The sequence below is a fragment of the Musa acuminata genome, chromosome BXJ3-2 (genome assembly GCF_036884655.1).
Source record: "Musa acuminata AAA Group cultivar baxijiao chromosome BXJ3-2, Cavendish_Baxijiao_AAA, whole genome shotgun sequence".
Classification (NCBI taxonomy): Eukaryota; Viridiplantae; Streptophyta; class Magnoliopsida; order Zingiberales; family Musaceae; genus Musa; species Musa acuminata.
Window position 1 is genome coordinate 410,813 of NC_088350.1, and position 72,089 is coordinate 482,901.

The window sequence follows — 72,089 nt, forward strand, 5'->3', positions numbered from 1 at the left end:
CCATGTCGCCTCCTAGTGACATCTCCATTGCATTTTGATCCTTACGGGATAAACTCGAATTGTGATCCCTCCATGTGTGGCCTCTGCTAATACATCGTAGGGTCTCTTCCACCATTGATTTTGTTCGCTCATTTGGCAATCGACCTTCATCCACCCACTCTTGGGTCACACCTAGATGAAGCACTGCTCTAAGATAGTCCGTCGCCTAGTAGCTCCCGAAGTCTCCCAACTTCATTGCAATTAGTGCACTATTGTCTGGATCCTAGGCCTCTGCCCCTACCAACACAATCTTTTCTGCGCACCGCTTCCTTCATGGCAACTTGAATGGCAACACTGTGGGATATTCTTTAAGAGTACCTGCCTCCGCGTCCTCTTGCCCCATGCTAAGGCCTTCTGAACCTAACTTTGCCTCTGCAAGTTGAGTCACCTTAGTTCCTCCATCAAATGCTTCTCCGAGATAAGGTGCATGTGCCCAGAAGCTCCCTTTGTCTTTGGCACCATGCAAGATGAGTCCACTCCATCAGAATGAAGGACCCATGGAAAAACATGATCCTGCTCTTACCTCTGCAAGAGTTCATGTCCTTGACCTCTGTCCAAGGAAAGCACTATGCCTCCACTCCATTTTTCATCTTCTATGCTGGCTCCCTTTATGCGGCTTGGGTACTTTGCCAAGTTACACCCAAGTTGCTCCGCTCCTCTTTTTTGCATTGAGTTGATGGTGGCTCTCATGCCCACCATTCCACGGGTCAGCCCTCCCTTGAGCCCGATCTTCATATCGACTCCAAGTATGCCTTCATTTATGTTGCTTTGGGTCGCTCCCCCACTTGATCTCGCAATGCATCCACCAATATATTCTCTCAAGCGAGATCATGCGACGACTCCTCGTCGCTTGCTCGGTCCATTGAGCTTCGTGGAGTTGTTGTTTGTTTAGGTACTCCTCCTCAACATGTGAGATCCGTCCCACATGATTCTCCCTCTGGAGAGCTAGGACTTATCCCTCCTGGATAACTATCCCATTGAAGCAATATCTTTCTTCGTTTCGGAGACCACCATCCCCTTGGACTACTCCGATTTGCTAAACAAACTATGCATTGTTCTGCCTCCTGTAAACGCATTTACTAGATTGTGACTCCACGTCAATACAGCCCTCGCTGCACCACTCAAGACCTAGCAACATGTTGAACTCGTTGCACACTTCAGCCTCCTACGGACATATCCTTCACATGTCAAAGAGAAAGTTTCAATGCTCCATGGCACCGAGTTTCAGTCGCCTTGGGATGGCCGCTAACATTCCATCGTCCGCATACAAGCCCATATATAAGTACCGAATTCTTTGAGTTAGTAATTCCCCTCACCTCTGTGAGCTTTGCACAACTCTTTCGGTCGTTGAGTAACTCATTCCACCTTGCATGGTCGCATCCTTTACCAAGCACCTCGCTTGTCTTGAGCACCATCAAGTATAGTTGTCAATGTTGAGCTGTAGCTCAAACTCAACCATCTCAACCTTTGTACGCTCCGCATTCTTCCAAGCTTGCTTATTCTCGTGGTGCCTCTTACGCGAAGGGTTGGCTATTCCTCTGAATGCCAATCTCAGATGCTCGCTTCTCCGAACGACTCATTTTCCCTATATCTCCATGCCCGTTTTCCCTGAAACGATCGCGCGTGTGCTGACTGCCCTCAACACAGCCCCGCTAGGTCCCCCACGTTTGCATGCTAAGTGTTTCTATGAGTGCTTGTCCCACTCTGATACCATCTGTCACGGACTTAGCTGGTTTTGTCTAAGTCGTGCAGCACCCTTGCGTGTCCGTCCGCAAAGGTCAACCTCCCCGAAGCCTCCCATGGTCTCTTAGGACCTACGAAAGAGAAAACGGGTTAGAGAGAATGCCTCACTCGGGATCCACAAGCAAACATCTCTAAAAACACTTTATATACAATGCAAATTATAAACAGACATTACAAGCTCTGAACAGTTGCACAATAAAGGGTCAAAATGGTCCATTATAGACCAAAAATCTCTCACAAGTGTCCAATGATACAACCTTTATTTACAAGCCTAAAATGGCCACCAAAACCAACTAAAATGGGACTATTAAGCCTTCGGCTATCCCTCTACATGCTAGGCAAAGTATGAACATACTAAAAGACACGGAAATGCATAAGCATTACATCAAACATCCTGTTTAGAAGTTTGTCCATGACATTCTCCCCCACTTATTCCTTCGACATCCTCGTCGAAGCCTTTCCCGACACTGCAACTCCTCGCCTTTGTTGAGTCTTCAATCTTCTGCTCCAGCTGCAATGCACCTCTTGGCTCCCAACTGCTTTTGGTTGCTATTTTTGAGTAGTCGAACCTTTGATCCGCCATGCTGCTTCAACTCACCAATGACTCTGACTCTGGTGTGGGGTTGGTTGAGTTATGTTGATTCTTGTTAATTCCTGAGGATCCTCTAGATGAAGGAAAAGACCATCCTTACTATACGCCAGTCTCTCAAATGCCTTATGCTGCTTGAACTGGGTGGATGCTTGTTGGAGCTTTAATGAGCATCGCCTTGCAAAATTTCAAAGCTTTTGGTTCTTCCTCCACAAAATTTACTCATCGACTCTTCTTTCACTTAGTTGTCACTTCCAAGTAGATTCGCATCACTTTCGCTTTCGATTAGTATTCTGTTGGGAAATAAGGCGGACAATCTATTCTCAGTAGCGCTAATCACTGTTGGTGAGGATTTGACAACTATTATCTTCCATTATCTTCGAATGGTCTTTGAACATGTGTAGAGCTCCTCTGTTGGATAGATAAGAGAATTGAGGTACTCAGTTTAGCCCATTCTCTTAAGAGTTGAGAAGACAAATGTTACTTGACTTCGCCCGACTCCTCGAGGTTGTACTCCATACATCGAGCTAGTTACTGGCCTTCGCCTATTCTTTGCTCACACTTCTGAAGCACTTGAAGTGTTTGCACTCCTTGCGTTGAGTTAGTTACTGTGATTCACCTTCTCAATGCCATCGAACTTCTGGAATGCAGGAAGTTTTCACCCCAACTTGGAGTAATTCTCTCATAGGTTTGGTCACCTCTAGGATTGCACCGTCTTCTCCATCAACCTTGTCACCTACTCCACTGAGTAGCAAAGGTACAGCACCGCGTACTGCTTGCTTCGTTCCTTGGTCATGCACTCTTGCCTGACCCGAAGTCCTTCACTTTCGGCTATCTTGATGAAAAGCTCATTGACACCGGTCTTATGAAGTTTCTTGGCCTCTACCCTATAGCCTTGTCTCGGTACTTGGAGTTTGCCTCTACATGCTCCACCTCATCGGCCCCTTTCACGACCAAGCGCTCTCCCTCCATGAGAGTAAGGGATCAATGACTTTCACGGAAGTCCCCCCTCTGCGGTACCATGGCGCTGCCATGCCTATGGCACTATTATTTGTTATCTCGCATCTGCATCCCTTTTCTTCACAATCAAAGATATGCCTCTGTGGCACTCCTCCAAGTCCACCTCCATTCTAACTTATGCTTGATTTTGGGTAGCTAAGTCCCTCTGGACTCGTCGTCACTTCCTCGCCCCTTTCGACCCCCTGCTTCAACACCTCTGTGTTCTCCAAGCAGCTCCCTTTAGTCGATGGAAAGACAGACTGCAACTCCTATGCATGGCCTCTACCATCACATTATAGGATTTACACCGATTCTGTTCTCCTTAGCTTCCTTGGTAGCAATGTTTGCTTACTTGATAATGTCCTCTGACTTGACAGGCTCCCTTAAGCGAATATGGGCTCTGGAGCAGTCCAACTCTCCAACTACTTTGATCACACCTCTGCATGATCAAGTCCCTCCCCTAGGGCTCACTAGTACTTGCATTCGAACTTTTCCCTTAGTGGAACACAGCCCCCATATGCTGATGACCAAGGCTTTCATCCGATGCACAATTCGATGTACGCACGTAAGACCTGCCTCTGCGGTACCATGGCATTCACTCCTTGAATCCATAGCCCTTCTTGCTGTTATGTTGTTCATTGAAGTGGAGCTTCTAGTAGCTCCCGATCATACCTCTGTATAATCTTGTCCCTCATGGGACTATGTCGTGTGTATCGCATTGCCACGAACGATTCCACCACGATCCGCTGCACCATATCGCCTCCTGGTGATATCTACATTGCATTCTGATCCTTATGGGATAAACTCGAATTGTGATCCCTCCATGTGTGACCTCTGCCACTACATCGCAGGGTCTCTTCCATCTTCGATTTTGTTCGCTCATTTGGCAATCGACCTTCATCCACCTACTCTTGGGTCACACCTAGATGAAGCATAAAGCACCGCTCTAGGATAGTCCGTTGCCTAGTAGCTCCCGAAGTCCCCTGACTTCTCTGCAATTAGTGCACCATTGTATGGATCCTAGGCCTCTGCCCCTACCAGCACAATCTTCGCTGCACACCGCTTCCTTCATGGCAACTTGAATGGCAACACTGTGGCATATTCTTCAAGAGTACCTACATCCGCGTCCTCTTGCCCCATTTTAAGACCTTCTGAACCTAACTTCGCCTCTACAAGTTGAGTCGCCTTAGTTCCTCCATCAAATGCTTCTCCGAGATAAGGTGCATGTGTCCAGAAGCTCCCTTCATCTTTGGCACCATGCAAGATGAGTCCGCTTCATCAGAATGAAGGACCCATAGAAAAATATGATCCTACTCTTGTCTCTACAAGAGTTCATGTCCTTGATCTCTGTCCAAGGAAAGCACTATGCCTCCGCTCCATGTTCCATCTTCTATGCTGGCTCCCTTTATGCGACTTGGGTACTTTACCAAGTTATACCTAAGTTGCTCCGCTCCTCTTTTTTGCATTGAGTTGATGGTGGCCCTCGCACCCACCATTCCATGTGTCAGCCCTCCCTTGAGTCCGATCTCCATATCGACTCCAAGTGTGCCTTCATTTGTGTTGCTTTGGGTCGCTCCCCCTCTTGATCTCGCAATGCATCCACCAATACATTCTCTCAAGCGAGATCATACGATGACTCATCGCCGCTTGTTCGGTCCATTGAGCTTCGTGGAGTTGTTGTTTGTTTAGGTACTCCTCCTCAACATGTGAGGTCCGTCCCACATGATTCTTCCTCTGGAGAGTCGGGACTTATCCCTCCTGGATAACTGTCCCGTTAGAGCAACATCTCTCTTTGTTTCGGAGACCACCATCCCCTTGGACTACTCTGATTTACTGAACAAATTATGCATTGTTCTGCCTCCCACAAACGCACTTACTAGATTACGACTTCATGTCAATACAGCCCCCGCTGCACCACTCAAGGCCTAGCAACAAGCTGAACTCGTTGCACACTTCAGCCTCCTACGGACGTATCCTTCACATGTCGAAGAGAAAGTTTCAATACTCCATAGTGCTGAGTTTCGATCGCCTTGGGATGGCCGCAAATATTCCATCATCCGCATACAAGCCCATGTATGAGTATCAAATTCTTTGAGTTAGCAATTACCCTCACCTCTGTGAGCTTTGCACAATCTCATATGCTCGCTCCTCCGAGCGACTCCTTTTCCCTACATCTCAATGCTCGTTTTCCTCCAAACGGTTGCGCGTGTGCTGACTGCCCTCAACGCAGCCCTGCTAGGTCCCCCACGTTTGCATGCTAAGTGTTTCTATGAGTGCTTGTCCCGCTCTGATACCATCTGTCACGGATTTAGCTGGTTTTGTCTAAGTCGTGCAGCACCTTTGCGTGTTTGTCCGCAATGGTCAGCCTCCCCGAAGCCTCCCATGGTCTCTTAGGACCTACGAAAGAGAAAACGGGTTAGAGAGAACGCCTCACTCGGGATCCATAAGCAAACATCTCCGAAAATACTAATAAACAATGCAAATTATAAACAGACTTTACAAGCTCTGAACAGTTGCACAACAAAGGGTCAAAATGGTCCATTATAGATCGAAAATCTCTCATAAGTGTCCACATGACATAACCTTTATTTACAAGCCTAAAATGGCCACCAAACCTAATTAATATGAGACTATTAAGCCTTCGGCTGTCCCTCTACATGCTAGGCAAAGTATGAACATTCCAAAAGACACGGACATGCATAAGCATTACATCAAACATCATGTTTAGAAGTTTGTCCGTGATAGAACGATACCACCGCCTGCGTTGGGCTGTACCACCGCTAGTGTCAGTCTGATACTAACACTGCACTGGACGGTACCACGAAAATGATGCATATAAGCAAAAAAAAAAAAAAAAAAAAAATGATAAGTAGGGAGATGTCGGCCACGAGAAGTAAGTGGTGGTGACACAAGCAACACACCATTGAGATATCTTTAATGAACGAGAAGAAAGCCAAAAGAAAGAAAATGATAAAAAGAAAATGATAAAAGGGAAGAGAAAGATAGAACTAAGTGAAGAGAGTCCTTAAAACTATTGGTTTTCACATTTAACTCTTTAAATATAAGTTTATTATACATATATAATTATGGTTAATCTCTCTCAATCGACAATGAATTGACATTTATATTCATTTAAAAACTAAAAAAATTGATGAAAATAATAAAGGTATTGGGTATTAAAATTTCTAAACTTTTTAACGATTAGTACTACCAAATTATAGATATACATTTCCGGTCGCTATAATATCCAAAACGGATCTCTTTTTATTTATTCTAATAATATGTTTAACTTCTTCCGTATAAGGATGAAAAGAAATCATATCACCAAACCCTCTCAATTAGTCTCTTATTTCTTATCTTTCATATTTTAATATATAATAATAAAACAATTAAATCTGCAGTACAATTTTTTAATCGGATCCATGTTTGATCCGACTTGCATCGATCCGATCCTTGTATGAATGCTTCATATATTGGTCGGCATTTTAGTCCCACATCGGCAACTCATGCAGTAAGCAGAGGAAGCCTTTATTTCAAATCATATCTTTTTCGGCATTTTGGCTAAGATCAAGTGAAGTATGTTCTTATCAATTTAATTTCTGAAGTATCTTTCTTGGGGGGGGGGAGGTACCACCACAGTGGCCTGGCGCACCCTGTTTGTATTTGTATTCAGTATATTGAGGAATGAAGTGGTTATTTTATTCGTTAATTTTGTTAATTGAAAGATACGTAATGAACTATAATGTTTATAATGGTTGTATACTCATTTTGACCTAATAAATTCTTTCGTATATGATACGTTAAGGTGTTGGAACAGATTTTGTGAAAGAAAAAGGATGAAACAAATTATACGGACAACCCTAAAAAATTATATAAATACATGAATTCTTTTAAAAATTTCATATTTATTGATGATTAGTGGCCCACTTAAGTTTATTTGATAGATGTCAAAGGAGTGGTATACATGAAATTTTGATTATTTAGGGATACATGCAACACTAATATTTGGAGGGACAAATATGCTATTTTTAATTTTTCAGAGGGATAAATTTGATTGGTGTAAATACTTAGTCTATGATATATCTCAATTTCATTTCATTTTTTTATATTTTATATAATTTTTCTATGTTTTCTTGTAAATCTATAATTTTTGTATTACATAATTACAAATGCTATGTTGTACTCTTTTTTATTTATTATTTTGAATAATATCGATTCTCATTGTCTTTAATAATAAGAATATGATATATTTATAAAACTTAGAATAGACCGGCAATGAGTTTGATTGAATGACTAGACCATTTAAGTCTTAAAATATCTAAAACGATCTCAATTCTTTAATTTCATATTTTTTATGAAATATTTAAGTTTATTATATGGATGAAAGAAAAATCTTAACATATTGGCTACCATCAATTCCTCTCTATGCGTTCTCTATCATTCCTTTATAATATTATGTAATTATTTTATGATATTATTCATTATATATATATATATATATAGTTATGGACTTATATGTCCCGTGCTTAGATCCATGTTATGCTATGCTGGGTATGTCCATTGGTTGGTCTCTTTAGTCCTACATCGGTAACGTGCACAATAGAAAGGAGCGAAACGGGTATAAAATAAGAGGGATCTCTTTTATTCAAAGCATACCTTTCTCGGCCTTTTGGCTAAGATCAAGTGTAGTATCTGTTCTTATCAGTTTAATATCTGATACGTGGATCATCGATCCACTATGATATTAAATTAATTTATTGTGGGGGAGGGCTCATCACAGTGGCTTGCCACTAGGGCTCTTGCGTGTCGCCTAGGCATTGCACTATTGCCCAGGCCTGGCACACCCCGACCAAACCACATGTAAATTTTTATACGAGTATCTCAATTGACTGTCACCCTACCAGGGGCAGTACAACCGCCCAGATTGGTGGTACTATCGCTTGACATAGTCTCAAAAATTGTGTCACGACGAAGTTCTCTTGGGTCATTGTTTAGGCCACTCATTGGGCCCAAAATAGTCCTTACATGGGCTTAGCTGGCCTCTAATTGGGTTGGCCCAAATCAAATTCAAGTACATGCTAACTACGATTCCTAAGACGTATTTTGATGATGAAACCAATTGATAATTGTGTTTATGTTTTAATCTGCGTTTTGAGTGATGCATGATGCTTCGATCAGGATGAGATAATTAAAGCAGAAAAAATCATGTTGTGTTGGAGGAACATGAACGTCGGGCCGATGGATCGATCGACGTATCGACAGAAGGCTTCGGGCCGTGGACTCGGGCATCAGGCCAAGAAGAGCGGGTATTGCGCCAAGGATATCAGAGTTGTGGAGTCAACTAGCTGATTGGGCAATAGGCCGTAGGAGAGGACGATGCGCCGAAGAATCAGACAAAGCATCGAGGGACCAATGACATGCCGGATAACTTAGTTAATTGCTTAGGATTAATTGTCTCGATCGAAGTTTTATTTTACATATGCAGGATTAACTATGATTGAAGTAAGACATGCAGCAGTAGTTGCACCGGAGTCAAGACTTTGATCACGTTGGGAGTTCGAGAGTTCGACGAAAGTCTGGACGGTCGTCGGAGGTTCTGCGGGAACAAATCCGAGAAGTCTAGGAGCTTGCCAAAAGAAGCTCGTTGGAACTCGCCAAGTGGATCGTCGCAAGTCTAGGAGTTTGCCGGAAGTCCACAGGAGCATCACTAAGGGTTCATCGGATGATCGACGGAAGTTCGCCGAAAGCTCGCCGGAAGAAGCGATTGATGCACCGGAGCAAGTTACAGTAAATGTCTTAAGAAATATCATAGTTAGCATGATGATTAAGTTAGAAATGGGAGGTTATCCCATTAACTTAATCTTGGGACAATTGGACCCTTGACATACCCAAACTGGGCTGAATGGATCAGCCCATTTGGACCTAGATTTCTTAGCCAGCGGTGGCACAGCCCAGGGCTCAGTCTCCGAGCTCTGCCAAGCGGTGCAACCGCCCTAGTCAGGCGGTGGCACCGCCTGGGCTCAGTCTCCGAGCGAGACTGGGTGGTGCAACCGCCCCTGTCAGGAGGTGGCACCGCCCAGAGGCTCAGTCTCCGAGCTCTGCCAGGTGGTGCAACCGCCCTAGTCAGGCGGTGCAACTGCCAAACCCCGGAATTCCGGGAGATGATAGTTTTGAGCTCGGAATTCGAACTGGTTTGGGGCCTATAAATACCCCACCCTTTCAGCAATGAAAGGGTAACCAAAGAAACCTAAAGCTTGATCTTACTCTGTGATTTTAGAGCTCAAAAGTGTTGTAAAGTCTAGAAGTTCTCCTCCCTCTTTTCTTCCAAGTTTTGATCTTTTAAGAGAGGAGAGAAAATTCTATAATGGTTGTCTCCTAAGCCCGTCAAAAGGAGTGAAACTGTAAAAGGGTGGTTGGCCTTCGCCTAGTGAAGGAAGGCCTCTAGTGGACGTTGGTGACCTCATCAGAGGAAGAAGCCAAAAGTGGATGTATGTCAAGATTGACCGAACCACTCTAAAATTGTAGTGCTCTCTGGTTTGCATTTATTCTTGCTGCTTACCTTACTGCAAACCTCCATATGTGCTTTATTTCCTCTTTACTTTTGCTGCACTCCTTTACGAACTCGCTTTCAAGTTAAGTTTTCAAAAACGGTTTTATGTCGGAAACGATTTCATCGTACGAATGCAGTTTTAAAAGTCGAAAGTTTTCCACTGCACTAATTCACCACACCCCCCTCTTAGTGCTCTTGATCCTAACAATTAGTATCAGAGCTCGGTATTTCTCATTTCGGATTTACACTCGAGAGAAATGACTCTTCATGGCTTTCAAGAGGGCTTATCGGTTGTTCGTCCACCATTGTTTAACGGATTGGACTACACTTATTGGAAAAATCGAATGAGAGTTTTCTTGATTTTTATGAATTTGGATTTATGGAATATTGTTGAAAACGATTTTCAACTTCCCTCTAAACTGATGAATGAATGGTCGGATTTAGAGAAGAAGTATTTTTCTTTAAATGCAAAGGCTATGAATGCCTTATTTTGCGCTTTGGAGAAAAATGAGTTCAATCGGATTTCTTTGTGCGAAACGGCTTTCGATATTTGGCCCACTCTTGAAATCACACACGAAGGCACAAGTAGTGTAAAAGATTCTAAAATAAATTTTTTGATGCATGATTTCGAGCTTTTTCGAATGAAGCCGATCGAAACCATTGTTGACATGTACACCCGTTTTACGGATGTCGTCAATGGTTTAAAAGCTATCTTGGCAAATGTTTCTCGAATTTTGAACTTGTTAGTAAAGTTTTACGATCATTTTCTAAAGCTTGGGACTCAAAAGTAACGGCAATACGAGAAACAAAAGATTTAAATATTTTTCCACTTGAAGAACTTATCGGTTCATTGATGACATATGAAATGGTGCGCAATGCACATGATGAACAAAACAACCTTCCAAAGAACAGGAAGGATTTGGGACATAAAATATTTGAAGACCACTCGAGCATAAGCTCAAGTGATGGTGAACTTAAACTACAAATAAAACAAAAATTAAAAAACAAAAAGAACGGAACTACTTGCTTTGAACGCAAGAAGAAGAACAAAAATTGGGATGAATCGAGCTCCTCCAAAGATGAGGAGAAAATCAAGAATGGCGAGGTGGCAAACTACGCCTTAACGACATTCAACGATGAGATAATCAAAATACCTTTAATTTATTTTGAAATTACTTGATGCTTTCATAATGTATTTTCTTTTTTAGTTTAGAATTAATTTTCTTGAAAATTACATGTTTAAAAAAAAATATATAAAAATTATGATCATGCTAGTAATTTCGAAAATGATAATATTGCATATTTTATGATAATCAAACAAAATGATTTTGATTGAAAATATGAAATCATGGTTAAGAAGGAATAATGTTTATCATGTTGATTTCCATTGTTATTTCTCATTTTTTAATGAAATCATGTTTTAATCGAAGCAATGCATAAAGTTGTAATGAAAATATTGAAATTTTGATACTATGATTTGACGATTTTGTGCATGAGATTTTAAGTTATACATGATGATAAGCATGTGTTATTTTCATGAATGTATTTGAAAAACTATGGCAAAAATGTGCCCGAATGCACGAACTTGTTAAGATTATTTTTCGGACTTTCTTGATTCAATGATCAAATCACTTAATTGCCATGATGATTTTAGACTATTACATGCCTTAATAACATGTTGGAAATTATGTGTTTTGGATACAAATATTTTCATGATCATGAGCATGTTTTATCTTCATGATTGAACTTGAAAATCTACAGCAAAACCTTGTCCGAATGCATGAAAGTGTTAAATTTCATTTCGGATCTTCTTGATCCTAACAATCGGATTTTCTCAATACATTATTCTCTTCTGGACTTAATAAACAAATATCATATCGAGTTTGATTCATATCATTGATTTTTGAAATATGGAATCAACTAGCAAATGCATCTCTCATAGACTTATCATGTGAAAAATTTCTTTCGAGAAATGGATTTGATGATTCCTTCTTATATCTTTAGAGAAATAGTTTTACGTGTAAGGATTTGATTCACACACATATCTTGATCCTTGTAAAAATGAAGTGTGCTTTAATATCTTATCAATTTTAACTTCATTCGAGTAAGCTCACAAGTGACTTTCCTCCATGCAAAAAGATAATAACAAATAAAGAGGAAGAAGTAATAAAAGCTATCTCCATGTCATGTTTTTCTTGAGATGTTTGTATAATTGATATCCTATCATTTATTGTTGAAAAATGACATAAACCTAGTTATGGCATGAATCATTACCGCACTTACGTTTAAAATTTGTTTATATCGTTCTCCTTTTTGTTGATAACAAAGGGGGAGAAATATATGAATTGATACTATTAGTGCCATATTGGAATTTGAATTATGTTAAGATATCAAGAACTTGCATCGTAATTTTACTTGCTGATATCTTGCCATGTGATGAAATGCTATGATTTGTTGCTAAAATGATCCATGCAATACTTATGTCTTTTATTATGATGTATGTGATGTATTGCATATGATGTGAATCATGACTAAAATTGCCTTAATTTGAATTCAAGGTTTATCTCAATTATAAAATTTTGAAATAAGAATGATTACTCATCTTTGTCATAATCTGAAAATTGATATAAGGGTCTTCCCTTCTTTTTGACAATGACAAAGGGGGAGCAAGAATTTCTAGTGTGGACATCATGAAAAGAGGCAAACTAGCTAGCTTACACAATTCAAGACGAAAGCAAAAATTCCACTTCTCAAAAGAGAAGAAATTGCTATCTTGAACATCACCGATAATTGCTAGCTTGAAATCTCAAGAAAATGCAAAAATGTTCTATCTTGCCTATCTCAAGATGCTAAACATGCTAAACATGCACTTTGCAATGGAAGCAAAATTGCGAGCTCAAACATTGTAAAGGAAGCAAAAATTTGCCAGCTTGCAACTTGCATATTTCAAGAAGCAAGAGTTGCCTTCTTGAACATCTCTAATTTGCTAGATTGCATGATGTAGAAGTTGCTATCTCAAAAGAAGCAAAAGTGCTATCTTGTATGTTGTAAAACTTGCATATCTAAAACTTGATAGCTTGAATGTTCTAAGCATGATGTAACACTTGATAAATTTTCTAGCTTCAAAACTGCATGATGATAAAACCTGATATTATGTTTTTCATGCAATGAGTTGAACCTATATTCCAAACACAAGAATAGTTGGACTTCTCCTTTTTGTTCATGACAAAGGGGGAGAAGTATGATGTTATGCATAAGTTTATGCATAAGTTCATGATGACGTGTTGCAAGTATTCATTATGAATATTGCAATGACTTGAATTCAGTTTGAATTTAAGGTTCTATCAATATGGCATATTGATAGGGGGAGTTTGTTTAAACACCGAGAGTTAAGTTTAACTCCGTCATCAATTAGTTGTCATCATCAAAAAAGGGGGAGATTGTTGAATCTCGTATTTTGATGATGAAACTAATTGATAATTATGTTTATATTTTAATCTGCATTTTGAGTGATGCAGGATGCTTCGATCAGGATGAGACAATTAAAGCAGGAAAAATCATGTTGTGCCGGAGGAACATGTCAGAAGATTGGACGTCGGGCCAGTGGATCGGTCGACGTATCGACAGAAGGCTTCAGGCTGTGGACTCGGGCATCGGGCCAAGAAGAGCAGGTATTGCGCCAAGGATATCGGAGTTGCAGATTCAACTGGCCGATTGGGCAATAGGCCGCAGGAGAGGACGATGCGCCGAAGAATCAGACGAAGCGTCGAGGGACCAATGACATGCCGGACAACTTGGTTAATTGCTTAGGATTAATTGTCTCGATCGAAGTTTTATTTTACATGTGTAGGATTAACTACGATGGAAGTAAGACATGCAGCAGGAGTTGCACCGGAGTCAAGACTATGATCACGTTGGGAGTTCGAGAGTTCAACGGAAGTCTGGACGATCGTTGGAGGTTCTGCGGGAACAAATCCAAGAAGTCTAAGAGCTTGCCAAAAGAAGCTCATCAGAACTCGCCAAGTGGATCGTCGCAAGTCCAGGAGTTTGCTGGAAGTCTGCAGGAGCATCACCGAGGGTTCATCGGATGATCGACGGAAGTTCGCCGGAAGCTCGCCGGAAGAAGCGATTAATGCACCAGAGCAAGTTGCAGTAAATGTCTTAAGAAATATCGTAGTTAGCACGATGATTAAGTTAGAAATGGGAGGTGATCTTAGTAACTTAATCTTGGGGCAATTGGGCCCTTGACAGACCCAAATTGGGCCAATGGATCAGCCCATTCGGACCCAGATTTCTTGGCCAGCGGTGGCACTGCCTGGGCTTAGTCTCCGAGCGAGACTGGGTGGTGCAACCGCCCCTGTCAAGCGGTGGCACTGCCTAGAGGCTAAGTCTCCGAGCTTTGCCAAGCGGTGCAATCGCCCCTGACAGGAGGTGGCACCGCCCAGAGGCTCAATCTCCGAGCTCTGCCAGGCGGTGCAACCGCCAAACCCCGGAATTCCGGGAGATGACAGTTTTGAGCTCGGAATTCAAACTGGTTTGGGGCCTATAAATACCCCACCCTTTCAGTAATGAAAGGGTAACCAAAGAAACCGAAAGCTTGATCTTACTCTGTGATTTTAGAGCTCAAAAGTGTTGTAAAGTCTAGAAGTTCTCCTCCCTCTTTTCTTCCAAGTTTTGATCTTTCAAGAGAGGAGAGAAAATTCTGTAAGGGTTGTCTCCTAAGCCCGTCAAAAGGAGTGAAACTGTAAAAGGGTGGTTGGCCTTCGTCTAGTGAAGGAAGGCCTCTAGTGGACGTCGGTGACCTCGTCGAATGAGGAAGCCAAAAGTGGATGTAGGTTAAGATTGACCGAACCACTCTAAAATTGTGGTGCTCTCTGGTTTGTATTTATTCTTGCTGCTTACCTTACTACAAACCTCCATATGTGCTTTACTTCCTCTTTACTTTTGCTGCACTCCTTTACGAACTCGCTTTCAAGTTAAGTTTCCAAAAACAGTTTTACGTCGGAAACGATTTCATCGTACGAATGCAGTTTTAAAAGTCGAATGTTTTCCGCTGCACTAATTCACCCCCCACCCACCGCCCCCCCGGCCCCCTCTTAGTGCTCTTGATCCTAACACTTATGTCTTGGTTTCTTCCGGCGAGCTAAGTCCGTGATAGATAGTATCAGGGCAGGACAAGCACTCATAGAAACACTTAGCATGCAAATGTGGGGGACCTAGCAGGGCTGCGTTGAGGGCAGTCAGCACACGCGCGACCGTTTGGGGGAAAACGGGCATGGAGATGTAGGGAAAAAGAGTCGCTCGGAGGAGCGGGCATCTGACATTGGCATTCAGAGGAATGGCCAACCCTTCGCGCAAAAGGCACCATGAGAATAGACAAGCTTGGAAGAATGCGGAGCGCACAAAGGTTGGGATGGCTGAGTTTGAGCTACGACTCAACGTTGACAACCATACTTGATGGTGCTCAAGGCAAGCGAGACGCTTGGTAAAGGATGAGACCATCCAAGGTGGAATTAGTTGCTCAGCGACCGAAAGAGTTGTGCAAAGCTCACAGAGGTGAGGGGAATTGCTAACTCAAAGAATTTGGTACTTATGCATGGGCTTGTATACGGACGATGGAATGTTCGCGGCAATCCCAAGGTGACCGAAACTCAGCGCAATGGAGCATTGAAACTTTCTCTTCGGCATGTGAAGGATACGTCCGTAGGAGGCTGAAGTGTGCAACGAGTTCAGCATGTTGCTAGGCCTTGAGTGGTGCAGCGGGGGATGTATTGACATGGAGTCAAAATCTAGTAAGTGTGTTTGCAGAAGGCAGAACAATGCACAGTTTGTTCAGTAGATCGGAGTAGTCCAAGGGGATGGTGGTCTCCGAAACGAAGAGAGATGTTGCTCCAACGGGAAAGTTATCCAGGAGGGATAATTCTCGGCTCTCTAGAGGGAGAATCATGTGGGACAGACCTCACAAGTTGAGGAGGAGTACCTCAACAAACAACAACTCCACGAAGCTCAATGGACTGAGCAAGCGGCGAGGAGTCGTCGCATGATATCGCTTGAGAGAATGCATTGGTGGATGCATTGCGAGATCAAGTGGGGAAGCGACCCAAAGCAACACAAATAAAGGCAAACTTAGAGTCGATATGGAGATCGGAATCAAGGGAGGGCTGACCCGTGGAATGGTGGGCGCGAGGGCCACCATCAACTCAATGCAAAAACGAGGAGCGGAGCAACTTGAGTGTAACTTGGCGAAGTACCCAAGCCGCATGAAGGGAGCTAGCATAGAAGATGGAACATGGAGCAGAGGCATAGTGCTTTCCTTGGACCGAGGTCAAGGACATGAACTCTTGCAGAGGCAAGAGCAGGATCATGTTGTTCCATGGGTCATTCATTCTGACGAAGCGGACTCATCTTGCATTGTGCCAAAGATGAAGGGAGCTTCTAGGCACATGCACCTTATCTCGGAGGAGCATTTGATGGAGGAACTAAGGCGACTCAATTTGCGAAGGTGAAGTTGGGTTCAGAAGGCCTTAGCACGGGGCAAGAGGACGTAGAGGTGGGTGCTCTTGAAGAATATGTCATAGTTTTGCCATTCAAGTTACTATGAAGGAAGCGGTGCACAGCGAAGATTGTACTGGTAGGGTTAGAGGCCTAGGATCCAAACAATGGTGCACTAATTGCAGCGAAGTCGAGGGACTTTGGGAGCTACTAGGCGACGAACTATCCTAGAGCGGTGCTTCATCTAGGTGTGACCCAAGAATGGGTGGATGAAGGTCGATTGCCAAAGGAGCGAACAAAATCGAAGGTGGAAGAGACCCTACGATGTATTGGCAGAGGCCACACATGAAGGGTTCACAATTCGAGTTCATCCTACAAGGATCAGAATGCAATAGAGATGTCACCAGGAGGCGACATGGTGTAGCGGATCGTGGTGGAACAGTTCGTGGCAATGCGATACACACAACCTAGTCCCGTGAGGGACTAGATCAAACGGAGGTATGATCGGGAGCTACTAGAAGCTCCACTTCGGTGAACAACATGACGACAAGAAGGGCTATGGATTCAAGGAGTGAAGGCCATGGTACCGCAGAGGCAGGTTTTCTGTGCGTGCATCGAATTTTGCATCGGATGAAAACCTTGGTCATCAGTATATGGGGGCTATGTTCCACCAAGGGAAAAGTTCGAATGCAAGTACCAATGAGTCCCATGGGAGGTACTTAATCATACAGAGGTATGATCGAAGCAGCTGGAGAGTTGGACTTCTCTAGAGCTCATATTCGCTTAAGGGAGCCCGGCAAGTCAGAGGACTAGGTCGAGTAAGCGAACGTTGCTACCAAGGAAGCTAAAGAGAACAGAATCGGTGCAAATCCTACAACATGATGCCAGAGGCCATGCATGGGAGTTGCAGTCTGTCTTTCCATCGACCAAAGGGAGCTGCTTGGAGAATATAAAGGTGTTGAAGCATGGGGTCGAAAGGGGCGAGGAAGCGACGACGAGTCTAGAGGGACTTAGCTACCCAAAATCAAGCATCAGTTAGAATGAAGGTAGACTCAGAGGAGTGCCATAGAGGTATATCTACTGACTATGAAGAAAAGGGATGCAGATGCGAGGCGACGGATAGTAGTGCCATGGGCATGGCAGCGCCATGGTACCGCAGAGGCGGGACTTCCGTGAAAGTCATTGATCTCTTGCTCTCATGGAGGGAGAGCACTTGGTCGTGAAAGGGGCTGAGGAGGTGGAGCATGCAGAGGTAAACTCCAAGTACCGAGACAAGGCTGAAGGGCAGAGGCCAAGGAACTTCGTAAGACCGATGTCAATGAGTTTTTCATCAAGATAGCCAAAAGTGAAGGACTTCGGGTCATGCAAGAGTGCACGACCAATGAACGAAGCAGGCAGTATGCGGTGCTGTACATTCGCTACTCAGAGGAGTAGGCGGCAGGGTTGATGGAGAAGACGGTACAATCCTAGAGGCGACCAAATCTATTAGAGAATTACTCCAAGTTGGGGTGAAAACTTCCAGCATTCCAGAAGTTCGATGACATTGAGAAGGTGAATCATAGTAGCTAACTCAACGCAAGGAGTGCAAACACTTCAAGTGCTTCAGAAGTGTGAGCAAAGAGCAGGCGAAGGCTAGTAACCAGCTCGATGCATGGAGTACAACCTCGAGGAGGCGGCCGAAGTTAAGTAACCTTTGCCTTCTCAACTCTTAAGAGAATGGGCGAAACCGAGTACCCCAATTCTCTTATCTATCCAGCAGAGGAGCTCTACATATGTTCAAAGACCCTTCGAAGATAATGGAAGACAATAGTTGTCAAATCCTCACCAACGGTGATCAGTGTTACTAAGAGTAGATTATCCACTTCATTTCCCAACGAAATGCCAATCGAAAGCGGAAGTGATGCGAACCTACTTGGATGTGATAACTAAGTGAAAGAAGAGTAAATGAGCAAATTTTATGGAGGAAGGACCCAAAACTTCAGAAGTTTGCGAGACGATGCTCGTTAAAGCTCCAACAAGCATCCACCCAGTTCAAGCAGCATGAGGCATTTGAGAGACTGGCGCAGTAAGGATGGTCTTTTCCTTCATCTGGAGGATCCGCAGGAACCAACAGGGATCAACACAACTCAGCCAACCCCACACTAGAGTCAGAGTCGTTGGCGAGTTGAAGTAGCATGGCGGATCAAAGGTTCGACTACTCAAAAACAACAGCGGGGAGCAGCTGGGAGCCAAGAGGCGCATTGTAGCTGGAGCAGAAGATTGAAGACTCAGTAAAGGCGAGGAGTTGCAGTGTCGGCAAAGGCTTCGACGAGTAAGGAATAAGTGGGGGAGAATGTCATGGACAAACTTCTAAACAGGATGTTTGATGTAATGCTTATGTATGTCCGTGTCTTTTGGTATGTTCATACTTTGACTAGCATGTAGAGGGACAGCCGTAGACTTAATTGTCCCATTTTAGTTTGGTCTATAATGGACCATTTTACCCTTTGTTGTGCAATTGTTCAGAGCTTGTAGAGTCTGTTTGTAATTGGCATTGTCTATGAAGTGTTTTCGGAGATATTTGCTTGTGGATCCCGAGTGAGGCGTTTTCTCTATCCCGTTCTCTCTTTTGTGGGTCCTAAGGGACCATGGGAGGCTTCGGGGAGACTGACCTTTGCGGACGGACATGCAAGGGTGCCACACGACTTAGTCAAATCCAACTAAGTCTGTGACAGAACGTCCGGACTTTCGACGAACTCTCAAACTCCCAATGAAATCGCATCCTTGACTCCGGGACTTCATTTTACTTCATGCCTTGCTATCGTAGTTAATCCTACACATGTAAAAATGTACTTCGATCTAGATAATTAATACTAAGCATTAATCATGTTATCCGGCATATCGTTGGTCTCTCGACGCTTCGTCCGGTTCTTCGACGCATCGTCCTCTCTTGCGGCTTATTGCCCAATTGGCTAGTTGACTCCACAACTCTGATATCCTTGGCGCAATATCAGCTCTTCTTGGCCCGATGCCTGAATCCATGGCCCGAAGCCTTCTGTCGATACGTCGATCGATCTACCGGCTCGACGTCCAATCTTCTTACATATTTTCCTCCGGCCCAACATGATTTTTTCTGCTTTAATTATCTCATCCTGATCGAAGCATCCTGCATCACTAAAAATATAGATTAAATCATAAACCCCTATCAATTAGTTTCATCATCAAAATTCGAGATTCAACAATCTTCCCATTTTTTATGATGACAACCAATTGATGACGGAGTTAACCTTAACTCCCAGAGTTTAAACAAACTCCCCCTATCAATATGTCATATTGATAGAATACTCTTAGATTCAAAAATCCTAGCAAACATGTCATGATTAAAATCATGCATAACATCAATATACTTCTCCCCCTTTGTCATCAACAAAAAGGAGAAGTTAAATTCTCATATGTTTGGAGATATAACATTTCAAATCATTACAATATAATCTTCAGTTTTATCATCATGCAGGCTAGCAAGTCTTGATGATGTTCAAGATAGCAAGTTCTATATCATGCAAGCTAGCAAATTTTAAGATATTCAAGAAAGCAACTCCTTCTTCTCTTTTGAGAAGTGCAAGCTATCAATTTTGAATATGCAAGATAGTAAGATAGCAAGTTCTACAACATACAAGCTAGCAAAAAAAATTTTCATCATGCAAGAAAGCTTTCTTGTTGAAGTGTGCAAGCTAGCCATTCTTGCTTCCTTTAGCAATATGCAAGTTGCGAGTTTTGCTTCTTGAGATAGGCAAGCTAGTGATGTTCAAGACAACAAGCTCTTTCTTCTCTTTTGAGAAGTGTCATTTTTGCTTCTTTTGCAAAGTGCAAGCTAGCAAAATTTTACATTATTTTATAACATGCAAGCTAGCAAGATACAATGTTTTACATGCAGCAAGCAAACAATTTAGCAAGTGTTACGTTTGCATCTTCTCTTTAGATGTGCAAGAAGGTAAGCAAGTTTTTGCATTTTCTTGACTTGTGCAAGCTAGCTAATTTACTTTCTAGCATGTTTTGCTCCTCCTTTGTCATTGTCAAAAAGAAGGGAAGAATACAATGTTGTAATTCTTTTCTTTTTTCAATAATTTTTAAATCATGACAAAGATAAGTATCAATCTTATTTGTGCATCATTATATATTCAAATTAAAACATGTACAATTTCAAAATCTTACATTTCATTTTTCATGCACGATACCAAAAAATAAATCAATCATCATTATGAGCATATCATACATGATACTAAGACATTAAAATTTTTAAGCATCAAAACACTATCATGAGAATCTCATGCATTCATATCATCATTTTAGCAACAAATCATAGTATTTCAAATCATGATGATATCTAAATATCAAATTACATCTTACCATATATGATCATAACTTCTTATTTGTATGCAAAATAATAGTATTTTATGCATAATTTTATATCATCATATGAAAAGTATTAAGAGAATTTTGGTGATGAGATACACAAATAATAAAGACAAATTGTGAAAATCAAGAGACATATTATGATTCTTTTTTAATAACTCAAATAACAAAAAGAAAGAATCATAGTAAACAATCTTGATTTATAAAAAGAATTCTCAAGTTAAATTTCAAAAAATCAAGAGACACCATGATTCATTTTAATAAATCTCCTCTTAAATAAAATGATGAAAATAATTCTTAGGAGATCATAAAAAATCTTGATTCATAAAAGATTTTCAAGTTATAATCAATTCATGAATACCGAAAGAACATTCATGATTCATTTGGATAATTTTCTTCTTTAGTAAATGACAAAAGGAAGCATAGGAGATCAAAAACCAAGATCTTGATTTATTGAAAAATTTTCAAGTTATAAATCTAAAAAAATCAAGATAAACTCACTCAAATTCAACTCGTCAAATCAAAATCATTTTCAAAAGATTCACAAAAGCATAATATACATGGATTCATTAATCTTTTATCAAAAAATCAATAGAGATGGAAAATGTATTCCCCTTATTTTTATATGTTTCATTTTAAGTGATTGATTTCATTAAAGATGCTAAGTTTTTCTTATGAAAACCATACATCATAGTTTAAAATAGAAAAATAATATTTCATCATGAATAACTTCAAAGTCTCATGCATAGTATAAAATCATCAAGCATGATTTCATTAAACATAAATCATCTTCAATCAAAATCATGAAATCATCAAGATACACATTAATGCTTTTTAAACTAATCTTGTTAGGTGTACAAACATTAGATTTATATCTATCATTTTATTGCATTATTACATCATTAAAACATCAAGCATGATTTCATAAGATATTTTTAATCAAAATTATTTTGTTTATCATAAACATGTAATTTTCATGATTATTTTCAAAATTACTAGAATGATAAGCATGATTCCTAATTTTTTACATTTTCATTATTAAACATTCAATTTTTAAGAAAATTAATTCTAAACTAAATTAAAAATAACTCATGAAAAAATATTATGTAATTTCGAAATAAATTAAAGGCATTTTGATTACCTCATTGTCGAATGCCGTTAAGGCGTAGTTTGTCACCTCGCCTTTGTTGCTTTTCTTCTCGTTTTCGGAGGAGCTCGCTTCATCCCAATTTGTATTCTTTTTCTTGCGTTCAAAGCAAGTAGTTGCATTCTTTTTGTTCTTTAATTTTTATTTCATGAACTTTTTAAATTTATTAGTGAGGAGTTCATGTTCACCATCACTTGAGCTAATGCTCGAGTGGTCATTAAATGTTCTAAGTCTGAAATCCTTCATATTCTTTGGAAGGTGGTTCTCGAGTTCTTCATGTGCATTACATGTCATTTTATAGGTCATCAAAGACCCTATTAGTTCTTCCAAAGGGAAATAGTTCAAATCTTTTAATTTTTATATTGCCGTTATTTTCAAATTTCAATTTTTAGATAGAGATATTAAAATCTTGTTAACGAGTTCAAAATTCGAAAAGCTTTTACCAAGAGCTTTTAAACCATTGACAACATCCATAAAACGGGTGTACATGTCTCTAATGATTTCGCTTGGTTTCATATGAAACAGTTCAAAATCGTACATCAATAAATTAACTTTAGAATCTTTAACACTACTTGTGCCTTCGTGTATGGTTTCAAGATATGCCAAATGTCGAAAGCCGTTTCGCATAAAGAAACCCGATTAAACTCATTTTTGTCTAAGACACAAAATAGAGCGTTCATAGCACTAGCATTTAAAGAAAAAGTCTTCTTCTCCAAATCATTCCAATCCTTCATTGGAAGAAAATACCTTTTTAAACCGGATTCGACAATGTTCCATAAGTTTAAATTCAAAGAAAGAAAGAAAACTCTCATTCGAGTTTTCCAATATGTGTAGTCCATCCCATTTAAAAGGGGAGGACGAATGAGAGACTGACCCTCTTGAAAGCCGAAAAGAGTCATTTCTCTTTGGGTGTTAAACTAAATGAGAAAACGAGACTCTAATACTAATTGTTAAGATCAAGAGTGGCACTAAGAGGGGGGGGGGGTGAATTAGCGCAGTGGTAAAATCACGTCTTCAAAAATGTTTCGTTCGATAAAATCAGTTTCGTAAAGATGTTAACTTGAAATTGTATGGAAATGTAGTGAAGGAGCAATTCAGTTTGCAATAAGGTAAATAGCAAGAAGTAAATGCAAACCAGATTTTAGAGTGGTTCGGTCAACGTGACCTACATCCACTTTCGGCTTTCTCCTCCGACAAGGTCACCGGCGTCCACTATTGATCTTCTTTCAACGGACGAAGATCAACTACCCTTTTACACCCCTCTTCTCCTTTTCACGGGTTTAGGAGACAACTCTTACAATCACTCACTCCTCTCTTACAAAATTCTAAACTTAGAGTGGAGGAGGGAATTTCTAAAGAGATTGCAGTAGTGTTTTCTTACTTTTGAATCCTCTGTGCTTGTGTCTTTTAACCAGGGATGAGAGGGGTATTTATAGGCTTCAAGTTAATTCAAACTTGGAGCCTAAAAATATCTTATCCCGGGATTCCCGAGCATAGGCGGTACCACCGCTTGTGCTGAGCGGTACCACCGCTAATGTCAGTCTGACACTAACACTGCACTGGGCGGTACCACTGCCTAGTCTGGTGGTACCACCGCCTAGTCTGGCGGTACCACCGCCTAGTCTGGCGGTACCACCACCTAGCACTAGACCACTAGGCGGTACCATCGCCCAAACTAGCAATACCATCACATGGCACCCTGCCAGGGGTAGTATAACCGCCCAGACTGGCGGTACCACTGCCTGACATAGTCTCAAAGATTGTGCCATGACGGTGCTGCCTCTTGGGTCACTATTTGGGCCTCTCATTGAGCCTAAAACAGTGTTTACATGGGCCTAGCTGGCCCCTAATTGGGTTACCCCAAATCCAAACCTAATTATATTCTAACTATGATTCCTAAGACATTGGCTAAGCTAAAGAAGTCCCTATGTCTTGGATTCTTCCGGCGAGCTTCCGGTGATTTTTCCGGTGAACATCCAACAATCTCTCGGCAATGTTCCAATGGACTCCTAGCAAGCTCCTACACTTCACGACGATCTTCTTGCCGAGTTCAAACGAGCTTCTCTGGCAAGCTCCGAGACTTCTCGGTTGGTTTCACGAGAACTTCCGACGAACTGTCACGGACAAACTTCGAAACACGATGTTTGATGTAATGCTTATGTATGTCCATGTCTTTTGGTAAGTTCATGCTTTGTACAGCATGTAGAGGGACAGCCGAAGGCTTAATTAGTCCTATTTTAGTTAGGTTGGTGGTCGCTTTAGGCTTGTAAATAAAGGTTGTGTCATGTGGACATGTGTGAGAGATTTTCGGTCTATAGTGGATCATTTTACCCTTTGTTGTGCAACTGTTCAGAGCTTGTAAAGTCTGTTTGGAATTTGCATTGTCTATGAAGTATTTTCAGAAATGTTTGCTTGTGGATCCCGAATGAGGCATTTTCTCTAACCCGTTCTCTCTTTTGTGGGTCCTAAGGCACATGGGAGGCTTCGGGGAGGCTGACCTTTGCGGACGGACACGCAAGGGTGCCACACGACTTAGGCAAAACTAGCTAAGTCCGTGACAGATGGTATCAGAGTAGGACAAGCACTCATAAAAATACTTAGCATGCATATGTGGGGGACCTAGCGGGGCTGCGTTGAGGGCAGTCAGCACATGCGCGGCCGTTTGGGGGAAAACGAGCATAGAGATGTAGGGAAAAGAGTCGCTCGGAGGAGCGGGCATCTGAGATTAGCATTCAGAGGAATGGCCAACCCTTCGCGTAAGAGGCACCACGAGAACAGACAAGCTTGGAAGAATGCAGAGTGCACAAAGGTTGGGATGGCTGAGTTTGAGCTATGGCTCAATGTTGACAACTATACTTGATGGTACTCAAGGCAAGCGAGGCGCTTGGTAAAGGATGAGACCATCCAAGGTGGAATGAGTTGCTCAGCGACCGAAAGAGTTGTGTAAAGCTCACAGAGGTGAGGGAAATTGCTAATTCAAAGAATTCGGTACTCATGCATGAGCTTGTATGCGGACGATGGAATGTTCGCGGCCATCCCAAGGCTACCGAAACTCGGCGCCATGGAGCATTGAAACTTTCTCTTCGGCATGTGAAGGATACGTCCGTAGGAGGCTGAAGTATGCAATGAGTTCAGTATGTTGCTAGGCCTTGAGTGGTGCAGCGGGAGCTGTATTGACGTGGAGTCACAATTTAGCAAGTGTGTTTGCAGGAGGCAAAACAATGCACAGTTTATTCAGCAGATCGGAGTAGTCCAAGGGGATGGTGGTCTCCGAAACGAACAGAGATGTTGCTCCAACGGGACAGTTATCCAGGAGGGATAAGTCTTGGCTCTCCAGAGGGAGAATCATGTGGGCTGGACCTCACAAGTTGAGGAAGAGTACCTCAATAAACAACAACTCCTTGAAGCTAAATGGACTGAGCAAGCAGCGAGGAGTCATCGCATGATCTCGCTCGAGAGAATGCATTAGTAGATGCATTGCGAGATCAAGCGGGGGAACGACCCAAAGCAACAAAAATGAAGGCACACTTGGAGTCGATATGGAGATCGGACTCAAGGGAGGGCTAACCCGTGGAATGGTGGGCGCGAGGGCCACCATCAACTCAATGCAAAAATGAGGAGCGGAGCAACTTGGGTGTAACTTGGCGAAGTACCCAAGCCGCATGAAGGGAGCCAGTATAGAAGATGGAACATAGAGCGGAGGCATAGTGCTTTCCTTGGACAGAGGTCAAGGACATGAACTCTTGCATAGGCAAGAGCAGGATCATGTTGTTCCATGGGTCATTCATTCTGACAAAGCGGACTCATCTTGCATGGTGCCAAAAACGAAGGGAACTTCTAGGCACATGCACCTTATCTCGGAGGAGCATTTGATGGAGGAACTAAGGTGACTCAATTTACGGAGGTGAAGTTGGGTTCAGAAGGCCTTAGCACGAGGCAAGAGGATGCAAAGGCGGGTACTCTTGAAGAATATGCCACAGTGTTGCCATTCAAGTTGCCATGAAGGAAGCGGTGCACAGCGAAGATTGTGTTGGTAGGGGCAGAGGCCCAGGATCCAAACATGGGTGCAGTAATTGTAGCGAAGTCGGGGGACTTCGGGAGCTACTAGGCGACAGACTGTCCTAGAGCGGTGCTTCATCTAGGTGTGACCCAAGATTGGGTGGATGAAGGTCGATTGCCAAAGGAGCGAACAAAATTCAAGGTGGAAGAGACCTTGCGATGTATTGGCAGAGGCCACACATGAAAGGTTCATAATTCGAGTTCATCCCACAAGGATCAGAATGTAATAGAGATGTCACCAAGAGGCGACATGGTGCAGCGGATCATGGTGAAACAGTTTGTGAAAATGCGATAACACGACATAGTCCTGTGAGGAACTAGATCATACGGAGGTATGATCGGGAGCTACTGGAAGCTCCACTTTGGTGAACAACATGACGACAAGAAGGGCTATAGATTCAAGGAGTGAAGGCCATGGTACCACAGAGGCGGGTCTTCCATGCGTGCATCGAATTTTGCATCGGATGAAAGCCTTGGTCATCAGCATATGGGGGCTGTGTTCCACCAAGGGAAAAGTTCGAATGCAAGTACCAGTGAGTCCCATGGGAGGGACTTGATCATCCAAAGCTATGATCAAAGCAGTTGAAGAGTTGGACTGCTCCAGAGCCCATATTCGCATAAGGGTGCCCGACAAGTCAGAGGACAAGGTCGAGTAAGCGAACGTTGCTACTAAGGAAGCTAAGGAGAACAGAATTGGTGTAAACCCTATAATGTGATGGCAGAGGCCATGCATGGGAGTTGCAGTCTGTCTTTCCATCGACCAAAGGGATCTGCTTGGAGAACACCGAGGTTTTGAAGCAAGAGGTCGAAAGGGGCGAGGAAGCGACGACGAGTCCAGATGGACTTAGCTACCCAAAATCAAGCATCAGTTAGAATGAAGGTGGACTCGGAGGAGTGCCACAGATGCATATCTACTAACTGTGAAGAAAAGGGATGCAGATGCGATGTGACAGATAGTAGTGCCATGGGTATGACAACGCCATGATACCGTAGAGGCGGGACTTCTGTGAAAATCATTGATCCCTTGCTCTCATGGAGGGAGAGCGCTTGGTCATGAAAGGGGCCGATGAGGTGGAGCAGGCAAAGGCAAACTCCAAGTACCGAGATAAGGCTGAAGGGCAGAGGCCAAGGAACTTCGTAAGACCGGTGTCAATGAGCTTCTCATCAAGATAGCCGAAAGTGAAGGACTTCAGGTCATGCAAGAGTGCATGACCAAGGAACGAAGCATGCAGTACACGGTGCTGTACCTTTGCTACTCAAGGGAGTAGGCGGTAGGGTTGATGGAGAAGACGATACAATCCCAGAGGTGACCAAATCTATTAGAGAATTACTCCAAGTTGGGGTGAAAACTTCTTGTATTCTAGAAGTTTGATAGCATTAAGAAGCTGAATCACAGTAACTAACTCAATGCAAGGAGTGCAAACACTTCAAGTGCTTCAGAAGTGTGAGCAAAGAGTAGGCGAAGGCCATTAACCAGCTCGATGCATAGAGTACAACCTCGAGGAGGCGGGCGAAGTTAAGTAACCTTTATCTTCTCAACTCTTAAGAGAATGGGCGAAACCGAGTACCCCAATTCTCTTATCTATCCAGCAGAGGAGCTCTGCACATGTTCAAAGACCCTTCGAAGATAATGGAAGACAATAGTTATCAAATCCTCACCAACGGTGATCAGTACTACTGAGAGTAGATTGTCCGCTTCATTTCCCAATGAACTGCCAATTGAAAGCGAAAGTGATGCGAACCTACTTGGAAGTGACAACTAAGTGAAAGAAGAGTCAATGGATAAATTTTGTGGAGAAAAGACCCAAAACTTCAGAAGTTTGCGAGACGATGCTCATTAAAGCTCCAACAAGCATCCACCCAGTTCAAGCAGCATGAGGCACTTGATAGACTAGCGTAGTAAGGATGGTCTTTTCCTTCATCTGGAGGATCCGCAGGAACCAACAGGGATTAACATAACTCAGCCAACCCCACACAAGTGTTCATTGGCGAGTTGAAGCAGCATGACGGATCAAAGGTTCGACTACTCAAAAACAGCAGCGGAGAGCAGTTGGGAGCCAGGAGGCACATTGCAACTGGAGCAGAAGATTGAAGACTCAGCAAAGGCAAGGAGTTGTAGTGTCGGCAAAGGCTTCGACGAGGACGTCGAAGGAATAAGTGGGGGAGAATGTCACGGACAAACTTTGAAACAGGATGTTTGATGTAATGCTTATGTATGTCCATGTCTTTTGGTATGTTCATACTTTGTACAGCATGTAGAGGGACGGCCGAAGGCTTAATAGTCCCATTTTAGTTAAGTTGGTAGCCGCTTTAGGCTTGTAAATAAAGGTTTTATCATGTGGACACATGTGAGAGATTTTTGGTCTATAGTGGACCATTTTACCCTTTGTTGTGCAACTGTTCAGAGCTTGCAAAGTCTATTTGTAATTTGCATTGTCTATGAAGTGTTTTCGGAAATGTTTGCTTGTGGATCCCGAATGAGGCGTTTTCTCTAACTCGTTCTCTCTTTTGTGGGTCCTAAGGGACATGGGAGGCTTCGGGGAGGCTGACCTTTGCGGACGGACATGCAAGGGTGCTGCACGACTTAGGCAAAACCAGCTAAGTCCATGACAGAATGTCCAGATTTTCGACGAACTCTCAAACTCGCAACAAAATCACGTCCTTGACTCCGAGACTTCATTTTTCTTCATGTCTTACTATCGTAGTTAATCCTGCATATGTAAAAACATACTTCGATCTAGACAATTAATACTAAGCATTAATCATGTTGTCCGGCATGTCATTGGTCTCTCGAAGCTTCGTCCGATTCTTCGGCGTATCATCATCTCTTGCGGCCTATTGCCCAATCGGTCAGTTGACTCCGCAACTCCGATATCCTTAGCGCAATATCCGCTCTTCTTGGCCCGATGCCCGAATCCATGGCTCGAAGCCTTCTATCGATACGTTAATCGATCCACCGGCTCGATGTCCAATCTTCTGACATGTTTTCCTCCAGCCTAACATGATTTTTTCTGCTTTAATTGTCTCATCCTGATCGAAGCATCTTGCATCACTAAAAATACAGATCAAATATGAGATTCGACATTTTATGTATCGAGCACTATTAGAAGCACATGACAACTCAAAATCATAAAAAAAATTCATACTTTTATCAAGTGTCTTCAAGGTAGGTATAAGTATTTATAACATTAGTATTATCTTATTTAAGCTCTTTGATTTTATTTGTAATATCAAATACTTGGGTTTATTTTTTTATTTCTAAATATGTTTTGATCACAATATCTCATAACTCATTTGTTGTTAGTAAAAACATATATGTTTTGTCAATTTTTGGTTCCATGTAGTTTATCAACCATAATATGATCATGAAAATTTTAAAATCCCATACTTCAAACTTGGGATCATCGTGTCGTTGTTAATCCAATCAAATAGCTGATATTTTTTCTTTTTTGAATATATAGTTTTACGGACTGACACCAACAGAGAAAGTTCTATCTATCGAGTTTATGCATTATAATCAGCAAGGATAGATTGTTACCTTAGTTGTTTATTGGAGATTGAAGCAATGGTTTCATCTTCTCCTCCAAACATAATCGCGTAGGTTTTTCACAAGCAAACAAGGAAGAAAATTAATTGGGATTGATTCAGAGCGTGATAGAATAAAAAAAAAATTCAACAATTAAGGTTAAAATAAAGAAGAAAAATAATTCCTATAGGAACAAAGCTCTAATACCGTAAATACAAGAAAAATAATTCTGTATACGAAGGAAGATAGGATAATTACAAACTATACAACTAAGAAAATTAATTATATATAATATTTTATTCTAATTTATTTTTTATAATATGGGCTTATTTAATACTGATTGAGTGGCTCAAAATAGGGGGATAGATTTTTTTTAATTATATATTATAAAATATTTTAATTATAAGATTCAAAATATCTTAATCATGAGATTTTTTATATCCTGATGCATGGACCATAGGATGTCCCTTGAGGGTTATGGGTTGATGGCCGAGAGGGTATTATTACCTAGGAAGTCTTTGGTGGATCTGATGACCTTATTGAGTAGCCTTCACGGTACATGCCCACGGTGTTTGGTGGCAGAATTCTTCTTATCGCCACCATTGTTCTTTTTCTACCGCGAATAATGTTAGAGAAAATATCACCTATAATTACATAAACAATGAGTAGTAAGAATTAAACTCGTCAGAATTGCCTTGCTCATAATTGTTGAGAGAGTATTACCTAGAAAGTCCTCGATGGATTTGATGGCCTTATCGAGGTGGCCCTTGCAGTACATTCCCATTGTCATTTAGTCCTATAATCCTTTTTTTTTCCTCTAATCTTGGTGTTTGGTGGTAAGATTTTTCTTGTCGTTCTTTTTCTACAGTAAAAATATTATAGAAAATATCATTTGTAATTGCATAAACAATGAAAAATGAGAATTAAGCTCGTTAAAATTATCTTGCTCACGATTGCAATCACTCTTTCTCTCTCTCTAGCCTCCAACAGTGAGTTAAGGACGTGAAGTGGAGTGGGAAAGGGGGAGGGGAATAGGGTGACATAAATAGAGCTTGATGCATGAGGATGGGGAATCATGCAACACGTAAGACATGAATCGATGGCCGCAGCGGTCGTGGATCGCTTTTTGACGCAACGATAAGATCCAGCTTTCCTAACCTCTTGCTGTCGGTCGCTTCGAGATGGAAGCCTCTAGAGCTTCCTCGCAAAGGCTTCGGTACTAGACAGAGAGCCTAACGGTACCCAGTCGAAGTCATCGGTGAACTCACCCCTGAGGTAGGATGGTGTTAGAACAATTTAGGGTTGTAGCCATGACAACCATGGTGTTAGAACAATTTAGGGTTGTAGCCATGACAACCATAGAGGACTGAGAAGCAGGCACAAAAGAGACCGTAGAGAAAGAATACATGCAGGGTAACATTAAATATTTTCCTACATTGTGTTACATTTCTTAGATATCAACTACGAAATTGTTGCAACCAATTAACACTGATGATCACTTCTCTTAACTTGCTTGTGACTATGATTGAGAGGTCGATAAGTTTCATCGCTTCACCATCTTACAAAATAATAAAAAAATGGATGTAGAATAGTCTAGAGTATCTGTATCTAATGATTTGTTGTTCTATACTTGGTATGGAAATAAATGTCCGGTATATTTTTGGTTACAATGCAATTTGATTTCTCATGTCGAAAAGATATGTGAATGTCCATCAGTAGCATCTTGAAGTAGAAGATGATGACAATCTAAAAAGAAGGGTTGCTATAATAAATTGCATTGACAAACACTAGTTAACCTCTACTAGTGATAAATTCTCTACTCAAATGAGTTGACCTTCCTAGATTTCACAACAACATGACTTCTAGAATCTGGAGACTCAATCATGCTGTTCATATAGTTGTTCTCACCGCAGATTTTTTCTACTTTTGGTTCTACAATTGTGTTAAAATGCTGCAGTCGTTGCTGTTAGTATAAAATCTGTAACCAGTAGATCTAACAATAATTACGATGTGTACTTTTCTTGTTGTTTAAAAAAATAAACCTTATCTGATCTATGAGCGTTTCATCTTCAAATCTGAAATATCAATTTGCAAGGATCCGCAAGGAGAACTAGATCCTTCTCCTCTCTTCCTATCTTTTCATAGGACCACCTAAATTGATGGATTAGGGGATTATGGAAGTGGGAGATTGAGAGAAAAACATTAATCTCTCAATTGCTGAGATGTTACTCAGATGCACTCTGATGTACTCAGATACATACAGATAATGCACTTAGCCCCTAGAGGTCCTGTCTATTTATAGGCGAGAGTAGAGGGTCTAGGATAAGTTATTAGGAGAGTTCCTCCCATAAGGTTATCTCATAAGGAATCCTAATTTAATATGGACTTATTTTCTATTTGTCAATAATCATAATCAGAATCCAATCATATCTATAATATATCTTACGTAATTAAATAGAGTCACATAATCTAACATTCTCCCACTTGGCCCAATAATTAGTAAGATAAAAAAGACTTAAAATTAAAAATAAATAAATAAAATTTATTTAAAAACAATTTGACTCAATTGGATTTTGAAATTTTAGAAAAACTATATATACGCGTGTAAATTTTAGAAAATAGGCCAATAAGTCCAATAATAATAATAATAATAATACTACATTAAGTCTGACTAATAATATGAGTCATAGCGGTTGTATGCCATCAGTGTCATACTTCCTTCTATGTACCACAATACTATTAGTCTTTCCTAATACGTCCAAAATGACCCCTATAATTTGTCTTGTCAAGACAATCCTATCATCTCATTCAACCATAATATGTATATACATAATTGTGAACAGGATAACAGAAACAAATAACTTTAAGTACGTAAGTAAGAATGTCAATTATAGTATCTTACGTAAGAATGTCAATTATAGTATCCACTCAAACATACATCACCATATCCTTTATGGGTTGCTCACAAACCCAATCATAAGAATATGTTCTTTCAAAATACTTTAGACTGTAAGTCCTAAGTGAATAGATGAGCAATCAATACAGTAGAACTTAAGTAATTAATTGACATTAGATGTTTCTGGACTCATCTTCTTTAACCATCAAGTACTTTATACCATAATGCATATAGATGCAATAGTACTTGTCATTCTTAGAGAAGAAAACTACTGCAATGTCATAAAATATCTTCAATGACTTGAAAATTGAGTCTAACTACACCAAGTCCTGAGATAAAAATTTTACAGTAAAAAATTTAATTAGTGGCCTCAAAGCATGCCATAAAATCAACTTTTATTATTAATAATAATAAATTACCCTTCTAATTTACATAGATGTTAACCGTAAGGTGGACTTTCTATTATCGAGACAATTTATATAATCAGCATCTGAAAAATATCATTATTTCAAGCTGATATAATTTTATATATGTGAGCATATAATCCTTTGTCCTTTCCGGATATCTTATTACTTTCTCTATAGTCCTTTAGTGTTTTTACTTCTGGGTAAACCCAATATATACCCAACATTTTAACTGTAAAAACTAATATCTTTTCTAACACAGAGTTGAGCATAGACTTCCAACTGTACATATACAAAGAATATTTTCTTTATATGATTCTTTTTAAGTCATTTTCAAGCATTTACTATTGACTAAAATTTTGCTTTTATGATTTACTGAATAAAGCTGTATATTGAATCTTTTCAAGACTCGATTGATATATCATTTCTAAGACAGTCTTCATAATCATTGAGGTCTATCCTTGAATTACTCAATATTAATAATATAAGATGTCTCATTCATATCAACCATCTTAAAATTCTTAGTGACAAATTTCTTGATTTAGTATAATAAATCAAGATTACTATTGGTAAGGTAAAATATTATCCATATATAAGACCAATATAATAAACTTACTCCCACTGATATAAATACTGATTAATAGTATTTATCTTAAATCTAAAAATAATGATATCAATAACCTTTATATATCATTATCTTGAAGTTTGTTTAAGGTCATAAATAGATTCCTGAATTTACATACCAAACTTTATATTTCTTTTATTTTCTTTGTAAATCATTTAGAATAACCAATATAAAACTAAATCTCTAAAAAAAAAATATTTTTCATATCATTATGATATAACTCAAATTCATAATGAATCACTAATGTCATGATGATTCTTAACGAGTTCATTAAAAATCTCGTTATGATCGATATATTCTTTATGAGTAAAACTTTTAACCACAAGTCTGACCATTATATCATTCGACATTATCCTTTGAGTCACATTTATATAATAGACTCTTTATAATTATTGGATAATTCGATAAATTTATCAGACACTATTCTGGTTATTAATTTTAACTCTTTTTTTATTACATCATATTACTTTTCAGAATCATTACTTTTCATGACCCATGACAAAAATAAGGGATCCATTATGATTCCTATATCATAATATAATTTTTGTAAATATACAACATAATAACCATAAACGACATGATTCCTTCCCCTTTGAGATATTCTCAAAGTTATCAATTATGGTTGTTCTGCAAGACCATTAATAATGATATCAATATAATGTGGGAGTTTAGTAATGTTATTTTTGTTAGGATCAAGAGCACTAAGAGAGGGGGGGGTGAATTAGTACAGCGGAAAACTTTCGACGATTAAAACTGCATTCGTACGTTGAAATCCGATTCTGACGTAAAAGTCATTCTGTATAGATAATAACTTTGAAAGTTTACAAAAACGTATTTGAAGTAAAGTAAGGAAGCCAGTTTGTAGTTAAGATAGAAATCAGAATGTAAGCGCAGACTGAAATATGATGTTCGTACGATAAAACTGATTTTCATCTTAACGCTGATTCGGAAAATACTTAACTATGAAACACGTTCGTAAATGAGCAGAAGGCAGTAAGCTATTGAAGAGGTTTGCAGTAAAGATAAGATGCTCAAACTAAATGCAAACTGAGATTTAGAGTGGTTTGGTCAATCTTGACCTACATCCACTTTTGGCTTCCTCCACCGACGAGGTCACCAATGTCCACTAGAGGCCTTCCTTCAATAGGCGAAGGCCAACCACCCTTTTACAGTTTCACTCCTTTTGACAGGCTTAGGAGACAACCCTTACAAACTTTTCTCTCCTCTCTTGAAAGATCAAAACTTCGAAGAAAAGAGGGAGGAGAACTTCTAGACTTTACAACACTTTTGAGCTCTAAAATCACATAGTAAGATCAAGCTTTCAGTGCCCTTTCATACAGGAAAGGGTGGGGTATTTATAGGCCCCAAACCAGTTTGAATTCCAAGCTCAAAATTATCATCTCCCGAAATTTTCGGGTATGGCAGTTGCATCGCCTGACAGAGCTCGGAGACTGAGCCTCTAGGTAGTGCCACCGCTTGTCAGGGGTGGTTGCACCGCTTGGCAGAGCTTAGAGACTGAGCCTCTGGGCGGTGCCACCGCCTGACAGGGGCGGTTGCACCGCTTGGCAGAGCTCGGAGATTGAGCTCAGGCGGTTCCACCGCTTGTCAGGGGCGGTTCCACTGCCCAGTCTCGTACGGAGACTGAGCCCAAGCGGTGCCACCGCCTGACTGGAGCGGTTGCACCACCTAGTCTCACTCGGAGACTGAGCCCAAGCGGTGCCACCTTCTGACCTAAGTAGTTGCACCGCCCAGCTTTCCTGGGAGACCATCTCTTGGGCGGTGCCACCGTCGACCTTGGCGGTGCCACCGCTTGGCAGGAATTCTGGTCCGAATGGGTTGATCCATTTGGCCCAATTTGGGTTTGTCAAGGGCCCAATTGCCCCCAGATTAAGATAATGGGATCACCTCCCATTTCTAACTTATCTACATGCTAACTACGACATTTCTTAAGACATTTACTGCAACTTGCTCTAGTGCGTCAATCGCTTCTTCCGGTGAACTTCTGTCGATCATCCGATGAACCCTCGGTGATGCTCCTGTGGACTTCCGGCAAACTCCTGGACTTGCGACGATCCACTTGGCGAGTTCCGATGAGTTTCTTTAGCAAGCTCCTAGACTTCTCGGATTTGTTCCCGCAGAACCTCCAACGACCGTCCGGACTTCCGTCGAACTCTCGAACTCCCAACATGATCATAGTATTGACTCCGGCGCAACTCTTGCTGCATGTCTACTTCCATCGTAATTAATCCTGCACATGTAAAACAAAACTTCGATCAATACAATTAATCCTAAGCAATTAACTAAGTTATCCGGCATGTCATTGGTCCCTCGACGCTTCATCAGATTCTTCGGCGCATCGTCCTCTCCTGTGGCCTATTGCCCAATCGGCCAGTTGACTCCGCAACTCCGATATCCTTAGCACAATACCCGCTCTTCTTGGCCCGATGCCCGAGTCCACGGCCCGAAGCCTTCTATCGATACGTTGACCGATCCACCGGCCCGATGTCCAATCTTCTAACATGTTCCTCCGGCACAACATGATTTTTTCTGCTTTAATTGTCTCATCCTGATCGAAGCATCCTGCATCACTCAAAATGCAAATTAAAACATAAACACATATCAAGTAGTTTCATCATGAGATTCAACAATTTATTGTTTACTTTTATCAAATCATTTAATGATTTAAGTAACAACAATCTCTCGAATAATAAAGGAGTATTAACTTGTATCTCTTGTATATCAAAATTAAATTTCAAGATTTTCACTCTGATTTGCTATTTTATAGGAATATTACATTATCAGATTTAATCATCCTCGTACTATGATTAGAGCAATAAGATATATACCCCTTTAAACTTTTCTGGATAGATAATAAAATATTCAGAAATAATTATTAAATATAATTTTTTTTTTTATGTGAGTTGAAGATCCTTATCTCCATAGGATAATTTTAAATATGTAAATATCTTAAGTCAGGTTTCTTATCATTTCATAACTTAAAAAAAAAAGTCATGTAATTTACTTACTAGGAACACAATTCAAGATATACATAGTTGTCCTTGGAGCTTCTTCTCACATTGATTTGGGTACAAAAGAATAATTTATCATTGCTCTTAATCATATCTATAAGGTACGATGATATCTTTCAATAATCATATTCTACTGTAACACATCTGGTAAATCATATACCTTATTTTTCTAAGAATCTAGCAAAAGAATTATAATTGGGTTCATCATAAATACCATAAAATTTATCACCCTTGTCAGATATGATGATCTTGACTTTTCTATATAATTGTCTATCAACTTCATTTATACACACTTCAAGAGTGTAAATGGTCATAGACTTTACATGAATTAGATATATATAATCATATCTCAATAGATTATTTATATGATGATAAAATGTCTCTCTTTAATGAGACAAAAGTATATTGTGATAAACATAACCTTAATGAGTTTATAAAACTACATTTCACTTCAATATGATCATTGTAAACTTATGATTCATATTAATTCTGTATAGACTATTATACAGATTTCAAAGGTTAATTTAATTGAATCACAATAAGTTTACAATCGCCAAAAGAGAAATAATATTCTAACAATTCTAGGTAAAGAACTCAAATTCCGAGAATTATAAGAATACAACATGGATTCTCAAGATTTATCAATCATCTTTAGATATAAATGATAAATACAAACTAATATCACTTTCACTTTAAGATGATTCCCTATATTGATAAATATCTCATTCTCTTTTGGTTTTATCCCTCTTCATTTTAATGAATATCTATTATTAGTAACATATGTTGAAGCATCAAATTAATCCATCAATAATATCTATAATATTTGATTTGAACCATATAAATGTTATATTTATACTTTTTTTTCATTTCAAATCAAATCTTATAGTATATTTTCTTCTTCACATAACTTTATTTGCTACAAAAATAACACTTTATTGTGAAGATATTCTTTTATGAGTTTATATAGTAATTGAAAACTCAAGTGGACTTACGCTTCATCCTTATTTTAGTGTTACCTACTTCTTGAGTAATACTCAAAATATTATGAGTCTTGAGCTTATAGCTTTATCATTTATTTTAAAGATATAATCTTAAATTCCTCAAATACTATCATAGTAAGGTGTTAACTAATGACTTATCAGATAATTTAAATTGATCATTATATATTCTCATACGCTAGTTGTAAACTGTACTGAAGTCTAAGTATCATAAAATTGACTATTTCATACCTTTCTTGATCGGTCATCTCAATTATTTATTTCATAGAACTTTTAGTAATTAATATTATATTCTGTTCAATTAATCTGATCAAGGTCTCACTCACTCAATACAACTTGTATATGCTCAAGCCATTTATTTCAGAAAATATAGGGACATTTACAGAAATACAATAAAGAAAGTACCACTATAATAATATAACATTAATGCTTTGAGTTTCCAAAATATGATAAACTATTGATATCATCTATATTTCACCTTTGGGTGAAATATTGACATATCTAGTATTCACTCAAGATCACTTATGGAGGACTGATACCATCCTTGTGGAATAGTATTGTTACCTTTGGGTATACAACCCTAAACTACAAGAATATCCAAAACAGTATCATTCTACCCTATCACATAATTATTTGAAATAGATTCTCTTTTGGGATTATCTAAATCTCATAATTATATGAGATTTATTTAATTTAATATCATTTAGGATGAATTCCATAATGTATTTTATAGATTATTGGTCCAGGTCACTTTGGTGGCTCCAAGACCAATAAAAAAGATAAAATACAATCTAAAATATTCCATTAATGACATGAACTTTATTGTAATTCATATTCCATAAGCCTATCATCCTAGGCTACTTTGGTAGCTACTAGTCAGATAAAACTTAGGAAGATAAATTATAAATAATATTCACTAAATTTCTTTATCATGATTCATGTTGCCATTGTGAATATTATTTTTATTTAATATCATTTAAGACTAATTTCATAATATATTTTATAAATTATCGGTCCAGGTCACTTTGGTGGCTATAGGACCACTATAAAAATATAAAATACAATAAAAAAATATTCTATAAACGATAAGACCTGTAATTCATATCACAAAAGTTTATCATCCAAGGCCACTTTGGCAGCTACAAGTCAGATAAACCTTAATGAGATGAATTACAAATAATATTCATCAAATTTCTTTAATTTATGCTAAGCAATTCAATAATAGAATAACAATCATAATAATTATTGAACATTAATGCTAAGCAGTTTAATAATAAAATAACAATCATAATAATTATTGAACATTAATGCTAAGCTGTTCAATAATAAAATAATAATCATAATAATTATTAAATAATAATCAGCAAAAGAAAACTCATATGATAATCATGATAACATATAAATCATGCCTTCATGTGAAAGATAAACATTATTTCACAATTTCAAATATATACATGTGAATAACTAAATAAATATCCAAGAATAATAATTGGATTTTATTTATCACATGTATAATCAATAATTCATATGAGAAAATTATAAAGTAAACCATAATTTATATTTTTTTAATCAAAATATAATCATGATTAAATTCAATCATAATTATAATAAATCATATTTATTAATTTTATAATTGAGAATATAAAATAAATTTCTCAATTTCATAATGATAAAACTGTAAATATTTGATAGGATATAAATCGGAAATATGCAATTTATGAATGGTAGAATCGTAATTTGGCAGAAATTAGACCCGAGGGTAAAATTATAAATATGTTGACAAAACATAAACTAGAATTACAAAATTTGTAAAGGGCAGAACTATAATTTTATAAAACCCTAGCCTTGAGGTCAAAATCATAATTATTCCAAAAAAACCCTAATCCGCCGTCGCCGCCTGCGCATGCGACGTTGTCGCTGAAGGGTTGGCCGCGGCTATTGCCACGTTCACTACGACGACACCTGCCCGCGCGCGGCCGTTGCGGTGTTATGTGCGACACTGTCGCTGTCGCCGCGGGGGCTGCCTCTGCCCATGAGCGGCCGCTGTGGCGGTTCCTGCCTGCGCGTGGTTGTTGCCGGTGCGTGGCCACCGCCTATGCATGGCCTACCCATGCGCGACCGCCGCCGATGCGCGGTTGCCACGTCGTGGCGCTACTTGTGCCGCTTGTGCCCGCGCACGACTGCTGCCACTACCTCGCGGTTCCTACCCGCACTTGGCCGTTGCCTTGGCGCGACCGCTGCCGCTGCCTTGGCGCGACTTCTTTTTTATTGGCCAATAACTATAAGAATCCAATCATATCTATAATATATCTTACCTAATTAAATAGGTCATGTAATCTAAAGGTTGCTCCTATTTTAAGTATAATTTCTTGGTACTAATTAAGAACCTATTTAGGCAGTTGACGAGATATCACATCCACTTGGTATCCACCGGCTGATTCACCAATAGATATATCAGATGGGATTTGCTTGAGGATGTCAAATCGGAAAGTATTGATAGAAAAATTAAATTGGTAAATTGTTACATCATAATTTGTGTTTGGTGTATGATTTCAAGATTCATTGATGGTCGAAAGACATATATAAACGTTTCAAATATTTATCATGATTTTAACTCAACGATTGTCCATCACACTAAAAATAAATACCATCCTTGTATGTTTTCGAGAATTTTGATCTTATTTGACTGAATCCACCAAACCTTCACTAACTTAAGTATCACTGTTTGCAGAGTCCCGAATCGAATACCAGCTTAACATGTCCAAATATCATTCTTCAAATCAGTAACCACTTTAAGGTAGATTATTTGGAGAATGTGGTAAGTTTGCCTTAGACAATTAATTGTGAAAGATAAAAGATTGGCTCTACGAGACTTCTATGGTGATTCCACTCTATTTAGTAGTAGGAAAGGCCTCCGTAGGACGGGACAGGGAAACAAAAGGGGATGTTCCTCTCCTTTTAAATGTTTGATGAGAAAGTGTTATTCATTGACTGTGACTATGTGGTGTTTGATGAAAAAGTGTGCTTCTCAGGATCTCGAACGTAACTTATGCGAATGGATGTTTGCGAGGTGAACAACTAGGTGACTATCTTTATTACAAGATAGATCAAGTGGTGGGGAGGATGGTCTCAAGAAATAATTTGGAGAAAAAGATAAAGGTCAGAACCACTCAAGAAATGATTGGCAGCAAAAATAAAAAAAATAATAAATAGGATATTTCATTAGTGGTGTTAGTTTGCTTAGTCAATCGTATGCTTCTCGAGAAATATTTAAAGAAATTTGATCACTCTTGAAGCTTATAATTAACTTGTTCTTAGAAGGTTAGATTATTATCTTCAAGTTGATGATGATCAAATCCATCCATCATGTTGTTATAGTGCCTCGTTATATGACATATGGAAATGCGAGTAGTTAAAATCTCATGCCAAAAAAAATAATTTTTCTTCGATTTGATTTATTTCCTTCATTAACAATTTTATCTGAGTATGAGTTGTACAATCATACTCAGTTTAGTTTCACATTGAAGTGAGCTTAAATAGGTACACTACTGTATTATTAATTTAGTTTCAAATATTTATGTTAGTAATTTAAACTCATCAATTTATTTAGTATTGAATATGATGAGTATCTTGAATAACGAAGGACTATTCATGGACAAGATAAGACGACACATCATCTTATAGAGCTATCACTGAGTTAAGATTCACGTATTCCATGTTAGAGTTTGATAAGAAAGTCAAACTCATAAGTAGAGGAAATTGTAACAATCAAAATCACTTTAACTCCATATCCCATGTGAGATTAATTGAGTATACTACCACTAACTTATGCTTGATGCTTAGACTTATCTAGTTAATGAGATAGTTATCTTAGGACTATGACATGAGCGCTATAAAACCTCAATATATATTATTCTACTTTCATTATTTGAGGGAAAAAAAGAGAGGCCTGTCAGACCCATATTACTAAAAGAGGACGCTTGGCTTCTTGATATAAACTGTCAAAAAGAGTAAGCAAGCAAAAACATTGCATTCATTACTTTGCATTCGCCCAGAATTATCACATGTTGCAACATATAAAGAGAGATATTTTTCGTCAAGAATTATATCAGTGGAAGATTCTTGTGTTGAAGTATTGCATTTATTACAGAGATCACAACAACAGGACTGCAGCAACTACATCTTATCCACTCATTCAATTACATATATATATATATATATATATATACACATACATCATCCTATTTTTTTCTTAGTAATCCCTTTATATATATATGTATATATATACATATATATATACATATATACATATATATATACATATATACACATATATATATATATATACATATATTTATATATATATATAACCTAATTACCAATAACAGGCATAATATTGATAACGTATTGTGCTTGGTCACATCAGATATATGCACTTTCCACAAGGCGAGGGCTAGCCATCGCCTTAAGAGGCACTGCCTTGGGAAGCACGAACCCAAACCTCTCCTCCATGTCCAGCTTCTGGTCCTCATCTGCAAGCTTCCAGTTAAACGAGTGCACCAAAGACCCGAGCATGTACTGCACCATTAGCAGTCCTGCATGCAGTCCCACGCAGATCCTTCTCCCGGCGCCGAAAGGTATCAGCTCGAAGTCGTTCCCCTGTGGCTCAATCTTGGCGTTTCTACCGCTCAAGAACCTCTCCGGCTTGAACTCCAGGGGATCCTCCCACTCGTCGGGGTCTCTTCCGATGGCCCATACGTTGACTATGAGCCGTGTGTTTGGGGGGATGTGATAGTCGTCCACCTCGCATTTTTCGAAGGTGTAGTGTGGGAGGCTGAGCGGCGTGGAAGGGTGCAGTCGTAATGCCTCTTTGCAGATGGCTCGTAAGTAGGGAAGGTTTGGTATGTCAGACTCTTCAATCCTACGGTTCTTCCCGATTATTTGGTCCATCTCATCTTGAGCTCGCTGCAGGATGGTTGGGTTCCTTAGCATCTCCGCGAGCGCCCATTCGACGATGATGGAGGATGTATCAGTTCCGGCAACAAACATGTCCTACAAAGGATGAAGAGTTACAGATTTGTAGCAGCAATTGCCAATTAAGTTGGAATAAAGAAAGAGGAAACACCCAACACTTCAACTGGTAGGATCTCATTGTTAACGTTCATGCAAATAAGTTTACGTATGGGATCGATATTGGCCCCAATAAGGGTCTCAAAATATGCATTTTGACATAGGCATATGCTGAAGTATTCGTCCTCAAGAAAATAAAATAGAATATTTAGTTAAAGTTAATTAGAGAAAAAGAACGAAAGCAAAAAAAAGGGAAGTATGCTTAAAATACAAGTGAAAGAAAATAGGTTCGCTATTTATTTTTTGAAAAATCACCAAAAATATTAAGTGATTATATAAAATGTCAATTTAAACTTTTTATTTGTTGCTTTTTGACAAAAAAAAAAAAGAATAGAAAATTACGTCGTTCACCACCAAAATTTCTCCTATTTTTCTTCGCTTTGCTTGGTAAAGGGTTTTAGGCATTTTAAAGTTATTTGTTAGCTCACTGTGAACAGAATTCTAATGCTTTTGTAGAATACAAAATCAATGAGAATGGATTCATATTTCAATGATATTATCTTTAAGTACGAAATTATGTTCAAGCAAATGTGAGCCACGACGACACACTCCACTTGTCAACTCAACTTTAACTTGTTTTCAGTCTTTCTTCATAAGATAATATATTTTAGATGACAATGATATATTTAAATAAAAATGAAATAATATGTTATTTTAAATACATAAAAACATATGAATAATTATGAAAAAATAAATTTATAATAAATTTGAAGAGAGAAATGATATATGATTGAATATTTAAATTATCTATTATTGTAATTTATTTAAAGACTATATATTGAGAGAGAGAGAGAGAGAGAGAGAGAGAGAGAGCTCACAGAAATAAAGCCCTTGATGTTGACATCAGAAAGCGACACCCCTTCAGTGTCGACCCTGTTGGCCATTACAAGATCCAGCACGTCCGGCCTGCCCTCGCGCTCGTGCTTCGTCGCCTCGTGCTCCGCCACGAACGCTGTGATCAGCGCGTCTATCTTCTCGTGCGTCCGGCGCAGGTGCCGCTGCACCCCCTGCAGGTCCATCCACGCGATTGCCGGCACGAAGTCGCCGATGTTGAATAGCCCCACTCCCGTCAGCAGCTCCGTGATGGCGTCCTTGAACCGGTTCGACTCCTCCCCCTGCGTCTCGAACACCCGCCGCGAGATCACCACCTGCCCGATGATGTTGGCGTTCGCGCACACGACTGCCTCCGGAACCACCACTGGCCGCGAGTCCCGACTCGACTCGAGGATGCCGCGGAGCATGCGGGCGACCTCGTCTCGGCGAACCGGCATCCAGTCGGCCAGCGCCTTGCTGCCCAGGAAGTGGAGGTTAGCCAGCTTACGGAGGAGCTTCCACCGAGGCCCGTAGTTGGCGAACACGAAGTTCTGGCCGTCGTAGGTGACGTGCTTCCCGCTGATGACGAAAGGGCGGTTGGCGAACTGGAGGTCAAGCGCCTTGAGGAAGGAGCGTGCGGCGCCGGCCGAGGAGGCGACCACCACCCGCGCGGTGCCCATCTTGAGGTACATGATGGGGCCGTAGCGTGCGGCGAGGTTAGCGAGCGAGGCGTGGGCCATGGGACCAATCTGCGGCAGCGAGCCGAGGATTGGGACGCCCGCCGGTCCAGGAGGGAGCCGGACCCGACGGCTGGATTGGAGTCTCCAGAGGAGGAGAGGAACAACGAAGCTCAAGAGGATACCGGCAACGAGAACGGTGTCGAAAGGCATGGCGATAATGCTGGTGGTGCATCTACTAAGTGTTCGTGCAAATATATATACATGGGGGTGGGGGGTGGGTGAGTGAGAGAGAGAGAGAGAGAGCATGTTCATGAAGCTTAAAGTAGTTATTATTCTATAAAATGACATCACAAAATATCTCCAAATGTTATTATTATTATGGAAATTATGTTCTTCGTTGACACGATCGGGTAAAGCGGACATTACGACAATGCAGTGTATTAAATCCTTGTGACGTTGTGACCTGTTCTTCTTTTAGTTTGGCTCTTTCACTCGTAGTATTATACTCAAAATACAAGGATGAAAACGTAGCAAATGACAGGCTATGGGGGAAGGTTTCAACCAAAACTGAGTCATTACATTAAAAGAACTGAGTTGAATCAAAATGTACAGTGGACTTCAAGAACTTGTCAAGAGTTATCCAACACAATTGGTATTATGTATGATCGAATTTTATTGGGCAACATTTTTAGACTTAGAAAAAGTCCTGACAGAAGATTACAAACATCCTTATCACTCACCAACATCATATATTCTTACAAATTCTGCTGACATTTTAAAAAATATATGCACATTTTTTGAAAGAGAAACAAATGCAGAACTTAGAGAGAGAATTTCCAACAGGCATACTTTCATATAATTTGGTTTCTTGCACTATATACATTGAGTTGGAAAGTATGAGCTTGTTTTTATGCAACTTCTCTACCTGAATTGGTGAGAGTCTGAGGTATGTCCAAACAATATTTATTGATTTTAGTAATAATGCTTTAGGTTTTCTTCTAATTCTCCTTGAATTACTTATCCATATTGATTCAGAAATTTTATGGGTCTCCCTCTACCTCTCTCTTGAATCAGTGAAAGTCTTTTTTTTATTATTATTTTTAGTAAAAAAATTTCTTACATGCCTCAATATATATACCCTTCTTTAAACTACTATCTTATCAATTCAAAATTTTATTGATCTAACAAAATTATCTTAGGTGTTTATCTATCTCTACTTGTGGGACTAACCCTTGTCAACTCTTGTAGACTGTTGGAAACATGTGTAAAATCTTTATGAAATATGCACACGCCATCTGACATCGTTTTTAACATATTATTCTTTATTGAGATATATTTCAATTGTTTACAAAATAAAATATTTGTTGTAGATAAATTTCAACTACAATCCGAACACTTAAGACCTCTTAACTCGGAACTTATGCCATTTTAATTAGCTCGTATCTGTATGCCATTTTAATTAGCTTCGATTAAATGCTCGGAACTTATTGTTCAATCTCGTTCTTAAAAACTCAACATTCCAAATTCTTCTACATCTTTCCCTCGTTGGCACGCAACCGTTTGACCAATGGCAACTTGATTCCATCGATAAAAAGGCTTACGCATATGGTAATCTTACAACGATGGGAGGGAAAGAACGCTTCAGAACCAAGAGAAATCTTACAACCAAAAAATATTTAACATATGGTAAAAAATAAACATGATTCGATACTTTTTATATTCATAGAAAATCAGATTATTTATCAAGTGAGATCAATTATAAGACCCTTGATCTCCATTCAATCAAAACTTCTCTCACATCTTACTTTCCCTCCATTAATGTCAAGAATTAATCAAATATTTATTCAAGAATCAAATCTTAATTTTTAAAGATTCGTTTATGATGATTCCTTCTTATATTAGGATTCCTTATCCTCCTAAGACGTTTGGCTCTAGAAATCTAAAAGATTTATCAATCATAATAATCTCTTTCTCAATGAGTATTTTATTCATTTTTATGTCACTTGAAATAATAAATAGTTTTGCTTCAAACTCTTTCCCTTTTTTTCACTTATCTTTTGTAGTTTGTTTGTTTATCGCTTCAACATTTTTCCTATGCCTTGTTGAAAAAGAAGATATGTCACTCATGAGGAAATAATGGACAAATATCTTTATTAAATTTTTAGTTATCAAAATTTTTTAGACTCTAATATATTTTTGTTGGGGGAGAAAGGAAAGACTTTAAAACCAAAATAAAGCTCATAGATTAATGAAAAATATATATTACAAAGTTAATATAAGATTAATATAGTTCAATGCTTTCCACTTATATATATGGAAAAAATAAAATTTTTTACTATATGAGATCAGTTACATGACCCTTGAATTATCCCCACTCAAGCTCAACTCTTCGTGTATATCATCTCATATAAATTTTAAAGAATTCATATATTTTCTCTCTTTTTATACACACTAGCACACATCATCTCTAGACACTCCAAGTAGAAATATAAAAACACCCAAAGTATTTTATATCTTGCTCTTATTCTATTAAAATTAAAAATATATAAGATATTTATAAAAAAATAAAACTCTAATTTAAGGATCATTCCTTCATTAGCGTTCCTTATCCTCCCAGGATACTACCTAAAAAAAATTAAATTACTTATCGATCCTAACACATTTCTTCTTATATATGTATATATATATGTATATATATATGTATATATGTATATATATATATATACATACACATATACATATACATATACATATATATATATACATATATATATATATATATATATATAAATATATGTATATATATAAATATATGTATATATATATATATACATATATATATATATATATGTATGTATATATATACATATGTATATAGACAATTCCTGAAGACTCGATTCTCTTTAGAAGAACAAACGTTGAAACAAAATAGACTTGACTGGTAGCAAACCACAAGCAAATTTGAAGGATCTAAATAGTTCATGTGTCTGATTTATTTGTAACCTTCTCTACACGCTACCGGCAATTCTCAGATCTGAACATTTGAGGAGAAATGCTGAACTCCAAGTTAATTATATTGCCACATTAAAGTCTGTCCACCATGGTCGTATTTTACAAGAAAGCTTAATTTTTATCTCTTCTTTCTTGTACATCACACAAATCATAATCAAAAGACAAGTAACTTACTTTTCCTGCATTTTAAATGCCTGGAGAGTCTCCTGGCAAACATTTTATGGATGTAAGTTGCATGGTGGCATTGTCAATTCTTGTTCCCAAAAATGTAGCAGGCTGAAGAACCATTTACTGGTATTTTCAAGAAAGCATTGAACTTGAAGCTATTCATTGATGGACTCCCACTTAACCTAATTGGAAACCTTTCCAAGTATATTCTTTTAAGCACACTTGTTTGAAACATTAGCTCTACTGGCAGTTCTTGAGCAAAAAGTCAAGAAAGAAGCTTCTGAAGGGTTTGCTTGAGACTACCTCCAATCAATTCTAGTTGTTTTTGTGATACATTTGTGTAGGATGGTGCAACAAAAGACGGGATGGAAATCAGCAAAGTTGGAAGGGTTATTGACCGTAGCAAGTAGCTTACCACTTTTAAATGTGTCCATTTATTAAAGTTAGCTTAACCATGGTTAACTTCAGTTATTATTAGTTGATCTGAGTTAAAGATATTAATGTACGTAAAATGCTGAGTATTTTGAGTTTCAACTGAGTCAAATAATTGATGCCATATTAATCATAATGTCGACATTTATGTTTTTTTATTTTGCAAGAATATAGATGCTAAACATATAATTATAAGATATAAATCCAATATTGTCTTTTTTTTATTGGGAAGCTATGAATATCTCACCAAAGAACAACATGCTTTGACTTGGCAAGAGTTGACAAAAGACAAAAAAAGAAAAAAACTTGACAACCAAGTCAACTTAAGTTTGTGTAAACCGATTAAACAAGCTACAAATTAACTAAAGGATTATTCAACCAATAGATCCGTTGATGAAGAGAGAACTTATGCTGGCATGCACTTAACTGGTCAATAACAATAGCAGTCAGAACTCAGCTCAGAATTCAGTCAAGTCAATAGATCTTTGAGAACATGCATCATAATTAGATAAGCGATCCCACCTCTAATCAAGGACCAAGTAAGCATAATATAGGAGTAGGTGAGAGGTACTGATGCTAGAAACATATGATGTATATATCAATGGATAAACTTGGGGTTGATACCAGGTGATAGAACCCTTGCATATTCTAAACTTGGGGTTGATCTCTTTAGGGGATCGGCCTCCTTGGAACTCTATAGGGGTTCCTCCCTCCAAGTTGCTGCTCAAAGGCTGTAGAAAAGATTCATCTATTGCTTGTGAAAAGAGAAGGAATACATGGCTATTTATAGGGCTTCTAAACCCTAACTCCTAATAGGACTCTTACTTAAGACTCTTACTTCTAACCAACTCCTAATAGGACTCCTACTCAAGACTCCTATTCCCTTACAACTCCTAATTCTTCTCTAAGAAAAAACCTCCTACATGAATGCCCCTCACAATTAGGACTCTCCTAGCTAGAGTCCTAACAGAATGTCCCTCTCAATTAGGACTCTCCTAGCTAGAGTCATAACATTTTTACATGAATGTCCCTCTCAATTAGGACTCTCCAAGCTAGAGTCCTAACAGACCCGCCCTCTTCAAATCAGCCTTGTCCTCGAGGCTGATGATTCATGAATTCTAGGAATTTGATCTTCAAGTCGTCATAGTTCTCCCAAGTGGCATCTTCTTTTGGTAGGTTTGCCCACTGTATTAGCACTTCATTAGTGGGTTGTCGTCGTCGAGTCACGATCCGTCGATCAATAATGGCACTTGGCTGGGTCTGGAGTTCTCTTTGGGTAGTCATATTTGGTGGGTGGCTTTGGGCTGTCTCCAAGCACCTATTTACAACTGTCTCGTCGTCGATTTGTGGGTGATATGCCATACTCCTTTTCAATTTAGTACCCTGCATATAGAATAACTTGGTCCAAAATCTACTCGTGAAGATGCAAGTAGAATTTATCATAAGCACAATGCGTCCCTTATAGTCTAATTCTTTTGAGTCCCAATTGTAATGAGCCATGGGGCTTGGTGCTTCCTCCAATTTTTTTATAATCTTACTAGTATCTGAATCTTCCTACCATTCCATCTTAATATCCTTAAGAAAGTTGCTGGTCGGAAGTGAAATAGTCGAAACTTCAGCTTGCTCGGGTAGCTGCGAAAGCGCATCTGCAAGAACATTCTCTTTCCCCTTTTTGTAAGTTATTTCATAATCAAATCTAAGAAGTTTTGTTACCCATTTTTGCTGCTCAGGGGATGATATCTTTCGCTCCAAAAAGTACTTGAGGCTTTTATGGTCAGTTTTAATTTGAAATCGTCGACCAATCAAGTAGGGTCTCCACCTCGTTGCTGCGTGCACAATGGCAAGCATCTCCTTATCATATGTTGACTTATTTTGATGGGAGGGAGATAATGCCTTGCTAGTGTATGTGAGTGGTTGACCATCTTGCATGAGAATGGCTCCAATTCCGACTCCAGATGCGTCGGCCTCAATAATGAAGGGTCGGTTGAAATCTGGTAGTGTTAGCACCGGCGTCGTCGTCATGGCTGTCTTAAGTTTGTCGAAGGCAGCGGAGGCTCTGTCCGACCATTGGAAGACATCTTTTTTCAATAAGGAAGTAACTGGTGCACTAATCTCTCCATAGTTTTTCACGAACTTGCAGTAGTAGCCTGTTAAACCCAGAAAGTCATGTAGCAATTTTATGTTCCTCGGGGTCAGCCAGTTTTGCATTGCTCCAATTTTGAAGGGGTCTACTGCCACACCTTCCTCTGATATGATTTGCCCAAGATATTCCACCTTCTTTTGAAGAAAGCAAAAATTCATAGTGGTTGTTGTGTGTTCAAAAGGTGGTTTTCGATATGTCTTCTTCGCATACTCGTATTTGATGATACCCGGATCGAAGGTCCAGCTTTGTAAAGATTTGTGCTCCCTTTCATCTAGTAATTCATCTGCTATTGGAATAGGGTATTTATCCTTGATGGTTATTCCATTGAGAGCTCGGTAATCAACACATAATCGCCATATTCTATCCTTCTTTCGTATGAGGAGCACCGGTGAAGAATAGAGGTTGCAACTTGGCCGAATAACTCCTGTTTTGAGCATTTCTTTTACAATCCTTTCTATTTCATCCTTCGGGAGATATTGATATGACCGAGTATTTGCTGGAGGTTTGCCTGAAAGAGTCATTATATAATGATCATGCCGACGGGTAAGAGGTAGGTTGTACGGTTCGTCAAATATATCTGAAAATTCAGCAAGCAAAGGAAGTAGGTTTGGATCTTTAAATTGTATTGGCTCTCCCTTAGTTTGCTGCTCAAGTTGTATAAAAAATCTGCTGCATGCTTTATGCAAAACCTTCTCCATTTGTTGTGTGCAAATCGTCATTATGTCGCCCCCACGTTTCCCGTTCAGTATCACCTGTTTCTCCTTACTGTAAAATTTCATAATTAGTTGCATAAAATTCCAAGAAATATCACCTAATGTCATCAACCATTTAATTCTGAGCATGGCCTCATGATTGTTAAGAGGGAGAAGGAAGAAATCTGTAATTATCTCTTGGTCCTTCAGCAATAGTTTCTCCTACGGGCGCCTACGATCATAATTCAAAATCCGTCCGTTGATGACCTTAACATCAAACCTGCAGCGATTCTCAATAGGTAATGCTATCCGAACAACAAGCTTACTATATAGGAAGTTAGTAGTACTGCCCGTGTCGATGAGAACAGTGATCGGTTGTTGTTTGAGAAGGCCTCAAACTTTCATCGTTTGCGGGTTTGAGTAGCTGGCTAGTGCGTGTACTGTAACGTCAGTCGGTTGTGGCTTTTCTTCCGCATCTTCTTCTTCATGTTCAAGGCTCTCTTTTGGATGTTCAATGACCTCTTCTTCTATCGATTCAATCATAAGAAGTCCTCCTTTACTACAGCGATGCTCACGGCTCCACGGCTCATCATAATGCCAACATAACCCCTTCGCATATCGCTCCCGAAGCTCTTCTCCTGTTAACCTCTTTGGTGCAGGGACTTGGTTGATAGTAGGGGGGGCTGAGGGCTTCAATATTACTGGTTGAGGAGCGACCCTAGTCCTCCGAGCATCATGGTTCAATTGCTCCTCTTGATGTCGTGCGAAAGAGATGGCTGCCATAAGCGTGTACGGTTGTCGCGCTTTAACTTCTCCTCGGACCTCCGGCTTCAAGCCCTCAATGAAGGTCCTCAATAGCTGTTTTTGAGACCAATCATGATTTTGATTAGATAACCTTTCAAACCTGGTTTGGTACTCCTGAATGGTGGAGGTTTGTCGGATCTTTGCTAGTTGTTCGTCAATATTCTCGTAATCGGTTGGTCTGAAGTGAATCAGCAGTTCTTCTTTGAATTGTCGCCATGAAAGGACTCCATAAGTATGTTCAAACCAGTCAAACCACTGGATAGCATCCCCTTCAAGATGTATAGCTGCAATTTTCACCATAGATACATCCGCGGTTTTGTGGTACCGAAAATATCGCTCCGCGTGCGAAATCCAACCAATCGGGTCTCCTTCTTCCCATCTAGGGAAGTCCACTCTCATGCATGGATAGTTGGGGTTGGTCATAGAGCCTACCCTCCCTTGGAAGTCATCTCTTCGGGCTTGGTGTGATTGGGCAAAGCTCTCTCCTTGATATGATTTATTCAGGCTTAGTGGTTGGCCCAATTTGAGTTCGGTAAAGAGCGCCCGAATCTTATCCTCCATTCGCGCCTCCAAGGCTTTGAATTTAGCATTGATTGCCTCCTTAGATGCCATAGTATATGGCCCCAAATCAATGATGTTAAGATCTCTCTTTTGCTGTTGGGTTAAAGGCATGTATAGGTTGAGAGAAGTGATGGTCGAAAGTGTTGGTGGATTGGTGGATGTAGGCTGCGGTTTAGGCTTGTTTTGTGGCAGTTTTGGGTGCAGTTTGAGGGTGTGGTTTGGTAGAGTTTTAGAGCTGTGGATGAAAGTTTTGGATCTGTGGTAGATGGTAGCAAAGGTTTGACAGAAATCCGTGGAAGTTGCAGCAAGTATGTGCTGTCTTGTAAGAGTAGAATTGTCGTTGAAGAAACAATGGTTTCTCGACGTAATTTCCACCAAAAACTTGAGAGAATTGAGGAGGGAATTGATAGCAAAATCACAGTTTATATGACAGCAAGGATATCTAATTTAATCAAGAAAATTTCGGCAGTATAACAGCAAAGAAATTGGTGCAAGTTGCAATTGCAGAATTATCATCGAAAAATTTCAGCGGGTTACGATGAAAATTTGCAGCAACATAAAATCATTTTTAGAGATGAATTTCTTAATAGATCAATTTTAGATGGAAGCCAAGATGATATATGAAGTCTATAAGAAATTTCATTCAAAAAAGATTGCAAATAGATGGGTTAAGGCAACGATATGCAGTTGAAATTTTCTGCAGCATAGATTTTCAAGTGCAGCAGATTGGACATAAAAGATCAGTAGTTTATATTGAGAATTTTTCAATGAAACCAAAGGAAAATCTACTGTTAGGAAGTGTCAAAGATGTCATAAAAATTTTGTAGAAATTTGGATAGAAAAAGCATAGTAGAAAGATCAAACAGATGGTGCTATGCGGCTTGAATTCTGCAATTCAAGTGCAGCAGATTGGACATAAAAGATCAGTAGTTTATATTGAGAATTTTTTGATGAAACCAAAGGGAAATCCACTGTTAGGAAGTATCAAAGATGTCATAAAAATTTTATAGAAATTTGGATAGAAAAAGCACAGTAGCAAGATCAAATAGATGGTGCTATGCGGCTGGAATTCTGCAATGTATCTTTCGTCGTAGAGATGAAAACATTGTGACGAAAAGTTTATGCAGCAATATAAGAACGATTTTTTTTTTTTGAAGCCCTCAGCACCCCCTACTAACAAATTCTCAATATAAGATCAGTAGATTTCCCTTTGGTTCATCAAAAAATTCTCAATATAAACTACTGATCTTTTATGTCCAATCTGCTGCACTTGAATTGTAGAATTCTGCACTTGAATTGCAGAATTGCAGATTTCCCTTTGGTTTCATTGAAAAATTCTCAATATAAACTACTAATCTTTTATGTCTAATCTGCTGCACTTGAAAATCTATGCTGCAGAAAATTTCAGCTGCATATCGTTGCCTTAACCCATCTATTTGCAATCTTTTTTAAATGAAATTTCTTATAGACTTCATATATCATCTTGGCTTCCATCTACGATTGATCTATTAAGAAATTCATCTCTAAAAACGATTTTATGTTGCTGCAAATTTTCATCGTAACCCGCTGAAATTTTTTGACGATAATTCTGCAATTGCAACTTGCACCAATTTCTTTGCTGTTATACTGCCAAAATTTTCTTGATTAAATTAGATATCCTTGCTGTCATATAAACTGTGATTTTGCTATCAATTCCCTCCTCAATTCTCTCAAGTTTTTGGTGGAAATTACGTCGAGAAACCGTTGTTTCTTCAACGACAATTCTACTCTTACAAGACAGCACACACTTGCTGCAACTTCCACGGATTTCTGTCAAACCTTTGCTACCATCTACCACAGATCCAAAACTTTCATCCACAGCCCTAAAACTCTACCAAACCACACCCTCAAACTGCACCCAAAACTGCCACAAAACAAGCCTAAACCGCAGCCTACATCCACCAATCCACCAACACTTTCGACCATCACTTCTCTCAACCTATACATGCTTTTAACCCAACAGCAAAAGAGAGATCTTAACATCATTGATTTGGGGCCATATACTATGGCATCTAAGGAGGCAATCAATGCTAAATTCGAAGCCTTGGAGGCGCGAATGGAAGATAAGATTCGGACACTCTTTGCCGAACTCAGATTGGGCCGACCACTAAGCCCGAAGAAATCATATCAAGGAGAGAGCTTTGCCCAATCACACCAAGCCCGAAGAGATGACTTCCAAGGGAGGGTAGGCTCTATGACCAACCCCAACTATCCATGCATGAGAGTGGACTTCCCTAGATGGGAAGAAGGAGACCCGATTGGTTGGATCTCGCGCGCGGAGCGATATTTTCGGTACCACAAAACCGCGGATGTATCTATGGTGAAAATTGCAGCTATACATCTTGAAGGGGATGCTATACAGTGGTTTGACTGGTTTGAACATACTTATGAAGTCCTTTCATGGCGACAATTCAAAGAAGGACTACTGATTCGCTTCAGACCAACCGATTACGAGAATATTGACGAACAACTAGCAAAGATCCAACAAACCTCCACCATTCAGGAGTACCAAACCAGGTTTGAAAGGTTATCTAATCAAACTCATGATTGGTCTCAAAAATAGCTATTGAGGACCTTCATTGAGGGCTTGAAGCCGGAGATCCGAGGAGAAGTTAAAGTGCGACAACCGTATACGCTTATGGCAGCCATCTCTTTCGCACGACATCAAGAGGAGCAATTGAACCATGAAGCTCGGAGGACTAGGGTCGCTCCTCAACCAGTAATATTGAAGCCCTCAGCCCCCCCTACTATCGACCAAGTCCCTACACCAAAGAGGTTAACAAGAGAAGAGCTTCGGGAGCGATATGCGAAGGGGTTATGTTGGCATTGTGACGAGCCGTGGAGCCGTGAGCATCGCTGTAGTAAAGGGAGACTTCTTATGATTGAACCAATAGAAGAAGAGGTCATTGAACATCCAGAAGAGAGCTTTGAACATGAAGAAAAAGATGCAGAAGAAGAGCCACAACCGACTGAAGTTACGGTACGTGCACTAGCCGGCTACTCAAACCCGCAAACGATGAAAGTTGGAGGCCTTCTCAAACAACAATCGATCACTGTTCTCATCGACACAAGCAGTTCTAATAACTTTCTAAATAGTAAGGTTACTATCCAAATGGCCTTACTTATTGAGAATTGCAGCAGGTTTGACGTTAAGGTCATCGACGGACGGATTTTGAATTATGATCGTAGGCGCCCGCAGGAGAAACTATTGCTGTAGGACCAAGAGATAATTGCAGACTTCTTCTTTCTCCCTCTTAACAATCATGAGGCCATGCTCAGAATTAAATGGTTGACGACATTAGGTGATATTTCTTGGAATTTTATGAAACTAATTATGAAATTTTACAGTAAGGAGAAACAGGTGACATTGCACGGGAAACGTGGGGGCGACATAACAACGATTTGCACACAACAAATGGAGAATATTTTGCATAAAGTATGCAGTGGCTTTTTGGTACAACTTGAGCAGCAAACTAAGGGAGAGCCAATAGAATTTGAAGATCCAAATCTACTTCCTTTGCTTGCTGAATTTTCAAATATATTTGACGAACCGTGCAACCTACCTCTTACCCGTCGGCATGATCATTGTATAACGATTCTTCCAGGCAAATCTTCAGTAAATACTTGGCCATATCAGTATCTACATCTCCAGAAGGATGAAATAGAAAGGATTATAAAAGAGATGCTCGAAACAGGAGTTATTCGGCCGAGTTGCAACCTCTACTCTTCACTGGTGCTACTTGTACACAAGAAGGACGGAACATGGCGAATATACGTTGATTACCGAGCTCTCAATGACATAACCATCAAGGATAAATACCCTATTCTAGTACTAGATGAATTGCTATATGAAAGGGAGCACAAATCTTCACAAAGATGGACCTTTGATCCGGGTATTATCAAATACGAGTGTACGAAGAAGTCATACCGAAAACCGCCTTTTGAACACACAACGACCACTAGAAATTTTTACTTTCTTCAACAAAAGTTGGGATATCTTGTGCATATCATATCAGAGGAAGGTGTGATGGTGGACCCCTTCAAAATTAGAGCAATGCAAAACTGGCTGACCCCAAGAAAAATAAAATTGTTATATGGCTTTCTGGGTTTAACAGGCTACTACCGCAAGTTCGTGAAAAACTATGGAAAGATCAGTGCACCACTTACTTCCTTACTGAAAAAAGATGTCCTCCAATGGTTGGACAGAGCCTCCACGGCCTTCGACAAACTTAAGGCAGCCATGACGACAACGCCGGTGCTAACACTACCAGATTTCAACCGACCCTTCATTATTGAGGTCAACACATCTGGAGTCAGAATTGGAGCAATTCTCATGCAAGATGGTCGACCACTCGCATACACTAGCAAGGCATTATCTCCCTCCGATCAAAATATGTCAACATATGATAAGGAGATGCTCGCCATTGTGCGCGCAACAACGAGGTGGAGATTGTACTTGATCAAGCGATACTTTCAAATCAAGACCGACCATAAAAGCCTAAATTATCTCTTGGAGCAGAAGATATCTTCCCCCGAGCAGCAAAAATGGGTAACAAAACTTCTTGGATTTGATTTTGAAATAACTTACAAAAAGGGGAAAGAGAATGTTCTTGCAGATGCGCTTTCGCAACTACCCGAGCAAGTTGAAGTTTCGACCGTTTCACTTCCGACCAACGACTTCCTTGAGGATATTAAGATGGAATGGCAGGAAGATTCAGATACTAGTAAGATTATAAAAAAATTGGAGGAAGCACCAAGCCCCATGGCTCATTACAATTGGGACTCAAAAGAATTACACTATAAGGGACGCATTGTGCTTGTGACAAATTCTACTTGCATCTTCAATAGCAGATTTTGGACAAAGTTATTCTATATGCAGGGTACTAAATTGAAAAGGAGTACGACATATCACCCACAAACTAACAGCCAACCGAAAGTTTTAAACAAGTGCTTGGAGACAGCCCAAAGCCACCCACCAAATATGACTACCCAAAGAGAACTCCAGACCCAGCCAAGTGCCATTATTGATCGACGGATCGTGACTCGACGACGACGACCCACTAATGAAGTGCTAATACAGTAGGCGAACCTACCAATAGAAGATGCCACTTGGGAGAACTATGACGACATGAAGATCAAATTTCCAGAATTCATGAATCATCAGCCTCGAGGACAAGGCTGATTTGAAGAGGGCGGGTCTGTTAGGACTCTAGCTTGGAGAGTCCTAATTGAGAGGGACATTCATGTAAAACTGTTAGGACTCTAGCTAAGAGAGTCCTAATTGAGAGGGACATTCTATTAGGACTCTAGCTAGGAGAGTCCTAATTGAGAGGGGCATTCATGTAGGAGGTTTTTTCTTAGAGAAGAATTAGGAGTTGTAAGGGAATAGGAGTCTTGAGTAGGAGTCCTATTAGGAGTTGGTTAGAAGTAAGAGTCTTAAGTATGAGTCCTATTAGGAGTTAGGGTTTAGAAGCCCTATAAATAGCCATGTATTCCTTCTATTTTCATAAGCAATAGATGAATCTTTTCTACAGCCTTTGAGCAGCAACTTAGAGGGAGGAACCCCTATAGAGTTCCAAGGAGGCCGATCCCCTAAAGAGATCAACCCCAAGTTTAGAATCTGCAAGGGTTCTAACACCCTGGAATTCTGCAATGTATCTTTCGTCGTAGAGATGAAAACTTTGTGACGAAAAGTTTATGCAGCAATATAGGAACGATTTTTTTTTTTTTTTGATTTTCGAATAAGGATAACTAAATTGCAGCAGCAGTAAGGTAGGAAACCAGAACCTGTTGCAATTCACGGGGAGATCAAAGGATGATCCGCGGTGGTGTAGATGATGATAAAATACATGATAGTGATATAGCATCATTAACCAAGTGGAATCGCAAGTAGCATAATGACTTGAGAGGAGAGTTGAATTGGCAGATCAACCACAAAGACGAGACAGTAGCATCAGTCGTAGTAGTAGTAGTAGAGAGAGAGAGAGAGAGAGGAAGCCATTGGGTTGGAAGAAAGAGAGGAAGCAAAAAAAAAAAAAAAAGAGGAGTGTCTTCAATGTGATCTAAGAGCTTTGATCTCTTCCTCAAAGAAAAATAATCTTCGATCTCTTCCTCCAAAATTATAACAGCTACTGCTGCTTAGTGCAAATCTCGATGAAGTCGACCACCTCTTCCTTCCTCTCCAGGCATCAATGGCTGCTTCCTGTATCTTGATTGCAACTTCTTGTAAGAACTAAGCAAGCAACCATCCAAACAACTTTACTTGCTTTTGCCTTTAACTATCACTTGGAAGGAATTTCCAGTTGCAAGTAACTAAACACCAATCAGACAATTAAAGACTAAACTAATTTAATTTATATTTCCTAAATCTTCTTATATTTCATCAATTTAAACTTATAATAAATTTGATAATTAAGATTGGTAGGGATTCAAGCTAAATAAAGAAAGGACTGTATCCATTTATTTACAATATAGATATCCATCCTAAGAAATAAACCAGGTTCTCATACATGCATGCATATATCCCATGATAGGCTCTTCTACTTCTTTGCCCACATCACATATAGGCACTTCCCACGAGGCGTGGGCTAACTATCGCCTTAAGGGACACCTTCTTTGGGAGCACCAACCCAAACTTCTCCTCCATGTCCAGCACTTGGATGTCATCGACAAGCTTCCAGTTGAACGAGTGCACCAAAGTCCCCAGCACGTACTGTACCATGAGGAGTCCTGCATGCATCCCCACGCAGATCCTTCGCCCAGCACCGAATGGAATCAACTCGAAGTCGTGACCCAGTGGCTCGATGTTGGCGTTCCTACCGCTCAAGAACCTCTCTGGTTTAAACTCCAGTGGATCTTCCCACACATTGGGATCTCTTCCGATGGCCCATATGTTGACCAGAAGACGTGTGCCTTTGGGGATGTAGTAGCCGTCCACCTCACATGCTTCGGGCGTGTAGTGTGGAAGGCTCAGCGGCGTCGAAGGGTGCAATCGTAACACCTCTTTGGATATGGCCCGTAGGAAGGGAAGATTTGGTATGTCAGACTCTTCAAGCCTACGGGTCTTCCCGATTACTCTGTCCATCTCATCTTGAGCTCGCTGCAGGATGGTTGGCTTCCTTAGCATTTCTGCGAGCGCCCACTCGATTATGACGGAGGATGTATCAGTTCCGGCGATAAACATATCCTACAAGATATAAGGAGTTGCAGAGGTAATGGTATTTTGTTAGTCAACTGAATAAGCAGTAAAGAAGGAAAGGATTGGGAAAGAAAGAATAAAGAAGAAATAAACTGTGACCAAAGAACCATAATTTGACCAAAGAACCATAAATGATATAGCAGTCAGTCTCTCTCTATATACTATAGTGATGGCGGGGAGTACGGAGAGCTCACAGAGATAAAGGCCTTGATGTTGACGTCAGAAAGCGACACGCCATCGGCGTCCACTCTGTTAGCCATCACAAGATCCACCACGTCCGGCCTCCCCTTGCGCTCGTGCGCCGTCGCCTCGTGCTCCGCCAAGAGAGCCGTGATCAGAGCGTCTATCTTGATATGCAGCTGACGCATGTGCCGCTGCACCCCCTGCACGTCCATCCACGCGATCGCCGGCACGAAGTCGCCGATGTTGAACTTCCCCGACCACGTCAGCAGCTCCGTGATCGCGTCCTTGAACTGGTTCGACTCCTCCCCCTGCGATTCGAACACCCGCCGCGAAAGCAGCACCTGCCCGATGATGTTGGCGTTGGCGCACACCAGTGCCTCCGACACCGCCACCGGCCGCGAGTTCCGGCTCGACTCGAGCATGGAGCGGAGGACGCGACCGATCTCGTCGCGGCGAATCGGTGCCCAGTCGGCCAGCGCCTTGCTGCCGAGGAAGTGGAGGTTACAGAGCTTGCGGAAGAGCTTCCAGCGAGGCCCGTAGTTGGCGAACACGAAGTTCTGGCAGTCGTAGGTGACGTCCTTCCGGCTGATGGCGAAGGGGCGGTTGGCGAACTGAAGGTCGAGCCCCTTGAGAAAGGAGCTGGCAGAACTGGCGGAGGAGGCGACCACGACCCCTCCGGTGCCCATCTTGAGGTACATAATGGGGCCGTAACGTACGGCGAGGCTAGCGAGCGAGGCGTGGGGCATGGGGCCGATCTGCGGTAGCGAGCCGAGGATTGGGATGCCCGCTGGACCAGGAGGGAGCGGGAGCCGGCGGATGGATTGGAGTCTGCGGCGGAGGAGAAGGTGGACAAGGACGCTCAAGAGGATGCCGGCGACGAGAACAGTATCGAGAGCCATGGAGATGCGCCGGTGGTGCGTCTACTAAGTGGACAGAATGAGAGGAGAGACCGGTAGTTGGGTGTTGTCTTGCAGATTTATAGAGAGAAGTGCACACAATGGGATCTCACCAACAAATCCCACGAAACCACCAAACACTCTCCATATGAAAACAACACGATCTACAAAAGGAGATAAAAATTGCATCATCACTCTAAGAGAGACATTACATAAGTGAGATATGAAGCCACTAAAAAAGGACATTGCTTTTAAAAAAAAGCCCCAAGTTTAATCGGTAAGTGCACCCAAATGAAGGTTAGGAGAGAAAAAGACTTTTGGTGACTCTTGTGTCAATTGTAGCTTCTTTTTCTTGCGTGGTGTCTAATTTGACCTGAGTAAAAATGGTTCCAACAGTCCATCCAAAAAAAAAACAAAAACATGCAAATATAGTAACTCCCGAAATTCAGAAAACAAGCGAATTCCTACATAATCCCAAGCTGAGAGGATCGAAATTTGTAATTTGGTACATCCAAACTATATCATCATGCACTGATACAAGTTAAGACTTGGATCAATGCGATATTAGTTCATATCGATGCACCAATACTTGATAAATTAATGTATTTTAAAATTAAAAAAAAATTAAAAGTTTTTTTTTAAAAGGTATTTAATATAGAGATCGTGATGATACCAATCCTATATTGAGTGATACCCACATTACATCGCATAGTTATATTACCGGACATGGGTTCGATACAGGTATATAGTTCCGTTTACCTTAATCTGCATTCAATAAATATCATCCATATAGAATCGTACTCGTTAATATTGCAAACCATAGAAAAGGTTATTCCTTTAATCTCTAGGGCAATCTAAAGGACCATGTTGCAAACCATAGAAAACATTGTTCCTCTTACCTCAGTTGCAATCTAAAGGACTCCGTGATCAATTTGTCACGTAATCACATCTTAAAGTTAATAAAGAACAGCATTAGCTAAAAACACAAAATCTGAAAATTTGAACCTAATCATATTTAAAGAGAATATTATACTAATTAGATCATTCATCTTATTTTTCCATGAAACAGCAGCAGAAGACTGTTTAGCAAAAACAAAAAGAAAAGTAATTTTCATTTTGTTATGTATATATATATATATATAACTATTCATCACTTATCAATATTTCAATATACATATATATAGTTATATATATATATATATATATATATATATATATATAAAACCATTCATCACTTATCAATATTTCAAAAAAAAAAAACACACCACAGTTTAATCAATCTACAACACTTTATCAAATTTGGAAGATGACAACAAACTCTAATCAATATAGTGGAAACAATTGGGAATACACGTAACTCTTAATTTGTCAGTTACAAAGACATAAATCATATATATAGAATATTATGACCTGCACCAATTTTATGAGAACTTCAAATGCTAATCAAACTACTACTAACTTCGAACAACTTCCCCTCATTGCACCAAAGAGTATGACCCATAGCAAGGAAGAATTATTTATTGATATCTATAAGTAACGTATCTCAAGATTTTGGTGAGTGTAAGAGACATAGGAAGACACGTTTTAGAGAAGATTTATTAAAGAGTTCTACAAGGATTAATTTAATAAAAATATTCCTTATATTATTTTCTCATCATATAATATATAATTTGATTTTATTTGTGCAGGTAACGAAAAAGCATAGAACAATATAAATTGTCTATCAACTTTATAATATATTTTTTACTCATTAATTTATGGATTTTTTTATTTTAAGGTTTTTCTCTCTCCCAATATATTTAAAGGCACACCATCTTGAAACATAAGTCCTATTGTAAACCTCATCAAAAAAGTATAATATTTCTTTCCTCCAAGAAAGCAGCTTGCATGAATTTCTTATTCAATCAATTTGCATTTGTTATTGTGATACGTTTGTGTAGGACAGTGAAGCAAAAAAGGGTACAAAATCAGCAAAAGTTGGAACGATTTGTGACTTCAGTCAGTAGAGTTTATTGATCTTAATAAGCAGCTTTACCACTTCTAAAGAAATCCAAAAACAACTGCAGTACTCTCTAATGTTAATTATAGATCAACCAACACTAGAAAGATTCGATGTTGAACCATCTAAATCTAATTCTTGTTCTTTATTTCGAGAAAAAGTTAACCACCATGCCCCACAAATTCTTATCATCAATACTTAGAAAGCTTGACCCAGCCAATAAAGAAGCGTTGACCAGATTTCTATTCGAGAGGATGTGACCAAGCTACCAAGATATGAAAGAAGAATACACATTCATCAGAAAATTCAATTGATCATTATATATATATATATATAGAGCAATAATAAAAATAAAAATATGGAATCCTATCTTAGTCATACATATGAGGTATATGAGGTACGAATGAAACTAGGAGTAGAGTGTTACATTACCTTTGTGATCTTAATCTTCTACCAAGTTAAGGCTTCATTTTTTTATTACCAAGATGGTTGATTGAGTTGATCCTTAGCCTTGAAGAGTGAGAAAGGATATGAGTCATTTTGTGTGATCGAATAGGAAGAAGATAACTTCAGGAGAGATTAGGAAGAAGAAGGTGAAAGAGGGTTATGAATAAGGTTTAAAGGTAGAAAAAAGAGGGTTAGAGGAGGAAGAAGTCGGTTAGAGGAGGGAAGAGGGTTTCGTTGAGGTGTTAATGTTAGGATCAAGAGCACTAAGAAGAGGGGGGGGGGGGGGAGGGGGGGGGGGGTGAAATAGTGCAGCGGAAAACTTTCTACGATTAAAACTGTATTCGTATGATAAAAGCGATTTTGACAGTTTACAGTTATGATGGAAATCAGAATGTAAGCGCAAACTGAAATATGATGTTCATACGATAAAATTGATTTCCGTCTTAATGCCGATTCAGAAAATACTTAACTATGAAACACGTTCGTAAATGAGCAGAAGGCAGTAAGCTACTGAGGAGGTTTGCAGTAAAGATAAGATGCTCAAAGTAAATGCAAACCGAGATTTAGAGTGGTTCGGTCAATCTTGACCTACATCCACTTTTGGCTTCCTCCTTCGATGAGGTCACCGACGTCCACTAGAGGCCTTTCTTCAATAGGTGAAGGCCAACCACCCTTTTATAGTTTCACTCCTTTTGATGGGCTTAGGAGACAACCCTTACAGAATTTTCTCTCCTCTCTTGAAATCTCTCCTCTCTTGAAAGATCAAAACATGGAAGAAAAGAGGGAGGAGAACTTCTAGATTTTACAATACTTTTGAGCTTTAAAATTACAGAGTAAGATCAAGCTTTCGGTGCCCTTTCATGTAGGAAAGGGTGGGGTATATATAGGCCCCAAACTGGTTTGAATTTGGAGCTCAAAAATATCATTTCCCAGATTTCTAGGGTCTTGGCGGTACTACCTCCTGACTCGGGTGGTACAATCGCTTGGCAGCTCGGAGACTGAGCCTCTGGGTGGTGCCACTGCCTGATAGGGGCGGTTGCACCACCTAGTCTCGCTCGAAGATTGAGCCCAGGCGGTGCCACCGCTTGACTGGGGCGGTTGCACCGCCCAGTCTCGCTCGGAGACTATGCCCAAGCGGTGCCACCGCCTGACCTGGGCTGTTGCACCGCCCAGCTTTCCTGGGAGACCATCTCTTGGGCGGTGCCACCGTCGACCCTGGCGGTGCCATCGCTTGGCAGGATTTCTGGTCCGAATGGGTTGATCCATTCGGCCCAATTTGGGTCTATCAAGGGCCCAATTGCCCCCAGATTAAGTTAATGGGATCAGCTCTCATTCCTAACTTAATCAAATGCTAACTACGATATTTCTTAAGACATTTACTGCAACTTGCTCCGGTGCATCAATCGCTTCTTCCGGCGAGCTTCCGACGAACTTTCGACGAACATCCGATGAACCTTCGGCGATACTCCGACGGACTTCCAGCAAACTCCTGGACTTGCGACGATCCACTTGGCGAGTTCCAATGAGCTGCTTTGGTAAGATCCTGGACTTCTCATATTTGTTCCCGCAGAACCTCGGACGACCTTTCGGACTTCCATCGAACTCTCAAACTCCCAACGTGATCATAGTCTTGACTCCGGTACAACTCCTGCTGTATGTCTTACTTACATCGTAGTTAATCCTGCACATGTAAAACAAAACTTCGATCGAGACAATTAATCCTAAGCAATTAACCAAGTTGTCCAGCATGTCATTGGTCCCTCGACGCTTCGTCCGATTATTCGGCGCATCGTCCTCTTTTGCGGCCTATTGCCCAATCGGCCAGTTGACTCCGCAACTCCGATATCCGTGGCACAATACCCGCTCTTCTTGGCCCGATGCCCGAGTCAACGACCCGAAGCCTTCTGTCGATACGTCGACCGATCCACCGGCCCGACATCCAATCTTCTGACATGTTCCTCCGGCACAACATGATTTTTTCTGCTTTAATTGTCTCATCCTGATCGAAGCATACTGCGCCACTCAAAACGCAGATTAAAACATAAACATAATTATCAATTAGTTTCATCATCAAAATACGAGATTCAATAGTTAAGAGGGGTTTAGGACAGTTTTACCGCTAACCCTAGACTTAAAGGACTTGGGTCGGGTTCCTGGCGATAGTACCACTAACCTGGGCAGTGCTATTGCCTCTAGATAGAGTATACTAGCGATAGTAACACTAGTCCAGTAGTGTTACCGTCGTGCCCCTATTTTTTTATTAACTTTCATACAAAATGATATAAAAAAATCATTCATTCGGGTTTAACAAGTCTAATTCCCTTCTAATAAAATTAAATTATTCCTCGTTTAATGGTTTAGTAAAAATATCCGCTAGTTGATGTTTTGAATCAATAAAATCCAAATGTATGTCATGATTATTCATATTATTGAGAATGAAATGATATCTAATATCAATATACTTAGTTTGAAAATATTGAATAAGATTCTTTGATAAGCAAATTACACTACTATTGTCATATTTTATATGGATATTTTTTAAGTAGAGTCCATAATCTACTAAAATATTTTTTATCTAAATTATCTATACATAACATGCACCTGCCGCAACATATTTAAGTTCATCTATAGATAGTGCGATAGAATTTTGCTTCTTAGATGATTAAGAAATAAGTGTATTATCTAGGAACTGACAAATTTCAAAAGTATTTTTTCTATTCTACATCCTACGAAGTCAACATCAATATAAGCAATCAAATCAAAATTTTTAGATTTAGAATACTATAATTAGAGATACTGAAAATACAATGTGTTTGGTGGATCGACCTAACACATGGGCCACAAAAAGATCTAGTATTAATTAAAGTTTTAATTTAAATAAAATTAAGGTAAAACATTGGAAGAATAATTTATATTGAGTTGTATTATAAACAACTAGTGTGTGAGGTGAAGAACATAGTTTTTTGAATAATTATCCATAACTTAGTCCTAAACTTGAATACAACAAGGAATTTATTTGAATCCAAGCTATACTAGGAGCTTTAGCTATTAAGGCTTTGTTTTTTCAAAAGGTTGCATTGCATGAATATAGAACAGAGAGAGAACATAGTAGCGAGATTTGAGTGTTGTTCAAAATCTGCCTTTTTCTACACTCATCTCCTTTTCTTTTTTATTTTGTTATTGTTGATTCATTAAATTATCTCCTTGATATTGATTTAATTTATTTGATCTTATAAGGACTTATGTGATTAAATTCAAATTTTTATTTTTATTTCAAATTGATCAAATTGTATCATCTGATATGATTTGACTATTTTTTGTAATGTAACTTGAAGAACTTATTTGCAATATAAATAATCTATTCATAAACATTTTATTGGAGTTCAGTTGTATTTGGCAACTTGGAGTACTGTACATTTTACCATTGGATATTCACTCTTGATGAAATTTGTATAGTTAATTTTGGTTACTAATCTAATCATTTTGAATAAAATTAAATTTTAAAAATAAAATAGTCTAAAAGTTTCCTTAAATTGGATAAAATTAAAAAGGACCTAATTTCATATTTTTTAAAGGGTTGAAATAAATATAAAATACCTATTTTAATGGCCCAAAAATAAAAAAATGGTCATTTAGGTCTTTTAAAGTTATTTTCAACGTTTCTTTAAAATTTTAAAATTTTTTATACGTTAGACATGAGTTATACTTTTTAGGACTATATCAGCACTAAGAGCGTGGGAGGGGGTGAATTAGTGCTTATGAAAAATCATGTCGGTCTGAAAATCTTTGTTCGATAAAGCCCATATCAAAAAGATGAGTTTAACTGAAAACGTTTGTAAGCATAGTAGGAGTAGTAAGCAAGTAAATCAGTTAGCAATATAAATGAAAAACTTGAAGGAAATGTAAATCGATTTTATATTAGTTCGGTCGTTGTGACCTATATCCTATTACAGACTTAGCTAGAATTGCCTAAGTCGTGAGGCACCATTGTGGCAAAGACGCGAACTTAGCTTGAGTTGCCTAAGTCGCAAAACACCCTTGCGCCAACTTCTTGGACTTAGTTGGGATTACCTAAGCCATGAGGCGCCCTTGCGATATATGCATCCGCAAAGGTTCAGCCTAGTTGCAACCTCGTACAGGTCCCGAAGGACTTGTAAAATAGAAAGTTGATTAGATTAAAAACAAGCGATAAACAAGTCCCGGCATCTCGCGAAGAGGGAAGCTTTACAAACAATTCAGCAAACACCTTGAGTGCATAAGAGAAAAGAGAGAAAGGAGGAAAATAAAGACTTTAGAAGGTTGAATGAACAACTGCAAGTCCACAAACAGCTGCTCACCGGGAGCCGGGCATGAAAGCAAGTTCCCATCAAGTTAACATGCAAACTTGTGAAGAGTTTTTTAACGTCCGACGATATACCGAAGCCCCATCCAACCCTGTGCCACCCAAGGGGTTCTAGGGTGCTGAGATGGCTGACATTTTAGGTGCTACTATGGGCTATAGAAAACAGCCTGCGACACACGAAAATGAAGCCATTTTGGGGCATTTTGGCCCGGTGCGGTGAGCGATCGCATTGCAGCGCTGCAACCTGTTCAAACATATATTTTTACAAGCAAAACACACAAAACTAAGGTAAAATAGGCTGCCATGTTTCTATTCAAGCATGTAAAAGCAAAGAACGGTATGTTGAATAAAGTTGTTGCAAGGGCGCGACGACCGTTCGTGACATTCTCCCCCACTTAAACTATCAATACCCTCGTCGACGCTTGTTGGTAATTGTTGATGATTGCTTCTTCATGTTGTAGGGTGTCTTCGGGCTCCTAATTGATTTTAGTTCGGGGAAGCTTTCACCACTTCACCAAGTACTCAGTCTGCTCATCTCCATTGGGTAGCTTTATCTTGTGATCCCCTAGAATGGTTTCAACTCACTTCTCGTAGGAGGCTCTGGTGGGGGGTAGCCGAGTTGGAACACTTCAAGAAATATCTTGCGGATCTGAGTGGTAGGCTTTCAAGTTGTTGGCGTGAAAAACATTATGAATTTTGAGCCACGTCGACAACTGTAACCTGTAGGAGACATTTCCCACTCTACTAATAATTAGGAAGGGTCCTTCATACTTGTGCACCAATCCTTTGTGTACTTTGTTCCTAAAGAATTGGAGTGATGCTGGCTGGAGTTTCACCAACACCAAATCACCGAATTTGAACTCCTGCGGTCGCCTTCCCAAGTCGGCCCACTTCTTCATCTTTTTGGCCGCCTTCTCCAAGTAGTCTCATGCAATATCTGTATTTTGGTGCCATTATTTTACAAAGTGATATGCTGACGGACTGGTCCCAGTATACCCAATAGCCAAGGTGTGAGGAGTCGACGGTTGTTGTCCTGTAATGATCTCGAAGGGGCTCTTATTGGACGCAGAGCTCCCCTGCAAGTTATAGGAGAATTGGGCTATGTCCAACAACTTCACCCAATCTCGTTGGTTGACACTCACGTAGTGCCGAAGGTATTGCTCGAGGAGCGAGTTTATCCTTTCGGTTTGGCCATCCATTTGGAGGCATAGGCTTGTGGAGAAGTATAACTTAGACCCCAACAATTTGAATAGCTTGGTCCAGAATCATCCCAGGAACCGAGTGTCTCGTTCACTAATGATAATATGTGGAACTCCATAATACTTCACCATATTCTTCATCATCAGCTTGGCCGCCTCCTCTACTGAATAGTATAGGGGTGTAGCAATGAAAGTTGCATACTTTAAAAATCGATCGACCACTATGAGTATCGATCCGAGTCCCTCTACTACCGGGAAGCTTGATATGAAGTCCAAGAAAATGCTCTCCCATGGACTCTCTGGTACGGGCAACGACTCCAAAAGTCCCACCGGCTTCCGTTGCTCCACCTTATCTTATTGGCAAGTGAGGCACATTCGAACATATTTCTCCATATCAGTCTCCATCTTTGGCCAGTAGAAGGCCCTCTCCACGAGAGCCAAGGTTCTATAAATGCCCGAGTGTCTAGCCCAAAGGGAATCATGACACTCTTTTAAGAGTTCACGCCTCAAATTGTCCACTCGAGGGATAAAAACCCTATTTCCTTTTATGTAAACAAGTCTCTCCTGGACCCAAAATTGTTGTGCCTTGTCTTTTTTGATGAGCTGCATCAGGGTTACTGCTTGGGGATTACTATACAATCCATCCCTGATCCTAGAAAGGAAGTTAGAGTGTAACTAACTTGCTTGGCCTCTACAATCCAACTGTACGACATTCACTCGCTCCACTTCCTAGCTCAATGCATCGGCTATGACATTTGCTTTTCCGGGCTTGTACTCCATTACCATATCAAATCAGCCAAGAAGTCCTGCCATCGTGCTTACTTTAGAGAGAGTTTCTTCTGAGTTTGGAAATAGCTCAAAGCGATGTCATCTGTTCTCAGCATAAATCGCGATCCAAGAAGGTAGTGTCGCCAAACTCGTAGATAGTGGACCACTGCTGTCATCTCCTTCTCGTGCACCGGATACCACTGCTCGATATCATTAAGCTTGCGATTCTTATAGGCTACTAGATGACCCTCTTGCATGAGTACTCCCCCAATATCGAAGTTAGAAGCATCTATATAGACTTCGAAGGGCTCCCTATAGTCTGACAATTTGAGCACCGGTTCTTCCAACACAACAGATTTTAGATCTTGGAACACAGCTTCACACTTATCAGACCATCTCCAAGGCTGCTCCTTCTTCAGCAACTCTATCAGTGGAGTTGCATGCTTCTAATATCCTGCTATGAAGTGTCGATAGTAGTTGACGAAACCAAGGAAGAATCTCAGCTCTGGCACCTTCTTTGGAGTTCGCCATTCTGCAACAGCTTGAACCTTCGATTTGTCCATCCAAATGGAGCCATCACCAATTCAATGCCCCAAGAATAAGATCTTAGTTTAAGTAAAGTAGCACTTCTCCATTTTCACGAACAAAGTGTTCTCCTTGAGAACCTTGAAAATTGTCCGAAGGTGCTCGACAGGCTCCTCGAGCGTTTAGCTGTAGACGATGATATCGTCCAAGTAGATGACCACGAACTTATCCAAATACTCTTTTAATAGTTGGTTCATAAGAGTGTCGAACATGGCTGGATCATTGGTTAAGCCGAAAGGCATCACCAAGAACTCAAACGCTTCGTCAAGTGCTAGTACCCCGACCGAAGGTCGATTTTTGAGAAATACTTGGCTTTGCCCAATTGGTCGAACAAGTTTGCGATGAGCGGGATGTGATACTTGTTCTTCATTGTCACTTTGTTGAGGGCTCGATAATCGACGTATAGTTGGAGGCTCCCATATTGTTTCTTTTGGAAGAGAATTGGAGCTCCGAAGGGTGCTTTATAATTGCGAATGAGACCACCGCTTAGTAGTTCATCTAACTACTTTCTAAGCTCTGCCAACTCTAGAGGGGGCATGCGATAGGGTGGTTTCACTGGAGGCTTCACTCCTAGCTCCAGCTCGATGTGATGATCCACACCTCTACGTGGTGGCAGAGTCTTCGACAACTCGGGTGGCATAACATCTATAAACTCCTTCAGGACGTTCGCCACCACAGCAGGTTCATAAATGACTTTCTCGTTTAGTAGCTCTAGCTTTATAGTAGCCACAAATGTTAATTCGCCTTTTCGTACCCCTTTCTTCAGTTGTAATGCCGATATCTATTGGGGGTATTTGGTTCCTCTCTGAGAGATGGGAACCACACAAGAGTCGACACCTCCCATCGTGCATAAGGAGTTTAGGAATGACATTGGCACTAACTTCACCACGTGCATAAACACCATTCCAAGAATCACTTGGAAGTCGTCCAATGGCACCGCCATCATGTTCGTGCTCCCGCTCCATGTGCGTGCATAAACTTCGCCGCGTGCATAAACTCCATTCCAAGAATCACTTGGAAGTCATCTAATGGCACCGCCATCATGTTCGTGCTCCTGCTCCATGTTCCAATGGCACCTTGCAACTCCTCATTGTCGCTGCTAGATTCTGAATTGCTTAAACTAAGGGCGACGGCTTTGCTCTTGTCTAATTTAGGGGGATGGATAGAAGCTGTTAAAGTATTGAGTGCCTATTTCTGTGGGCACTCCCTCACCATGTGCGGCCCTTCGCACAAGAAGCATCCGCCAGGTTTCGGGGCCTTGCCTTTTGAGCTTAGCCCTTTATAGGAACTCTTCTTCCTTTGTTCACCTTCGGGCTCCTTCTCTGAAGAATATTTTGGAGGGCGATTTCCTGAAGATGGTTTCCTTTTTCCCACGTCCTTAGAGGAAACCAAGCCGATGAGTCTTTCTGCAGCAGCAATTGCTCCGATCACATCGGTGATATTCCTTTGATGTAGTTCTTATTGCGCCCATGGCTTCAAACCATCGAGGAAGTTAAATAACTTATCCTTCTCGGACATGTCCTATATGTCCAGTATTAGCACAGAAAATTACTTTACGTAGTCTTGAATGAAAGTACTTTGGTGGAGTTGTCTCAACTTCCTCCTTGTGACAAACTCTGTATTCTCAGGTAGAAACTGAGTTCTCAACTCGCTTTAAGTCCTCCCATATGTCCACCTAACACCGATCTTGTTGGATCTCCTCCCAATGGGTTTGCCACCAAAGTTTTGCATCCCCATTCAAATACATGGTTGCTATCAAAACTTTGGTTTCTTCATAATCAGGCCTCGTAGCTCGAAAGTATTATTCCATGTCGAATATGAAATTCCCGAGCTCTTTAGCATCTCGGGCACCTCCATAACAATGCAGTTCAGGTACCTTCAAGTTTTATCGTGGCGCAATGCGGGTGTTGCTTCCTCCCGTATTCAGTGCCCTTGTAAGCATGGTCACCCAGGATGTGAGTTCTACCATGACTTCCTGCAGATGTTGCACGGAGTCTTTGGTGTCTTCCGATAGTAAATCGACTAGGGCCTCGACCTTGTTGATTTGTGATTCAGCTTATTCTTGCGAGCTCTCTACCCCAAGAAGCCTTCGCTGGCCTTGGTAGAGTTCCTCCAAGCTTGTTTGAAGAATATCGAAGCATGTTTCCGCCATTGTGAGTCTCTCCTTATGGCTCTTCTTCCCGGTTGGCGCTCCATATTGCGCCTCCTCCATGTTGAATCTTGGATTTTGATGATGAAGTCAATTGTCATTTGTTGTCTAATCTATGTATTGAGATAAGTGTGCAGGATTAACTACGATGAAAGATAGACAAGCAGCAGGAGTTGCGCCGGAGTCAAGTTCATGATCACGTTGGGAGTTCGAGAGTTCGACGGAAGTTCGGACGGTCGTCGGAGGTTATGCGAGAACAGATCCGAGAAGTCCAGAAGCTTGCCAAGCGAAGCTCGTCGGAACTCGCCAAGTGGATCGTCGCAAAGTCCAGGAGTTTGCCGGAAGTCCGCAGGAGCATCAC

General features: G+C 40.0%; 2 protein-coding genes, 1 non-coding gene and 1 pseudogene across 3 annotated transcripts; 2 read left to right on the forward strand and 2 right to left on the reverse strand.

Annotated features, from left to right (window-relative positions):
- The first annotated feature begins 6,910 nt into the window (after positions 1–6,910).
- LOC135632186 (U2 spliceosomal RNA) lies at positions 6,911–7,006 on the forward strand (annotated as a pseudogene).
- A 1,016-nt stretch (positions 7,007–8,022) lies between these two features.
- Positions 8,023–8,219, forward strand: LOC135632182 (U2 spliceosomal RNA). The gene has a single exon (XR_010494637.1). It is a non-coding gene; the product is annotated as a U2 spliceosomal RNA (small nuclear RNA).
- A 33,691-nt stretch (positions 8,220–41,910) lies between these two features.
- On the reverse strand, positions 41,911–44,321 carry LOC135630709 (flavonoid 3',5'-hydroxylase 2-like). Its single transcript, XM_065137863.1, has 2 exons — positions 43,437–44,321; positions 41,911–42,540 (listed from the first exon to the last, which is right to left on the reverse strand). Exons 1-2 carry the CDS (start codon positions 44,319–44,321, stop codon positions 41,911–41,913), a joined length of 1,515 nt encoding a protein of 504 aa, XP_064993935.1.
- Positions 44,322–58,379: 14,058 nt separating this feature from the next.
- Positions 58,380–60,287, reverse strand: LOC135631356 (flavonoid 3',5'-hydroxylase 2-like). Its single transcript, XM_065138959.1, has 2 exons — positions 59,355–60,287; positions 58,380–59,148 (listed from the first exon to the last, which is right to left on the reverse strand). The coding sequence occupies exons 1-2, from the start codon at positions 60,240–60,242 to the stop codon at positions 58,519–58,521; spliced, it is 1,518 nt and encodes a 505-aa protein (XP_064995031.1). The 5' UTR covers positions 60,243–60,287; the 3' UTR covers positions 58,380–58,518.
- Positions 60,288–72,089: the final 11,802 nt, after the last annotated feature.

What these genes read in the sequence shown, in the direction of transcription:
- LOC135630709 (XM_065137863.1), bottom strand. Translation starts at nt 44,321, where the DNA reads ATGCCTTTCGACACCGTTCTCGTTGCCGGTATCCTCTTGAGCTTCGTT. An exon ending in ACATCAAGGGCTTTATTTCT is followed by an intron (nt 42,541 to 43,436) that starts GTGAGCTCTCTC and finishes CATCCTTTGTAG; the next exon opens with GACATGTTTGTTGCCGGAAC.
- LOC135631356 (XM_065138959.1), bottom strand. Translation starts at nt 60,242, where the DNA reads ATGGCTCTCGATACTGTTCTCGTCGCCGGCATCCTCTTGAGCGTCCTT. An exon ending in ACATCAAGGCCTTTATCTCT is followed by an intron (nt 59,149 to 59,354) that starts GTGAGCTCTCCG and finishes TATATCTTGTAG; the next exon opens with GATATGTTTATCGCCGGAAC.